Source organism: Gossypium arboreum, chromosome 2 (assembly GCF_025698485.1).
Source record: "Gossypium arboreum isolate Shixiya-1 chromosome 2, ASM2569848v2, whole genome shotgun sequence".
In the NCBI taxonomy this organism is placed as follows: domain Eukaryota; kingdom Viridiplantae; phylum Streptophyta; class Magnoliopsida; order Malvales; family Malvaceae; genus Gossypium; species Gossypium arboreum.
The window spans coordinates 83,374,221-83,446,309 of NC_069071.1; the positions used below are offsets into that span (position 1 = coordinate 83,374,221).

At 37.3% G+C, this 72,089-nt stretch overlaps 3 long non-coding RNA genes across 3 annotated transcripts; all 3 read left to right on the plus strand.

The window, feature by feature from the left end:
• The first annotated feature begins 17,213 nt into the window (after positions 1–17,213).
• LOC128283798 (uncharacterized) lies at positions 17,214–19,574 on the plus strand. The gene is made up of 2 exons (XR_008274210.1): positions 17,214–17,313; positions 19,220–19,574. It is a non-coding gene; the product is annotated as an uncharacterized LOC128283798 (long non-coding RNA).
• A 3,406-nt stretch (positions 19,575–22,980) lies between these two features.
• LOC128289337 (uncharacterized) lies at positions 22,981–25,679 on the plus strand. The gene is made up of 2 exons (XR_008278947.1): positions 22,981–23,418; positions 25,325–25,679. It is a non-coding gene; the product is annotated as an uncharacterized LOC128289337 (long non-coding RNA).
• Positions 25,680–29,463: 3,784 nt separating this feature from the next.
• Positions 29,464–30,229, plus strand: LOC128283802 (uncharacterized). The gene is made up of 2 exons (XR_008274214.1): positions 29,464–29,534; positions 29,996–30,229. It is a non-coding gene; the product is annotated as an uncharacterized LOC128283802 (long non-coding RNA).
• The last annotated feature ends 41,860 nt before the right edge of the window (positions 30,230–72,089 follow it).

Here is a 72,089-nt window from a genome sequence, read left to right on the forward strand (position 1 = left end):
ATATACATGACATTTCTCACCAAATAGATAGTGTCGCCAGATTTTTAAAGCAAATACAATAGTAGCTAATTCAAGGTTGTGCATCGGATAATTCTTTTCATGTGGTTTTAACTGTCTCGAAGCATAGGCTATAACTTTGCCTTATTGCATCAGAACACAACCTAAACCGTTCATCAAAGCATCACTGTAAATGACATATTCTTTACCCAATTCTAGCTGTACTAACACGGGAGCTTCAGTCAATAGGGCTTTCAACTGATCGAAACTTTTCTGACACTTTTCAGACCATTCAAATTTCATATCTTTCTAAAGCAGTTTAGGCAACGGAGTCGCTATCATAGAAAAGCCTTTTACTAATCATCGGTAATAACCAGCAAGTCCCAAAAAACTGCATACTTCAGAAATATTTCTCGGAGGTGTCCAATCCAAAATAGCTGAAATCTTACTAGGATCAACTCAGATACCAAATGCTGACTCAACATGTCCCAGAAAATTGATTTCTCAAAGCTAGAATTCACATTGGCTAAACTTCACATACAACTTCTTATCACGCAAAGTTTGTAGCACTATTCTCAGAAGTTTGGCATGAGCGAATTCATTACGAGAATATATCAAGATGTCATCTATAAACACAACTACAAATTAATCCAAATACTATCTAAAAATTCTGTTCATCAAATCCATAAAAATCTCTGGTGCATTCATTAATCCAAAAGGCCTCACTAAAAACTCATAGTGTTCGTACCTCATTCGAAAAGTAGTTTTTGAAATGTTTGAATCCTTTACTCTCAACTGATAATAGCCCGATCTTAGATCTATCTTTGAAAACACGTCAATTTGAGGTAAAGGATATTTGTTCTTGAGAGTCACTTTGTTCAATTGACGATAATCAATGCACATTCTCATCGTGCCATCTTTCTTTTTCACAAACAGAACAGAAGCACCCCAAGGTGAGAAACTCGATCTTGCGAATCCTATATCGGTCAACTCTTGCAATTGAGACTTTAGTTCTTTTAACTCAATTGGAGCCATTCCATACAAAGCTATTGATATTGGAGTAGTTCCTGACACTAACTCAATACCAAGCTCAACTTGTCGTATCGGTGGTAATCCTGGTAATTCTTCAGAAAACACGATAGGAAACTCATAGGCAACAGGCACTGATTAAATTTTCTTTTCTGTCACTTTCAAATTGATCATATAAGCAAAGTAGGCTTTACAACCCTTTTTCATAGTTTTCAAAGCTTTCATTGAAGATATCACAGTGGGTAACCCATTTAAGTCACTAGATTCAATTCAGACTAGTTCATTATTCTTACATCTTAGATCAATTGTCTTTCATTTGCAGTTCACAACAGCATCATGCAACATTAGCCAATCTATACCCAGAATTATATCAAACTCATCAAAAGGCAATAACATCAGATCAGGCAGAAAGTAGAAATCTTGAATCATCAATGGACAATTCTTACACACTTTGTCAACCAAAGCACACGGGCCTAAAGGGTTCGATACTTTAATTACAAATTCAGTAGACTCTACAGGAAAAGTCTTACTGCACACTAAGTTCATGCATATATAAGAATGACTTGATCCTGGATCTATCAATGCGATCACAGAAGTATCATAAATAGTGAAAGTACCAGTAATAACATCTGGAGACGAAGCTTCCTCACGAGCGCGAATAGCATAAGCTCTAACAGGTGCTCGAGCCTCAGACCTAACAGTGGTGTCTTTAGTTATTCTCTAAGTGCCACTCACATTACCTGTGTTTATGGGTGGTCTACCTTGAGCTGTATTGCCACTCGACCTCGAATTTTGCATAATATCTTGCTCTACAGACTCAGGACATTCACAGATAAAGTGATCTAAGGATCTACATCTAAAGCAAGCTCGGTCATTCAATCCACAACTTCTCGGATGTCTTTTACTACAATGTCTACACTCAGATCGATTGGATCAGACATTTTCAACACTTGCAACAGAAGTAGCTGGAGCTTTGAAGCTCGAATGTGATCTAGTACGATCTCTACTCGAATATCCCACGTTAGCCTTTAAACAACTATAATCATCTCAGAATTTCTTTGATGTTGATTGAAATAACTTATTTGATTATCTTTTTTGCACCTCTCTAGCTTTTGAATTGGCTTTTCTTTTCTCTTTCCCGAGTTCTTCAGCTTTACATGCTCGTTCAACAAGCACAACGAACTCTTTTATCTCCAGAATTCCGACTAACAAACGAATCTTCATTTAAGCCGTCTTCAAACCTTTTACACATTATTTCTTTAGTCGAGACACATTCTCATGCATACTGGTTAAATCTCACGAATTCTCGCTCATATTCCGTAACAGACATATGACCCTATTTCAACTCAAGAAACCCTTTGCGTTTCTAATCGATAAATCTCTAACTGATATACTTCTTTCTGAACTCTGTTTGAAAGAACTCCCAAGTGACTCGTTCTTTCGGAACCACTGATATCAACGTTTTCCACCAATGATACGCCGTATCGCTCAGAAGACATTCGTCCGGGGTACATGACATTTCATCAAACACCCGTATTGTAGTCTTGAGCCAAAACTCAGCTCTCTCAGAATCATCATCAGTAGTAGCTCGAAACTCTTCAGCTCCATATTTTCTAATCTTATCAACCGAAGGTTTATTCAACTGAATCGGATTAGCTTGTGGCATGATAGGGATTTGTGGAGGACTAGGCGGGGGTGAAGCTTGTGGAGCAGCTAGATTGGATCAAATATACTGAATGAACCAATCATTCATCATTCGGTAAAAAGCTTGCTTAGCCTCTCCCTCCAAGCTACTAGTAATAGGTCTAAAATTAGATTGCACTGTCCCTTAAGCAGGAGTGGGTGCATTACTTTCAACATCGTCAGCTACGGCTTCTTCGAGATCATTTACTAGATAAAAACACATTTTCATTGTCAAGATTCATCACACAATTGCAGTTTATGAATACGGCATGTATAGCTAGACTCACATGCGTTATGTTAGTCTTAGAATCGACTAAATTGTAGCTCTGATACCAACCAAATGAACACCCCTAACCCGTAACAGTTGCCGGAATAGGTTAAGAGGCATTACAAGACTTATAACTCAATTCAGAAAAAATCATTTATCTGATAACATCTTATCTCAATCAATATCATTCAATCACATTCAATATGTACTTAAATCAAGCTTACAAGGTTTTAATCATGCATTTGGAACTAAGTTGATAACATAATAAAATTTTAAAAACTTAGAAAAGTTTTCAACATTTTAAATATCACACGCTCGCGTGAATAGGTCGTGTGCCTCACACAGCATTAGACATGCCCGTATGTCTAGGCCATGGCAAAATAGGGCATACATACTAACTTGGGTCACACGGCTAACCACACGCCCGTGTACCATTTGAAATGGCCACACACGCCTATGTGACAAGGCTGTGTGCCACACACGGTAACCAGACACGCTCGTGCGTCTAGGCCCCGCTTGAGACTGTCTTTAAATTGTAGGACTACCCCAGAGGACACATGGTCGTGTAACATGATCGTGTGTCGCACACGATTGAGACACATGCTCGTGTCTCTGCCCGTGTGGACAAAAATAGGCTATTTGCAAAGCTAATTTGCCACCCTTAATGGCCATCCCTACAAATCCATAATCACAGCACTATTGCACAATAATTTCAACTAATTTCAATCACAAAATATACATCCTTCATGTCATATAATCACCAACCAATATCATCCTTATCATCCAAACCAAAACATACTAAAATCACATACCAAACTCATTCATTCATACATGTTATTATCCCAAATTTTCACATCCATTTTTCATATCAAAATCATACCATTTCCATAACTAATTCAAATAACTAACTAACAAATTGACCATTTCTCACTAGGCCAATTACGTACTTCAAAACATACCATTTCTTAACATAACTTGTATATCAAAAATCAAACCAAATAGAAACTTTAATCCAGCCATATCACATGGCATGATATACATTTCAAAGTTCATACTCAAATACTTCTAGCCTATACATGCCATAATTCAATATTCACATTTTCAAAACATTCCAAATAGAGTTTGATAGTGTGATGATGATCCTTGACGATCTTCGAGCTCCCAGTAGCTTCGATAATCTATAAAACAATTGAAAAACACACAAAGTAAGCTTTCCAAAGCTTGTAAGCCATATACAAATAAACTTATCACTTAACCTAATTCTAAACCAATTTATTTATGTAGCTTATGGTAAAACACAATCACATATTCATGTCTCATACAGCTCATTTGATCATGATTCACTTAAATATAACACATCTCATTCTCATGACCTTTCATTCTTAAACATGATATACATTTCAAAATACCTTAATTGGATACACATTCACATAGTCATTTGTTTCTCTGAGTGCCTGTTGAACCGCACAGAATCAAATAGGATACGTGGATAGCTTAAAAAGCTCGTACAATGCCAACGTCCCTGACTTGGTCTTACATGTAATCAAATATCGATGCCACTGTCCTACACAGAGTCTTACACGAAATCAAATATGATGCCGATGTCCCAGACATGGTCTTACACGCAAATCTCAAATTGATGCTAATGTCCCAGACGTGGTCTTACACGAAATCACATACCGAAATCCTATGTCATGACATATGTATCCTAATTATTCCTATGGTTTGTACGGGGCTTTCGGACATCATCACATTATTGAAACTTTCTCAATTTCACATATTCAGCTTCTATAATCATTCATCACAATTCAATATCATATAAGCATGAATAAATCAATTCAAACACATTTATTTGAATATAGACTTACCTCGTACGGGAATGAATGGAAACGAACGGCTATTCAACTACGTTCGACTTTCCCCGATCTAATTACGTTTTCTTTAGTTCTTGATCTATACACATTCAAATTTAACTCCTTTATTCACCAAATCATTCAATTCAATCCAAAAACATATAGTTAGGGCATTTTACAATTTAGCCCTCATATTTTCACATTTTGACATTTTCGTCCCTAATTAACAAAATCACAAATTACACAAAATTTCCTTATACACATACTTAGCTAAATATTCATGTCATTCATATAAGCCCACATATTTCATTTATTTAACATTTTAGCCTCTTAATTTCTCATTTTCATAATTTAGCCCAAAATACTCAAATTCATCAAAAATCCCAATACAAAACATAGTAATCTAACACATATCTTAAAGTTTCTATTATCAAACTTCATAAAACTCACAAAAGCATAAATGGCATAATTCAAAATCATCATCAAATTCTTAAAATTAAGCATTGGCTTGATAAAACACAAATCAACGATATCAAAAACGTAAAAATTATCAAAAATCGAACAAAAACAAACCTTGAATCAAGCTTGGCCCATGGCCGAATATTAAAAGCTCAAGAACCCTATTTCTTTTTCTAATTTTTGCTAAGAAGATGATGAAATGGATTTCATTTCTTTTGTTTTAATTAATAATAACATATTAATCAATTTCTAATTTTACCCTTAATGCTAATTCATGAAAACTCATTAATACATGCCCATAATGGTCCACGAAAGCTTAAAATGGTCTATTCATAACATAAGGACCTCACAATTAAAAGGCCATAGCAAATAGGCACTTTTAACAAATAGCAAGTCTCTTTTGCACTTTACGCGATTAGGTTCTTTTTCTAAATCAAGCACACAAACAATTAAATTTTTTTGCGAAACTTATCACACATATTAATTCACATATTATAAGCACTAAAATAATATTAAAATATTTTTTGACTCGAATTTCTTATAACATCCTGATTTTGGGCCTAGTCAGAATAGTGATTTCTAGACCACAAATCCAAGGCTGAGAAATTATTTTTATTATTACATTAGTGTCATGGTATGATTATGTGTCTGCATGGAAATTTTGGTAAATTAATTTTAGCGATTGGGAGCCTAATTACGAAAAAGGACTAAATCGCATAAAGAGCGATAGTTTTGTTTTAATAACCAAAGGTGTTAAATAGCTAGAGAACCAAAATTTGGGGTCTTTAAAGTGCAATTAAGCTCTTAAATATAGGCTGGCCAGCCATAGAGACAAAGATGGGGAAATTTTCAATGTTAGGTGAAATTTGGTGGCTTATTTGATTAAAAATAAAATAGGATAAACAAAGGATAATATCATCTCTTTTTAATCTTCTTCTTCACCGAAACTTTTAGCAATAGTAAGGGATTTGGAGCTTTAAAATTTCAGCAAATCTATCTCCTTGCAAGTAAGTGATTTAGATGCCTATTTTTGATAATTTTTGTATGTTTGGAACCCCTGTAGCATGAGCTAACTAATGGGGGGACTATTTTGTGAAATGGTTAATAGTCTAAGAATTTTCCATGAAAGGGTTTTAATGTTTGCTGATTTTTTATGGAAGGAAATGAATCTTAGTTGTCTAATAAACAACTTTTCTGAAGAGGTGTTCATGAAAAACACCTAAAAAGGACTAATTTTTTGTAATTGCAAAATAGATAGTATTATGTTTAAATAATGGGAATTTTGGGTTGCTATAAGAGTAAAAAGGGTTCGACTAGGCTTAAGACATGAAGAAATTTGATAAAAATCAATTTTTGAGCCTAGGGGTAAAATGGTCATTTTGTGAAATCTAGGGGAAAAATGGACATTTTGCAAAAAAATGTTTCTAAATTTATTTAGTGATTAAATGAGTGAATTTTTATTATTTTAGATTAAGAAATACAAAATTCAAACTTAGACTGGGGGAAAGCCAAGCAAGTAGATTAAATTGGCTAGTCACCTACGTTTTGTCATCCGAGGGAAGTTGTATGTTAATAATGCAACTATATTTTTATGATGTGTGATTGAATTGATATTGTATAAATTGTTTTGCTTGTGAATATGGGTATACATGTTGAGAAATTAATGTAATAAAGACTCCCGATTGAACATTATGAATAGAATTAGGTATTCATGCCATAACATTGGGTGATACGTGTGCCAGTGTAAGACATGTCTGGGACATGCATCAGCCACATTATGAGAGCTAGTGTAAGACATGTTTGGGACATGCATCGGCCTCATATACCAACTAGTGTAAGACATGTTTGGGACATGCATCGGCTTTGAGACGAGAGCTAGTGAAAGACATGTCTGGGACATGCATCAGCCTCAAGATATACAAGCTAGTGTAAGACATGTCTGGGACATGGCGTCAGCTTGTTGTGTATCAGTGTAAGACATGTTTGGGACATGGCGTTAGCTTGTTGTGTGTCAGTGTAAGACCTATTTGGGACATGGCATCGACACCGATAGATGAGAGCCAGTGTAAGACCTGTCTGGGACACGGCATCGGCCTCGATATATGAAAGTCAGTGTAAGAGCTGTCTGGGACATGGCATCGACTTTGATATGCTAGCTAGTGTAAGACCATGTCAGGACATAGCATCGGCATCTTATCCCATGTTTGGGGCTATTGAATATCCTGTAGTATTCCAAATGCTTAAACGGGATATTTATGGTTTATATTGAAATGAGAGAACTTATGACCATGTGGTGAGTGGTACAGGTACCTAAATGTGAATTACAACATACAAGCTATATTTACGTTGTATGTATAGTAAAGGAGGAAAGTGAGTAAGTTATGCATATGACTACTTGTGTATTTTATACGAATTATGAAATGTGAATTCAAAACAATGTTGTATGATTGGTGAGAAACAAATATGAGCAAGTAGTATTTATGAATCCTTACTTTCTTGTGCAAATCGAGATATGCTGGGAGTTTGATCCCATATGGTATCTTATAGTTACTCATTATTTGCATACGACTTACTAAGCTTTATGCTTACCTCTTTTCGTTTCCATATTCTTATAGTGGTACCAAACTAGCTCGTGGATCATTGCCTTATGTCGGAGAAGCCAGTCACAGTATCTCTAAAGTAATTGGTATAGCTAGTTTTATCATTTTGATTATGGCATGTATAGGAACTAGTCTTTTTGTAATGGTCACATTGTTTTGGGCCAAACAAGTGGTTTGTCATAGCTCTTTGGTCATTTTGTATAATGCCATGGATGGTGGCTAGTATTGGTTATTGATAATTGCAAATGATGATGATTTCATAGATGAGTAAATCGCACGACTAATCAAGTTCTTGTTAGATTGTTAAAGTGTAATGTGGTTGTATTAGATATCTTGTTATGGTTGAATTGGCTTTGTGTTATCGTGTGAATTGGTGGTATGTATTATTTTGTAGGCAAGTGTAAGTAAGGGTGGCAAAAAGGCTTGGTAGATAGCCTATTTTTGTCCACAAGGCTAGACACACGGGCGTGTGCCTAGGCCGTGTGTGACACACGGTCAGCCCCATGGGCGTGTTATCCGGTAGTGCGTGCCTTGCACCTCGAATTTGCAAGTCAGCATGCAGTAAACACATGGGCAGAGACACGATTATGTGTCTCAGTCGTGTGGAGGACACAGCCTTTGGGCATCGGCGTGTGCCTTGGACGTGTGCCTCTAATTGGTTGCTGATGTCAGAAATAGAATGTCATGGTTTTCAGACACGGGTTAAAACACTGGTGGGTCATGGTCGTATGAGGGACACGGGCCATGGACACGGGCGTGTGTCAGGCCATTTGAAAACCCCTATAGGTTAAAATTTAGAAATAAATTTACACAGGTTGGGGCACGGGCGTGTTCTCTTGTGCTTAGGCCGTGTGAACCATACAGGCCTTTAGCACAGCCATGTCAAAATGGCCACAAGGGAATGTTGCCCTTTCACACGAGCGTGTACCCTTATTCCAAGTGACATTGCTTTAAGGTTTTCAAAGATGTTTGGAATAACCCCAAATCATTTCTAAAGTGTGTTTTGAGCCTCGTACGCCCATATTAAAAATTTCTAGTTTAAAATTGAAAAGTTTCAAATTTGATAGAGTTTTTATGACCTGAAATGATAGTATGCATGTGTTTAAGTCAGGTAATACCTCCTGCCCAGTCCTGGCCTCGAACTCAGGCAAGGGGTGTTACATGTAGTGGTATCAGAGCTACGGTTTAGTCCATTCTAGGACTAACCTAACGTGAGTATGAGTCTAGCTATACATGTCATAGTTGTATATTGATAGTCTAATGACTCTTGACAAGAAAAATTGTGTTTTTATATATGTAGTAAATGGATCCTAAAGTGGCTAGGCGGATGATGTGGAAAGTAATGCGCTGGCTCCCACTGAAGGGATCGCGCCAGTAGATAGTGGGCCCGTGACAATAAGTTAGGGCGGAGGAGCTAGAGAAGCTTACCTCCATATGATGGATGCTTGGTACTAGGAGTTTATTCGTGTGAATTCGAATACTCCACCTCCCCCACTTCCTCAACCCATCCATATATCTCCTTAAGGAGCAGAAATGGCTAGAAGAGAGAAACCTCCAGTGGATAGAATTAGAAAGCACGGGGTTGAGGAATTTCAGGCAAACATAAATGATGGCTTGGAGAGAGTAGAGTTTTTGTTAGAGAATACTATTAGGGTCTTTGATGAGCTATCATGCACACCTAAGGAGTGCATGAAGTGTGTAGTATCACTCTTACGAGACTCAGCCTACCAATGGTGGAATACTCTTGTGTTGGTTGTACCAAGAGAGCAGATAACATGGGAATTCATTCAGGAAGAGTTCTGAAAGAAGTACACTAGCCAAAGGTTCATCGACCAAAAGAGGAAAGAATTCCTTGAATTGAAGCAAGGTCGTATGACAGTGACAGAGTATGAGCGTAATTTGTGAGGCTCAGCAAATTACACAGGAGTGTGTATCCACAGAAGCCACGATGTGTAAGAGGTTCGAATATGGATTGAATGAAGATATTCGACTATTAGTTCACATCTTAGAGTTAAGAGAATTTGTGATACTTTTTGAGAGAGCTTGCAAGGCCAAAGAATTGACCAAGAAAGAGAGAAGAGCAGACATTGAATCATGTGACTCAAAGAGGAGACAGATGGGGAAATCACAACAGACCTTATCCAAGAGATTGAGAGAGTTTTCTACTTAATCAAATGCGTTGGTGGGGTTCTTAAGCAAGAGTAAAAATAAGCAGTATGCAGTGACTAAAGCCCTAATCACTTCTATCGCGAGTGTTGGTAGTGCTTGCCCGAATCGACCAGAGTGTCCTCAATGTGGTAGACATCATTTTGGTGAGTGCCGAGGTAATGAAATAGGTTGTTTTAAATGTGGGTCATTGGACCATTTTATTCGTAGCTGTCCCAAAATGGTCGAGAAAGATAAGGATCAAAGTGTGAGATTGGGTAATACACCTTCAAGGGGTAGACCACATAAGAACTTAGAAAGTGGGGCTAGTAGTAGAGATGCACCTAGAGATCCTGCTGTGAGGTCCGAGGGTAGAGTACCTGCAAGGACTTATGCTATACGTGCTCGTGAAGAGACAGAGTCTCTCGATATGATTACAGGTACCTTTTCTATCCATGGTATATCTATCGTTGCTTTGATTGACCTGGGGTCTACCCATTCTTATATTTTTAGGGAATTGATACCCCGTATGAACATGCTAGCCGAGTCCACTGAATTTGTGGTAGAAGTGTCAACCCTTTAGGCACACATGTGTGGGTTGATCAAGTGTGCAGAAACTGTCCCTTGATAATTAGAGGTCATTGTTTTTCGGCTAACTTAATGTTATTACCGTTTAATGAATTTGATGTAATCCTTGGGATGGATTGGTTAATTTCTCATGGTGTTGTAGTGGAATGTGGACGAAAAGTTATCGAGATGAAATGTGGGAGCGAGGATGTTTCTCGAGTTGAAACGGATGAATTAGACAATTCGCTTGTAGTGATATCGTCTATGTTGGCAGTGAGATATTTTAGAAAAGGGTTTAAAGCTTACCTCGCTTTTGTATTGAATACTCAAACATCTGAATTGAACATTGAGTCAGTACCAGTGGTATGTGAGTTCATAGATGTGTTTCCAGAGGAATTACCCGGATTTCCTTCAGTGAAGGAAGTTGAATTTGGAATTGAGTTAGTCCTTGGTACGACACCCATCTCGATTACTTCGTATAGGATGGCTCCAACGGAGTTAAAATAGTTGAAAGTAAAGCTACAAGAACTAACGGATAAGGGCTTTGTAAGACCGAGCTATTCTCCGTGGGGTGCTCCGGTGCTTTTTGTGAAAAAGAAAGACGGGTCGATGAGGTTATGTATAGACTACATACAACTTAAAAAGGTGACTGTAAAGAATAAGTATCCCTTGCCAAGGAAAGACGATTTGTTTGACCAATTGAAATGAGCCACCATGTTTTCCAAGATAGATTTGAGGTCCGGTTATTACCAGCTCAGAGTAAAGGAGCAAGATGTACCGAAAACCATATTTAGGACGAGGTATGGGCGCTATGCGTTCTTTGTTATGCCCTTTGGTTTATGGACTTGTTGAACCGTATTTTTCGGCCATTTTTGGATAAGTTTTTAGTGGTCTTTATTGATGATATATGATTTATTCTCTTGATACGAGTGAACATACAGAGCATTTAAGAACTATTTTACAGACCTTGAGGCATAAGTAACTGTATGCCAAGTTCAGCAACAGTGAATTTTGGATCCTAGAGGTTGGATTTTTAGGACACATAGTGTTGGGTGACGGAATTAGAGTTGACCCAAGTAAGATCTCAACTATTGTTGAGTGGAAACCACCGAGGAATGTGTCAGGGATTAGAAGCTTTCTGGGCTTACCTGGGTACTACAGACGGTTCGTTAAGGGGTTCTGATTGATAGCTACTCTGATGACTAGACTGCTACAAAAAGAGGTCAAGTTCGAGTGGAATAATAAGTGCCAAAAAAGTTTTGAGACATTAAAGGCTTTATTGACTGAAGCCCCAATTTTAGTGCAACTAGAACTGGGAAAAGAGTTTGTGGTATATAGTGACGCCTCCTTGAATGGATTGGGGTATGCACTCATGCAAGAAGGTAAGGTCATAGCTTACGCTTCGAGACAGCTGAAGCCACATGAGAAAAACTACCCGACATACGATTTAGAGTTGGGCCGCCATCGTGTTCGCGTTGAAAATTTGGAGACACCATTTGTATGGTGAGAAATGCTGAGTATGTACCGACCATAAAAGTCTCAAGTATTTGATGACTCAGAAGGAGTTGAACCTATGACAACGGAGATGGTTGGAGTTGATAAAAGACTACAAGTTGATAATCGACTACCACCCGAGAAAAGCAAACATAGTCACCGATGAGCTAAGTAGAAAGTCATTATTCACCTTGAGGGCTATGAACACTCAGTTGTCTGTGGCCAATGATGGTTCGGTTCTAGCAGAACTGAAAGCTAGACCTATGCTCCTTTAAGAAATTTGTGAAGCTCAGAAAGGTGATATGGATTTACAAGTTAAGATGGCTAAGTGCGAGATGGGTAATGAATTAGAATTTCATATTGGTACCGGCGGTTGTATGATGTACCGAGACAGGATTTGTGTACCCAAGGACAATGAACTTATTTAGAGGATTTTACGAGAGGCACATAGTGGTTGCTTTTCTATCCATCCGGGTAGTATGAAAATGTATAGCGACTTGAAGAAAATGTACTGGTGGTCGGGAATGAAAAGAGACATTTTGGAGTTTGTTTTTAGATGTCTAATTTGTCAGCAAGTGAAGGCTGAACACCAAGTACCTTCAGGTTTACTTCAATTTGTGATGGTTCCTGAGTAGAAATGGGACCGTGTAACCATGGATTTCATGGCGGGGTTGCCGTTGACCCCAAGGAAAAAGGATTCTGTTTAGGTTGTTGTCGATAGGCTTACCAAGTCGACACATTTTATTCCAATGCGTACTGACTCTTCCCTTGAGAAATTGGCTGAATTGTATGTTTTCGAGATTGTGAGACTTCATGGACTACCCTTGTCGATTATTTCAGATAGAGATCTGAGATTTACCTTGCGATTTTGGGAAAAGTTGCAAGAGGCATTAGGAACAAAACTAAATTTGAGCACGGTATTTCACCCGTAGACCGACGGTCTGTAACACCCCTAACCCGTATCTTTCGTCAGATTAGGGTTACGAGGTATTACCATACAAAACCCAGTCAGCATGCTCATATATATAAATCGTTACATTTCAAACACATATCAAATTTCTTCACATTAATTTAAAATAGATAGCAATCACCTATTCATTCGTATAAATTAAATTCACACATAAGGAAACACTTAGCGGAATATAGTCAATCATACTTTATTACTTATAATACATAAACGAACCATGTTGCGAAGTTTCAATCATATCAATATCATTTTAATCACATATTTGAACTACCTAATATGTAACAAAACCAATTTGCATGCATTTTACAAATAAAATATTTGAAATATAAAACATCCAATACTTGATATTCGAATACTTAAATTTAAAATAGACATATTTTCTTATTTCATATACCAACTGAATATTTCACAACAATTATTTATTTTTCAAATGACCTAAGTAATTTCATTATTAATAATCTACCGAATACACATTCAACCATTTATCAAAATTATTCATTAAAATATTTTCAAAACATAAACCATTATAATCACCTCATAAACATGTAACATAGCTCCCAAAATAATTTAAGTATCAAGGCTGAATACATACCAACCTAAACACTATTTTTTATTCAACTCACAAGACAAATTATATATCGAAAATATAAGTCGTTAGTAAACCATACCAAACAGCCAAACATTGCATATAATACATATACCAAAATCAATTCCAACTACACTAGAACATAACTAATTATTCTTTAGAACCAATTCATATAATAACACTATAACAAAATATAACAACCATTTCCATATATATATTTTTACCTATGCAAAAACTATAACTGAATCAACCATATGCACAACCCAAATCATCAACCTTTTCAATGCACATAACACACATAAGCTTAACTAAATTTTCATTCACTCACATAACATATTATACATAACCAAAATCCAACTTTTCATAAGAATGTTCCAGCCCATACATGCCATAATTCGAGTTCAACATATTAAGTACCGAAATAGTAGATAGTGTGATGAACTTTGCTGACGATCCTTGAGCTCGTAACTTGATCCAAAATCTATAGAACACAATCAAACACACACACATAGTAAGCTTTTATAGCTTAGTAAGTCATAAGCAAATAAACAACCCAATAATATAATCAACTCAATTAAATTATACCAAATTATATTATCATTACCACATTAAGTCTCAAACTTACAAATTTCATAAATAATACATTTCCATACATAAATGCTACCTTGTCTGAATGCTCAAATAATTAAAATAACAAACTATCATTCAACTTTCAAAGCCAAGATGTCATTATATAACCAAATATACATATACTCATATACACAAGCTCAAGAATTATAATATAACATCATGTACATATACTACTTATTTGGCTGAATATACATGGTCATATAAACACATATTCAAAAATCAATTTCATAACATTAGTATCATTTATTCATAAGGTCGAATACAATTACCATGTTCACATGCATTCTTCCTTTACCTCATACAAGACTTACAATAAATAACAAGTAACTTACCTCATTTCAAGTAGGAAATAAACTAACTCATACCTGATTATTTTTGCTCAATTTACACATTTAATCGCATTATTGTTGCCCGATGAACCATTAAGAATTGGATAGGACACTCAGATAATCACACATATTGTACAATGCTAATGTCTAGACATGGTCTTACATGTAAACACTTATCGATGCCACTGTCCTAGACAGGGTCTTACTCGCATATCACATATATCGGAATCACATATCGATGCCATGGTCTTACTCGCACATCACATATTAGAATCCTATGTCATGACATATGTATCCTAGCTATTCCTAAGGTTCATACAGGGCTTTCGGACGTCGTAACTCAGTCGAAACGAATTCACAAATATAGTTACCAAGCTTGTATGCATTCAGCTTTTGCATTTATAAATTCACATATTCATTTTAGCATATAAAATTTTCATTTAATTAAAATTAAGTAAGTCTATTTGCTTATAAACTTACCTTAGACAATGTAAAACGGAACGGGACGACTAGTCGACAGCTTTCGTTTTCCCCTGATCCAAGTCTGATTTCTTTTGTCCTTGATCTAAGCATATTCAAATTAAACTAATTCAAACATATTTTCATTCAAATTAAACTAATTCAAACATATTTTCATTCAATTTAGTCCAAAAACACATAAATGAGCAAATTACCATTTTACCCCTAGCATTTTACACTTTTTACAATGTAGTCACTATTGCACAAAACACAAAATATGCAAAATTGCAATATACCCATGCTTGGACGAATGTTCCTAGTGTCCATACAAGTCCATATATTTCATTTATTTCACATTTTAGCCCCTCAATTTATTATTTTTGTAATTTAGTCCTAATTATTCAAAATCATCAAAAACTCCAATACAAAACATGTTAATCCAAAACATATATTTCATATTTCATCATCAAACAAAAAAAATTCAAGCTTTCAAAAATAGCATAACTCAAAATATTCACCAAAATGAAAAATTCAAGCATGGGTCTTGAAGATAGCTTAGCAACGATCTCAAAAACGTAAAAATTATAAAAAATCGAGCTAGTTACATACCTTGATTGAGCTTAAGAGATGGTCAAACCCTAGCTTCTTTTATTAATTTTCTTTTTGTTAAGTTTCAGCAAGAATATGATGTATGAAAAGCTTAGTTTAATTATCATAATATATAACATATATATTAACATATTATTATTTTACCTAATTAACCTTTATCATTAAATAACTAAAACAATATGACATGGGTACAACCGGCCATAACTAAATCTAATGGTCAATTTACAACATAAATCCTCCACATTAAAAGAACAACCACTATTCGGCCCCTTTTACAATTAACCACCAAACTTTTATTTTACACGATTAAGTACTTTTATTTAATCGGACACTCAAACAACAAAATTAAATCATGAAAATTTCACATATATTAATTCACACATAATAAACATAAAATAATTTTTAAATATTTTTCTAACACATATTCGTGGTCCCGAAACCACCGTTTCGATTAAGGTCTAAATCAGACTGTTACAACTTTCCCCCTTAGGGATTTTCGTCCCCGAAAATCTTTCCGGTGAATAGGTTTGGATAACGTTCTCTCATTGCATCCTCTGGCTCCCACGTTGCTTCCTCAACTCTGTGTTTATGCCACAGCACTTTAACTAATGGAATTTCTTATTTCGTAATTCTTTAATCTCGTGAGCCAGAATGCGAATAGGTTCTTCCTCATATGTCATATCAGGCATAATATCAATCTCTGACTAAGTAATCACATGTGAGGGATTAGATCGATATCTACGAAGCATTGAAACATGGAATACATTGTGGATCTTTTCTAGTTCAGGTGGCAGCAACAGTCTATAAGAAACTAGCCGAATACGCTCTATAATATCATACGGCCCAATAAATCTCAGACTCAATTTGCCTTTTCGATCGAATCTGAGTATTTTCTTCCACAGTGAGACTTTCAAAAATACTTTGTCCCTGATCTGAAACTCTATATCTTTTCGTTTCAAGTCCACATATGATTTCTGATGATTTGATACTGTTTTTAGACTTTCACGGATCACTTTAACCTTCTGTTCAGTCTTTCTGATTAAATCGGCCTCGTGTATCTTATTTTCACTGAGCTTGGTCCAATACAAAGGTGTACGACATTTACGACTGTACAAATCCTTGTAAGGTTCCGTTTTGATACTCGATTGAAAGCTATCATTGTAATAGCCCGATTTTGGGTCTAGTCGGAACAGTGGTTTCGGGACCACAAACCCGACGAGAAAAAAAAATTATTTTTATTATATTTTTATAGCCTATAAATTTATGAAAATATTTCGTAAAAATTTCATTCGAAAATTTTGACGTTTGAGCACTCAATTTAGTCAAAAGGACTAAATTGTAAAAAGTGCAAAAGTTGAGTTCTTTATATATGAGGTGCCTAATTGTTATGAGTTTTAAATTGAAAGTCCTTATGTGACAATTATTCCTTTAATAAGTTAGTGAATGGATATTTGTTTGGTATTTTGAAATTTGGTTGAAATAAAAGGGTAATTTTGTAAATTAATTAAAATAATCTAATAAGACAAAATGATAAAAGCTATCATTTTTTTCCATTCTTTCTTCTTCAACCGTGGGAAAGAACTGAAAATGGCAGCCATGGATGAGCTCCATTCAGCCAAGCTTCTATGGCTTATATAGGTACGGTTTTTTCCGCTTTTAATGATTTTCGTATTTTGAGATCCCAAGCTTAAATTTTCTATTTCTACCAATTGATTGAAGAGAAATTAGAGTTTAAAATTTACCCATTCATGATATGGTTGTGTTTTGATGATTTATAGTAGATAATGAATGTTTGATGTGTTAAATATGAGTTTTATTCAATGAATTTGGTAAAAATGTCAAAAATGGGTTAAATTGTGAAAGTTACAAATTGGTCATAAGTGTGTGAATTAGTGAGAATTTGGAGTTTCCATAGAAGAGAAAATGTTCAGCATGTCTTAAACCTTATAGAAATTGAATAAAAATTAATTTACGAGCATTGGGGAAAAAGTGCAAATATGCAAAAGTTTAGGGTCAAAATGAAAATTTGTAAAATATGATTTTAGACCCATATGAATATTGTGACTGATTGGTAGGCTAAATGTGATGTTATAGATGATGAAAATTGAGACTTGGACCTAGAACGGAAAGAAATCGATTTATGGACGAGTATGTCCTTTTCACATTTGTGGTATCGAGGTAAGTTCATGTGTAAATAACGTAGCATAATTATTATTTTAAATTATTGATGTTAAATATAGGATATGCTGATTCTTATCATGAAATATATGCTTTGTGGTTATTTTGAATAAAATGCAAATTAAGTGTATTATTTGTTAAATATAAAGTGCTACCGAGTATTGGTTTGGTATTTTATGGAAGATGGCAAGGAGATGTGTTCGAGGAAAATCCCGTTTGAACCTTAGGAATAGATTAGGATACAAGTGACATGTCACTAGAATGGTTGAGCATCCGAACTCGTTGAGTTGAGTCCGAGTTCACTTATGGATGTGGAATGTCCGAACTCGTTGAGTGAGTCCGAGTTCGTGAGATGTAACTAGGCATCCGAACTCGTTGAGTTGAGTCCGAGTTCACTTATGGATGCGAACGCCTGAGCTCGTTGAGTTGAGTCCGAGTTCACTTATGGGCGGGTTACATGGTAGCTTGGCTACAAATATGGCACTTATGTGCAAATTATCCATGTATCCGAGTTATATTCCGATGTGTTCAACGGGTAAAAAAAATTTCTAGTGGAATGGAAGAACACTTAAGATGTAGGTGACGATTGGTAAGTATTGTGAAATGGACATTTTGGACAGGTATGTACTTAACCCTCGGGTTGAAAATAGATACAACAACGATAAGGTGGTAAGATCATGAATGAGTAATTTAGCCTTGACAGATTTGAGTTACTGCAGTAGGGTAATTTTGAAAATACACTAAAAATAGTGGAAAATGAGTTAGAGGCAGAATAAAATATTAAATTAAAGCTTAATGAGTCTATTTTCACATGAAAGAAACACAGGAAGAAAAAGAATTCCATATTGTTTGATATTTGAATTCTTGTGAAACAGGGTCGGAATGAATTCGAGATCCCCTGTTCTAACTTTAGAAATTCACCAAAAATTGTACAAAAATTATTAAGAGTTATACCTTACATGAATGGATTCCTTATTGAGTCTATTTTTATGTTAAATAAACAGCATGGTCGTAGGAATTTTTTACAGGAGAAATTCGGTTTGTAGTGCACAGGGTCAGAGTGGTCATACCCTGAAACAGGGCATACTTTAACTAATAAACTGTACTATTTGGCTTAACCAAAAATTCTGGAAATTTTATGGAAGAAAGGAAAATAAGTCTAGTTTCAGGGAAAATTAACGGAACTTAATTCGGAGTTTCGTAGCTCCAGATATAAATAATTTAGTGACCGTTGCTCAGAAAGACAGCTTGTAGTGAACTTGAAAATATGTTGTAAACATTGATAAAACAAGTTAATGAGTTGCTTATTGTTTTCATATGAACTTACTAAGCGAAAGCTTACCCCCTTCTTTCCCATGTTTTCTAGAGTTCCAGGTTAGCTCGGGTTGGAAGCCGTCAGAGATATTATCACCCTATCGAGTTAACATTATCGGAGTAAGTAAACTCAAGTGATTCGAGTCTATGGCATGTATAGGGTTTTAATGTGAGTATGTAATATTATGATTTAGCCAAAGGCATTGGCTTGTTATTAAGGTAGTATTAGTCATGTAAATTGGCCTATGTCGGCTAATGACGTTATGGGCCCATATGATTATTCTTATGCATTTATGTTATTATTTCTTGTGATGTGGCTTACAACATGTATGCCTAGAGATTGAATTGAGATTCATTGATGAGCTAGTAACTAATGCAGGATTAAGTGATTGGTAAATAGTTAATAATGCTTCATGAATGGTTTGTGATGTAATGATAGTTATGTCTAGTATGTGGTAATGATATGGGCAAATTCTATAATATTTATTACATAAGAAAATAACTTGAGCATATCATGTTTGTAGATGTTTAAGAGCTCATTTATGCCACGTTGTATGTTATTGGATAAGTATGTATCTATGCATGTGGTGTGAGAGTGACAAAAGGCTTGATAATTAGACTATTTCGGCCACACTACTGAGCACATGGGCGTGTGAAGCCTTAACGCAAGAGATTTTTCTAAGTTTTTCATGAGTTCTCGATTGGGTCCCGAACCGCCCCGAATGCATGTATTGGGCCTCGTAAGCTCGCATAAGGGACAAATTGCATGTGAAAAGAAAAGTTTTTAATTATTTGAGATTTCATGGCCTTGTTTAGTATGGAAGTGTTAGTAAAAGTCAGGTAGCACCTCGAACCCCGTCCCGGGGTCGGATGCGGGCGAGGGGTGTTACATTTAGTGGTATCAGAGCAAGGTTTAGTCGGTTCTCGGACTAACCTAGCGTAAGAGAGTCTAGCTATACATGCTATAGTATTACTCGTGATAGTGTGATATCTCTCGGCCCTAACAAAACTGTTGATTAAGACAGGAATGAGTTCGAACCGAGCAAATCTTGATAGAGATAAGAGTAAAGTTGAGATTATTGAATCATGCTTGTGACATGCTAAAAATGGGAAAGGTATGAAAAGATATTCATGATTTTCATATGAACTAGTATTCACTATGTGATACTCTTGAGTTAAAGAATGTGAAATAGTGGAGTAAAACACAGTTAAGTTGTGAAAAATGCTTTTATGCATGTTAGTATTCATACGATGTTAAATGTCCAACTTGATTTGGCCAAGTGTTTAGGAAAAGAAAGAAATTTTCTTGAAATGATGAATGTATGTATGAATGCTTTTATTGCATGATTAATAATCAGTATATACATGAGGTTGACATTTATGTCTAGATTGATGAAGTCAATATGCAATAATGTTATGCTTTATAATCTCAGTTACAGAATCATAAATGTCACAATAGCATGAAAGTTGTAATGAAAGATCAAATTGGGTGGAACGAAGGGAATGAGTACGATCGTTCACTAATGAATTGACGGAAAAACTATGGTTGGACCATGGCAATACATGAGATTTGTGTGCAGTGTAAGACCATGTATGAGACATGGCATCGGCATTGAGACGAGGGCTAGTGTAAGACATGTCAGGACATGCATCGGCCTCGAGATGATAGCCGATGTCGACATATCGGGACATGCGTCGGCTACGAGATGTGCTAGTGTAAGGCATGTCGGGACATGCGTCAAGACGGTTACATGTGTCGTTGTAAGACACATGCTGGGACACGGCATCGACACGGATGGATGAGAGCTAGTACAAGACCATAGTTGAACTATGGCATCAAGTAAGCGATGTACTCAAAACCATAAGACGTTCTCCAATTTGATAAATATTGGCAAGTGATTAAGACTAAATATGGGAATTTGATAAAACATTAAGGGTAATTTGAGAAAAAGAAATGAAAGTTTGAGTTATGGTAAATTCACTTATGTTTAGCTAATATTCGCATGAAATAAAGTTACATGTATTACTGAGATATGTGAAAATGTGTTTATAACAAGTTGGAAATTTGAAATGTTTGAATCAATATGCGTAAAGCTATATTGTTGTTGAATATGTATTTGCTTGAGAGTCAAAAGTTTAGAGGCTTTACAATCTTCGCCCCTTACCGTAATAGAGTTATACGATGAGATTCTCGAGAGATATGTTGCATAAGCTTGCAAAAGTGAAACTAAAAAGTATAATAATGGAATAGTATGGGATTAGTGAAGGCGTAATTAGTTAGAGGAGTAATGTTGGACTTGCAATCGATGTTTGAGTATGTCGGATTCAATCAAATAAAAGTGATGGCTATCTTTCTCTTCGAGTATTCTATGTTTTCCTCAATTCTAGGAATACGTATGGTTATCCCTTTCGAATGGAAATTCTATCATACGAGGATGCTAGTGACTGTGATATTAGATGAAAAGCTCTATTGGTCCGATTAGTTATGATCTACATTTCCCATCTCTTGATTTCTATTCGATATCTTGGAATGAAGTTGACGGTAAAATCTATGTAAGATTATTCGATGTTCTATTGATTATAGTTTATATATGCGAGAATTATATTATCTCTATTATGAGAAATTCTAAAGCATACTGACATGTAGTTTCCTACGGTTTTCTCGAGGGATTTTTGGATCATCTTTATTATTTTCTTCGGATTATATTCTCGATTTCGGTATAATCTTTATATCTTGGAATTTCTTATATTGGCTTTTCTATCGTTCTTGTTTGAGAATTATCAAGCTTGGTTTATCTTTACAAGTAATCTTTGACTTGCGATATTAGAATCTGTTATGATTAAGCTTCGGCTCGATCATAGAAGTGTGGGGATTTCGATTGTCGAGATTTCTTTAAAATTTCGGGGTAAAGAATGGTTATTCGCAAAAGTAAATCTGAGTTATGTGCATTTAAGTTTATTCTCGGTTCGAGAACTTGAAAGTATGTTATGGAAACATATTAGTTGGATTTCTCTTATTCGAGAGATGTTATAAGTATAGTTATCCCGATTAATAAAAGACCACATCTATGAAGTTGGAATCATTTGATTCATGTTAGTAAAGTTTCTAAACAGTTGATAATCGAGTATAGAAATGTGGCTATAAGTGGTAAATTAAACAAGTACAACATGATTCGACTTTTAATTTGGAATTGCGGAAGGATTTGATTTCGGTTTCTATTACTATTAATTGAGTAAGATTTCAAGATCGAGAAACTCGGGTATCAGAGAATTGAGTACGAGTTCACAAGATATCTTGTTTATTCGTTCAAAGGATGTCGAATTATCTATAGGTAAAGCCGAATATCAAATGTATTCGAGATTATTATTGTCGATGATGACGATGGGAAGAAAATGAGAAAGGATGTTATGAATTTCAGATCGGGATGTCTCTCATTTCTAGGAAAAGGAGAGATGCAAGTTGAATTGTGAAAGATTGATGAGGAAGTCTGCATGATTATTTTAGTATGTACAGATATATTATTCAATGATATGACTGAGTTGTATGTTTCTAAGTTTATAGTTCCAAGAATGTCGGTCTCTAGTGTTTCAAATTGAGCTCGAGGTTTATACCTCAACTATGGAAAAGCTATAGGAAATCTTGAGTATGAGCTTGTGTGGAGTTGTTTTGTAAGTTGTGAGAAAAAGATATAAGTGACTTGTGAAAGTAGAGAACAACTTTTTCTGGTAAGATTTTCGGGGACGAAAATCCCTAAAGGGGGGAAGAAATGTAATAGCCCGATTTTGGGTCTAGTCGGAATAGTGGTTTCGGGACCACAAACCCGACGAGAAAAAAAAATTATTTTTATTATATTTTTATAGCCTATAAATTTATGAAAATATTTCGTAAAAATTTCATTCGAAAATTTTGACGTTTGAGCACTCAATTTAGTCAAAAGGACTAAATTGTAAAAAGTGCAAAAGTTGAGTTCTTTATATATGAGGTGCCTAATTGTTATGAGTTTTAAATTGAAAGTCCTTATGTGACAATTATTCCTTTAATAAGTTAGTGAATGGATATTTGTTTGGTATTTTTGAAATTTGGTTGAAATAAAAAGGGTAATTTTGTAAATTAATTAAAATAATCTAATAAGACAAAAATGATAAAAGCTATCATTTTTTTTCCATTCTTTCTTCTTCAACCGTGGGAAAGAACTGAAAATGGCAGCCATGGATGAGCTCCATTCAGCCAAGCTTCTATGGCTTATATAGGTACGGTTTTTTCCGTTTTAATGATTTTCGTATTTTTGAGATCCCAAGCTTAAATTTTCTATTTCTACCAATTGATTGAAGAGAAATTAGAGTTTAAAAATTTACCCATTCATGATATGGTTGTGTTTTGATGATTTATAGTAGATAATGAGTGTTTGATGTGTTAAATATGAGTTTTATTCAATGAATTTCGGTAAAAATGTCAAAAATGGGTTAAATTGTGAAAGTTACAAATTGGTCATAAGTGTGTGAATTAGTGAGAATTTGGAGTTTCCATAGAAGAGAAAAATGTTCAGCATGTCTTAAACCTTATAGAAATTGAATAAAAATTAATTTACGAGCATTGGGGCAAAAGTGCAAATATTTAAAAGTTTAGGGGTCAAAATGAAAATTTGTAAAAATATGATTTTTAGACCCATATGAATATTGTGACTGATTAGTAGGCTAAATGTGATGTTATAGATGATGAAAATTGAGACTTGGACCTAGAACGGAAAGAAATCGATTTATGGACTAGTATGTCCTTTTCACATTTGTGGTATCGAGGTAAGTTCATGTGTAAATAACGTAGCATAATTATTATTTTTAAATTATTGATGTTAAATATAGGATATGCTGATTCTTATCATGAAATATATGCTTTGTGGTTATTTTCAATAAAATGCAAATTAAGTGTATTATTTGTTAAATATAAAGTGCTACCGAGTATTGGTTTCGGTATTTTATGGAAGATGGCAAGGAGATGTGTTCGAGGAAAATCCCGTTTGAACCTTAGGAATAGATTAGGATACAAGTGACATGTCACTAGAATGGTTGAGCATCCGAACTCGTTGAGTTGAGTCCGAGTTCACTTATGGATGTGGAATGTCCGAACTCGTTGAGTTGAGTCCGAGTTCGTGAGATGTAACTAGGCATCCGAACTCGTTGAGTTGAGTCCGAGTTCACTTATGGATGCGAACGCCGAGCTCGTTGAGTTGAGTCCGAGTTCACTTATGGGCGGGTTACATGGTAGCTTGGCTACAAATATGGCACTTATGTGCAAATTATCCATGTATCCGAGTTATATTCGATGTGTTCAACGGGTAAAAAATTTCTAGTGGAATGGAAGAACACTTAAGATGTAGGTGACGATTGGTAAGTATTGTGAAATGGACATTTTGGACAGGTATGTACTTAACCCTCGGGTTGAAAATAGATACAACAACGATAAGGTGGTAAGATCATGAATGAGTAATTTAGCCTTGACAGATTTGAGTTACTGCAGTAGGGTAATTTTGAAAATACACTAAAAATAGTGGAAAATGAGTTAGAGGCAGAATAAAATATTAAATTAAAGCTTAATGAGTCTATTTTCACATGAAAGAAACACAGGAAGAAAAAGAATTCCATATTGTTTGATATTTGAATTCTTGTGAAACAGGGTCGGAATGAATTCGAGATCCCTGTTCTAACTTTAGAAATTCACCAAAATTGTACAAAAATTATTAAGAGTTATACCTTACATGAATGGATTCCTTATTGAGTCTATTTTATGTTAAATAAACAGCATGGTCGTAGGAATTTTTACAGGAGAAATTCGGTTTGTAGTGCACAGGGGTCAGAGTGGTCATACCCTGAAACAGGGCATACTTTAACTAATAAACTGTACTATTTGGCTTAACCAAAAATTCTGGAAATTTTATGGAAGAAAGGAAAATAAGTCTAGTTTCAGGGAAAATTAACGGAACTTAATTCGGAGTTTCGTAGCTCCAGATATAAATAATTTAGTGACCGTTGCTCAGAAAGACAGCTTGTAGTGAACTTGAAAATATGTTGTAAACATTGATAAAACAAGTTAATGAGTTGCTTATTGTTTTCATATGAACTTACTAAGCTAAAGCTACCCCTTCTTTCCCATGTTTTCTAGAGTTCCAGGTTAGCTCGGGTTGGAAGCCGTCAGAGATATTATCACCCTATCGAGTTAACATTATCGGAGTAAGTAAACTCAAGTGATTCGAGTCTATGGCATGTATAGGGTTTTAATGTGAGTATGTAATATTATGATTTAGCCAAAGGCATTGGCTTGTTATTAAGGTAGTATTAGTCATGTAAATTGGCCTATGTCGGCTAATGACGTTATGGGCCCATATGATTATTCTTATGCATTTATGTTATTATTTCTTGTGATGTGGCTTACAACATGTATGCCTAGAGATTGAATTGAGATTCATTGATGAGCTAGTAACTAATGCAGGATTAAGTGATTGGTAAATAGTTAATAATGCTTCATGAATGGTTTGTGATGTAATGATAGTTATGTCTAGTATGTGGTAATGATATGGGCAAATTCTATAATATTTATTACATAAGAAAATAACTTGAGCATATCATGTTTGTAGATGTTTAAGAGCTCATTTATGCCACGTTGTATGTTATTGGATAAGTATGTATCTATGCATGTGGTGTGAGAGTGACAAAAGGCTTGATAATTAGACTATTTCGCCACACGGCCTGAGCACATGGGATGTGAAGCCTTAACGCAAGAGATTTTTCTAAGTTTTTCATGAGTTCTCGATTGGGTCCCGAACCGCCTGAATGCATGTATTGGGCCTCGTAAGCTCGCATAAGGGACAAATTGCATGTGAAAAGAAAAGTTTTAATTATTTGAGATTTCATGGCCTGTTTAGTATGGAAGTGTTAGTAAAGTCGTAGCACCTCGAACCCGTCCCGGGGTCGGATGCGGGCGAGGGGTGTTACATTTAGTGGTATCAGAGCAAGGTTTAGTCGGTTCTCGGACTAACCTAGCGTAAGAGAGTCTAGCTATACATGCCATAGTATTACTCGTGATAGTGTGATATCTCTCGCCCTAACAAAACTGTTGATTAAGACAGAATGAGTTCGAACCGAGCAAATCTTGATAGAGATAAGAGTAAAGTTGAGATTATTGAATCATGCTTGTGACATGCTAAAATGGGAAAGGTATGAAAAGATATTCATGATTTTCATATGAACTAGTATTCACTATGTGATACTCTTGAGTTAAAGAATGTGAAATAGTGGAGTAAAACATGCTTAAGTTGTGAAAAATGCTTTTATGCATGTTAGTATTCATACGATGTTAAATGTCCAACTTGATTTGGCCAAGTGTTTAGGAAAAGAAAGAAATTTTCTTGAAATGACAGAATGTATGTATGAATGCTTTTATTGCATGATTAATAATCAGTATATACATGAGGTTGACATTTATGTCTAGATTGATGAAGTCAATATGCAATAATGTTATGCTTTATAATCTCAGTTACAGAATCATAAATGTCACAATAGCATGAAAGTTGTAATGAAAGATCAAATTGGGTGGAACGCAGGGAATGAGTACGATCGTTCACTAATGAATTGACGGAAAAGACTATGGTTGGACCATGGCAATACATGAGATTTGTGTGCCAGTGTAAGACCATGTATGAGACATGGCATCGGCATTGAGACGAGGGCTAGTGTAAGACATGTCTGGGACATGCATCGGCCTCGAGATGATAGCCAGTGTCAGACATGTCTGGGACATGCGTCGGCTACGAGATGTGCTAGTGTAAGGCATGTCTGGGACATGCGTCAGCACGGTTACATGTGTCGATGTAAGACACATGCGGGACACGGCATCGACACAGATGGATGAGAGCTAGTACAAGACCATAGTTGAACTATGGCATCAAGTAAGCGATGTACTCAAAACCATAAGACGTTCTCCAATTTGATAAATATTGGCAAGTGATTAAGACTAAATATGGGAATTTGATAAAACATTAAGGGTAATTTGAGAAAAAGAAATGAAAGTTTGAGTTATGGTAAATTCACTTATGTTTAGCTAATATTCGCATGAAATAAAGTTACATGTATTACTGAGATATGTGAAAATGTGTTTATAACAAGTTGGAAATTTGAAATGTTTGAATCAATATGCGTAAAGCTATATTGTTGTTGAATATGTATTTGCTTGAGAGTCAAAAGTTTAGAGGCTTTACAATCTTCGCCCCCTTACCAGAATAGAGTTATACGATGAGATTCTCGAGAGATATGTTGCATAAGCTTGCAAAAGTGAAACTAAAAAGTATAATAATGGAATAGTATGGGATTAGTGAAGACAGAATTAGTTAGAGGAGTAATGTTGGACTTGCACTGATGTTTGAGTATGTCGGATTCAATCAAATAAAAGTGATGGCTATCTTTCTCTTCTGAGTATTCTATGTTTTCCTCAATTCTAGGGAATACGTATGGTTATCCCTTTCGAATGGAAATTCTATCATACGAGGATGCTAGTGACTGTGATATTAGATGAAAAGCTCTATTGGTCCAGTTAGTTATGATCTACATTTCCCATCTCTTCAGATTTCTATTTTGATATACTGGAATGAAGTTGACAGTAAAAATCTATGTAAGATTATTCTGATGTTCTATTGATTATAGTTTATATATGCGAGAATTATATTATCTCTATTATGAGAAATTCTAAAGCATACAGACAGTAGTTTCCTTCTGGTTTTCTCTGAGGGATTTTTTGGATCATCTTTATTATTTTCTTCTGGATTATATTCTCAGATTTCTGGTATAATCTTTATATCTTGGAATTTCTTATATTGGCTTTTCTATCGTTCTTGTTTCGAGAATTATCAAGCTTGGTTTATCTTTACAAGTAATCTTTGACTTGCGATATTAGAATCTGTTATGATTAAGCTTCTGGCTCGATCATAGAAGTGTGGGGATTTCAGTGTCGAGATTTCTTTAAAATTTCTGGGGTAAAGAATGGTTATTCTGCAAAAGTAAATCTGAGTTATGTGCATTTAAGTTTATTCTCTGGTTCGAGAACTTGAAAGTATGTTATGGAAACATATTAGTTGGATTTCTCTTATTCGAGAGATGTTATAAGTATAGTTATCCTGATTAATAAAAAGACCACATCTATGAAGTTGGAATCATTTGATTCATGTTAGTAAAGTTTCTAAACAGTTGATAATCAGAGTATAGAAATGTGGCTATAAGTGGTAAATTAAACAAGTACAGCATGATTCGACTTTTAATTTGGAATTGCAGGAAGGATTTGATTTGGTTTCTATTACTATTAATTGAGTAAGATTTCAAGATCGAGAAACTCGGGTATCAGAGAATTGAGTCTGAGTTCACAAGAAGATCTTGTTTATTCGTTCAAAGGATGTCGAATTATCTATAGGGTAAAGCCGAATATCAAATGTATTCGAGATTATTATTGTCATGATGACAATGGGAAGAAAATGAGAAAGGATATTATGAATTTCAGATCGGGATGTCTCTCATTTCTAGGAAAAGGAGAGATGCAAGTTGAATTGTGAAAGATTGATGAGGGAAGTCTGCATGATTATTTTAGTATGTACAGATATATTATTCAACAGATATGACTGAGTTGTATGTTTCTAAGTTTATAGTTCCAAGAATGTCAGTCTCTAGTGTTTCAAATTGAGCTCCGAGGTTTATACCTCAACTATGGAAAAGCTATAGGAAATCTTGAGTATGAGCTTGTGTGGAGTTGTTTTGTAAGTTGTGAGAAAAAGATATAAGTGACTTGTGAAAGTAGAGAACAACTTTTTCTGGTAAGATTTTCGGGGACGAAAATCCCTAAAGGGGGGAAGAAATGTAATAGCCCGATTTTGGGTCTAGTCGGAATAGTGGTTTCGGGACCACAAACCCGACGAGAAAAAAAATTATTTTATTATATTTTTATAGCCTATAAATTTATGAAAATATTTCGTAAAAATTTCATTCAAAATTTTGACGTTTGAGCACTCAATTTAGTCAAAAGGACTAAATTGTAAAAAGTGCAAAAGTTGAGTTCTTTATATATGAGGTGCCTAATTGTTATGAGTTTTAAATTGAAAGTCCTTATGTGACAATTATTCCTTTAATAAGTTAGTGAATGGATATTTGTTTGGTATTTTTGAAATTTGGTTGAAATAAAAGGGTAATTTTGTAAATTAATTAAAATAATCTAATAAGACAAAAATGATAAAAGCTATCATTTTTTTCCATTCTTTCTTCTTCAACCGTGGAAAGAACTGAAAATGGCAGCCATGGATGAGCTCCATTCAGCCAAGCTTCTATGGCTTATATAGGTACGGTTTTTTTCCGTTTTAATGATTTTCGTATTTTTGAGATCCCGAAGCTTAAATTTTCTATTTCTACCAATTGATTGAAGAGAAATTAGAGTTTAAAATTTACCCATTCATGATATGGTTGTGTTTTGATGATTTATAGTAGATAATGAGTGTTTGATGTGTTAAATATGAGTTTTATTCAATGAATTTGGTAAAAATGTCAAAATGGGTTAAATTGTGAAAGTTACAAATTGGTCATAAGTGTGTGAATTAGTGAGAATTTGGAGTTTCCATAGAAGAGAAAAATGTTCAGCATGTCTTAAACCTTATAGAAATTGAATAAAAATTAATTTACGAGCATTGGGGCAAAAGTGCAAATATTTAAAAGTTTAGGGGTCAAAATGAAAATTTGTAAAAATATGATTTTTAGACCCATATGAATATTGTGACTGATTAGTAGGCTAAATGTGATGTTATAGATGATGAAAATTGAGACTTGGACCTAGAACGGAAAGAAATCGATTTATGGACGAGTATGTCCTTTTCACATTTGTGGTATCGAGGTAAGTTCATGTGTAAATAACGTAGCATAATTATTATTTTTAAATTATTGATGTTAAATATAGGATATGCTGATTCTTATCATGAAATATATGCTTTGTGGTTATTTTCGAATAAAATGCAAATTAAGTGTATTATTTGTTAAATATAAAGTGCTACCGAGTATTGGTTTCGGTATTTTATGGAAGATGGCAAGGAGATGTGTTCGAGGAAAATCCCGTTTGAACCTTAGGAATAGATTAGGATACAAGTGACATGTCACTAGAATGGTTGAGCATCCGAACTCGTTGAGTTGAGTCCGAGTTCACTTATGGATGTGGAATGTCCGAACTCGTTGAGTTGAGTCCGAGTTCGTGAGATGTAACTAGGCATCCGAACTCGTTGAGTTGAGTCCGAGTTCACTTATGGATGCGAACGCCCGAGCTCGTTGAGTTGAGTCCGAGTTCACTTATGGGCGGGTTACATGGTAGCTTGGCTACAAATATGGCACTTATGTGCAAATTATCCATGTATCCGAGTTATATTCCGATGTGTTCAACGGGTAAAAAAAATTTCTAGTGGAATGGAAGAACACTTAAGATGTAGGTGACGTATTGGTAAGTATTGTGAAATGGACATTTTGGACAGGTATGTACTTAACCCTCGGGTTGAAAATAGATACAACAACGATAAGGTGGTAAGATCATGAATGAGTAATTTAGCCTTGACAGATTTGAGTTACTGCAGTAGGGTAATTTTGAAAATACACTAAAAATAGTGGAAAATGAGTTAGAGGCAGAATAAAATATTAAATTAAAGCTTAATGAGTCTATTTTCACATGAAAGAAACACAGGAAGAAAAAGAATTCCATATTGTTTGATATTTGAATTCTTGTGAAACAGGGTCGGAATGAATTCGAGATCCCCTGTTCTAACTTTAGAAATTCACCAAAAATTGTACAAAAATTATTAAGAGTTATACCTTACATGAATGGATTCCTTATTGAGTCTATTTTTATGTTAAATAAACAGCATGGTCGTAGGAATTTTTTACAGGGAGAAATTCGGTTTGTAGTGCACAGGGGTCAGAGTGGTCATACCCTGAAACAGGGCATACTTTAACTAATAAACTGTACTATTTGGCTTAACCAAAAATTCTGGAAATTTTATGGAAGAAAGGAAAATAAGTCTAGTTTCAGGGAAAATTAACGGAACTTAATTCGGAGTTTCGTAGCTCCAGATATAAATAATTTAGTGACCGTTGCTCAGAAAGACAGCTTGTAGTGAACTTGAAAATATGTTGTAAACATTGATAAAACAAGTTAATGAGTTGCTTATTGTTTTCATATGAACTTACTAAGCTTAAAGCTTACCCCTTCTTTCCCATGTTTTCTAGAGTTCCAGGTTAGCTCGGGTTGGAAGCCGTCGAGATATTATCACCCTATCGAGTTAACATTATCGAGTAAGTAAACTCAAGTGATTCGAGTCTATGGCATGTATAGGGTTTTAATGTGAGTATGTAATATTATGATTTAGCCAAAGGCATTGGCTTGTTATTAAGGTAGTATTAGTCATGTAAATTGGCCTATGTCGCTAATGACGTTATGGGCCCATATGATTATTCTTATGCATTTATGTTATTATTTCTTGTGATGTGGCTTACAACATGTATGCCTAGAGATTGAATTGAGATTCATTGATGAGCTAGTAACTAATGCAGGATTAAGTGATTGGTAAATAGTTAATAATGCTTCATGAATGGTTTGTGATGTAATGATAGTTATGTCTAGTATGTGGTAATGATATGGGCAAATTCTATAATATTTATTACATAAGAAAATAACTTGAGCATATCATGTTTGTAGATGTTTAAGAGCTCATTTATGCCACGTTGTATGTTATTGGATAAGTATGTATCTATGCATGTGGTGTGAGAGTGACAAAAGGCTTGATAATTAGACTATTTCGGCCACACCACGGAGCACATGGGTGTGAAGCCTTAACGCAAGAGATTTTTCTAAGTTTTTCATGAGTTCTCGATTGGGTCCCGAACGCTTGAATGCATGTATTGGGCCTCGTAAGCTCGCATAAGGGACAAATTGCATGTGAAAAGAAAAGTTTTAATTATTTGAGATTTCATGGCCTGTTTAGTATGGAAGTGTTAGTAAAGTCGGTAGCACCTCGAACCCGTCCGGTCGGATGCGGCGAGGTGTTACATTTAGTGGTATCGAGCAAGGTTTAGTCGGTTCTCGGACTAACCTAGCGTAAGAGAGTCTAGCTATACATGCCATAGTATTACTCGTGATAGTGTGATATCTCTCGCCCTAACAAAAGCTGTTGATTAAGACAGGAATGAGTTCGAACCGAGCAAATCTTGATAGAGATAAGAGTAAAGTTGAGATTATTGAATCATGCTTGTGACATGCTAAAATGGGAAAGGTATGAAAAGATATTCATGATTTTCATATGAACTAGTATTCACTATGTGATACTCTTGAGTTAAAGAATGTGAAATAGTGGAGTAAAACACGCTTAAGTTGTGAAAATGCTTTTATGCATGTTAGTATTCATACGATGTTAAATGTCCAACTTGATTTGGCCAAGTGTTTAGGAAAAGAAAGAAATTTTCTTGAAATGACAGAATGTATGTATGAATGCTTTTATTGCATGATTAATAATCAGTATATACATGAGGTTGACATTTATGTCTAGATTGATGAAGTCAATATGCAATAATGTTATGCTTTATAATCTCAGTTACAGAATCATAAATGTCACAATAGCATGAAAGTTGTAATGAAAGATCAAATTGGGTGGAACGAAGGGAATGAGTACGATCGTTCACTAATGAATTGACGGAAAAAACTATGGTTGGACCATGGCAATACATGAGATTTGTGTGCCAGTGTAAGACAATGTATGAGACATGGCATCGGCATTGAGACGAGGGCTAGTGTAAGACATGTCCAGGACATGCATCGACCTCGAGATGATAGCCGATGTCGACATGTCCGGGACATGCGTCGGCTACGAGATGTGCTAGTGTAAGGCATGTCGGGACATGCGTCGAGACGGTTACATGTGTCGATGTAAGACACATGCGGGACACGGCATCGACACGATGGATGAGAGCTAGTACAAGACCATAGTTGAACTATGGCATCAAGTAAGCGATGTACTCAAAACCATAAGACGTTCTCCAATTTGATAAATATTGGCAAGTGATTAAGACTAAATATGGGAATTTGATAAAACATTAAGGGTAATTTGAGAAAAAGAAATGAAAGTTTGAGTTATGGTAAATTCACTTATGTTTAGCTAATATTCGCATGAAATAAAGTTACATGTATTACTGAGATATGTGAAAATGTGTTTATAACAAGTTGGAAATTTGAAATGTTTGAATCAATATGCGTAAAGCTATATTGTTGTTGAATATGTATTTGCTTGAGAGTCAAAAGTTTAGAGGCTTTACAATCTTCGCCTTACCTTACGAATAGAGTTATACGATGAGATTCTCGAGAGATATGTTGCATAAGCTTGCAAAAGTGAAACTAAAAAGTATAATAATGGAATAGTATGGGATTAGTGAAGACAGAATTAGTTAGAGGAGTAATGTTGGACTTGCACTGATGTTTGAGTATGTCGGATTCAATCAAATAAAAGTGATGGCTATCTTTCTCTTCGAGTATTCTATGTTTTCCTCAATTCTAGGAATACGTATGGTTATCCCTTTCGATTGGAAATTCTATCATACGAGAATGCTAGTGACTGTGATATTAGATGAAAAGCTCTATTGGTCCAGTTAGTTATGATCTACATTTCCCATCTCTTCAGATTTCTATTCTGATATACTGGAATGAAGTTGACAAGAAAAATCTATGTAAGATTATTCGATGTTCTATTGATTATGGTTTATATATGCGAGAATTATATTATCTCTATTATGAGAAATTCTAAAGCATACGCATGTAGTTTCCTTCGGTTTTCTCCGAGGGATTTTTGGATCATCTTTATTATTTTCTTCTGGATTATATTCTCAGATTTCTGGTATAATCTTTATATCTTGGAATTTCTTATATTGGCTTTTCTATCGTTCTTGTTTCGAGAATTATCAAGCTTGGTTTATCTTTACAAGTAATCTTTGACTTGCGATATTAGAATCTGTTATGATTAAGCTTCTGGCTCGATCATAGAAGTGTGGGGATTTCAGTGTCGAGATTTCTTTAAAATTTCTGGGGTAAAGAATGGTTATTCTGCAAAAGTAAATCTGAGTTATGTGCATTTAAGTTTATTCTCTGGTTCGAGAACTTGAAAGTATGTTATGGAAACATATTAGTTGGATTTCTCTTATTCGAGAGATGTTATAAGTATAGTTATCCTGATTAATAAAAAGACCACATCTATGAAGTTGGAATCATTTGATTCATGTTAGTAAAGTTTCTAAACAGTTGATAATCAGAGTATAGAAATGTGGCTATAAGTGGTAAATTAAACAAGTACAGCATGATTCGACTTTTAATTTGGAATTGCAGGAAGGATTTGATTTCTGGTTTCTATTACTATTAATTCAGAGTAAGATTTCAGTACTGAGAAACTCTGGGTATACAGAGAATTGAGTACAGAGTTCACAGCAGTATCTTGTTTATTCGTTCAAAGGATGTCGAATTGTCTATAGGGTAAAGCCGAATATCAAATGTATTCGAGATTATTATTGTCAGTGATGACAGTGGGAAGAAAATGAGAAAGGACTGTTATGAATTTCGTATCGGGATGTCTCTCATTTCTAGGAAAAAGGAGAGATGCAAGTTGAATTGTGAAAGATTGATGAGGGAAGTCTGCATGATTATTTTAGTATGTACAGATATATTATTCAACAGATATGACTGAGTTGTATGTTTCTAAGTTTATAGTTCCAAGAATGTCAGTCTCTAGTGTTTCAAATTGAGCTCCGAGGTTTATACCTCAACTATGGAAAAGCTATAGGAAATCTTGAGTATGAGCTTGTGTGGAGTTGTTTTGTAAGTTGTGAGAAAAAGATATAAGTGACTTGTGAAAGTAGAGAACAACTTTTTCTGGTAAGATTTTCGGGGACGAAAATCCCTAAAGGGGGGAAGAAATGTAATAGCCCGATTTTGGGTCTAGTCGGAACAGTGGTTTCGGGACCACAAACCCGACGAGAAAAAAAAATTATTTTTATTATATTTTTATAGCCTATAAATTTATGAAAATATTTCGTAAAAATTTCATTCGAAAATTTTGACGTTTGAGCACTCAATTTAGTCAAAAGGACTAAATTGTAAAAAGTGCAAAAGTTGAGTTCTTTATATATGAGGTGCCTAATTGTTATGAGTTTTAAATTGAAAGTCCTTATGTGACAATTATTCCTTTAATAAGTTAGTGAATGGATATTTGTTTGGTATTTTTGAAATTTGGTTGAAATAAAAAGGGTAATTTTGTAAATTAATTAAAATAATCTAATAAGACAAAAATGATAAAAGCTATCATTTTTTTTCCATTCTTTCTTCTTCAACCGTGGGAAAGAACTGAAAATGGCAGCCATGGATGAGCTCCATTCAGCCAAGCTTCTATGGCTTATATAGGTACGGTTTTTTCCGTTTTAATGATTTTCGTATTTTTGAGATCCCAAGCTTAAATTTTCTATTTCTACCAATTGATTGAAGAGAAATTAGAGTTTAAAAATTTACCCATTCATGATATGGTTGTGTTTTGATGATTTATAGTAGATAATGAGTGTTTGATGTGTTAAATATGAGTTTTATTCAATGAATTTCGGTAAAAATGTCAAAAATGGGTTAAATTGTGAAAGTTACAAATTGGTCATAAGTGTGTGAATTAGTGAGAATTTGGAGTTTCCATAGAAGAGAAAAATGTTCAGCATGTCTTAAACCTTATAGAAATTGAATAAAAATTAATTTACGAGCATTGGGGCAAAAGTGCAAATATTTAAAAGTTTAGGGTCAAAATGAAAATTTGTAAAAATATGATTTTAGACCCATATGAATATTGTGACTGATTAGTAGGCTAAATGTGATGTTATAGATGATGAAAATTGAGACTTGGACCTAGAACGGAAAGAAATCGATTTATGGACTAGTATGTCCTTTTCACATTTGTGGTATCGAGGTAAGTTCATGTGTAAATAACGTAGCATAATTATTATTTTTAAATTATTGATGTTAAATATAGGATATGCTGATTCTTATCATGAAATATATGCTTTGTGGTTATTTTGAATAAAATGCAAATTAAGTGTATTATTTGTTAAATATAAAGTGCTACTAGAGTATTGGTTTGGTATTTTATGGAAGATGGCAAGGAGATGTGTTCGAGGAAAATCCCGTTTGAACCTTAGGAATAGATTAGGATACAAGTGACATGTCACTAGAATGGTTGAGCATCCGAACTCGTTGAGTTGAGTCCGAGTTCACTTATGGATGTGGAATGTCCGAACTCGTTGAGTTGAGTCCGAGTTCGTGAGATGTAACTAGGCATCCGAACTCGTTGAGTTGAGTCCGAGTTCACTTATGGATGCGAACGCCCGAGCTCGTTGAGTTGAGTCCGAGTTCACTTATGGGCGGGTTACATGGTAGCTTGGCTACAAATATGGCACTTATGTGCAAATTATCCATGTATCCGAGTTATATTCGATGTGTTCAACGGGTAAAAAAATTTCTAGTGGAATGGAAGAACACTTAAGATGTAGGTGACGTATTGGTAAGTATTGTGAAATGGACATTTTGGACAGGTATGTACTTAACCCTCGGGTTGAAAATAGATACAACAACGATAAGGTGGTAAGATCATGAATGAGTAATTTAGCCTTGATGATTTGAGTTCTTTGCAGTAGGGTAATTTTGAAAATACACTAAAAATAGTGGAAAATGAGTTAGAGGCAGAATAAAATATTAAATTAAAGCTTAATGAGTCTATTTTCACATGAAAGAAACACAGGAAGAAAAAGAATTCCATATTGTTTGATATTTGAATTCTTGTGAAACAGGGTCTGAATGAATTCGAGATCCCTTGTTCTTGTGACAGCCCAAAATTGACCCTAGTCGGAATGTGGTTTCGGGACCACAAAACCGAGGCATAAAAATAATTAAAAATTTATTTTGATGCCTATAATATGTGTGTGCTCATGTGTGACATTTTATGATGATTGATTTAGTGTTATAAAGGTGAATTCCACTAGAAAGGACTTAGTAGTGAACTTTGAAAGTACGATAGGGAAATGTGTGATGACTAATTAAAGCATGCATGCAAAATAATGGACTTGCATGTCAAATTCCCCTTTTTACAAGTGATGGCTGGCCATGACAAAGAGATATGGGCTAAACATGTCATGAAACATGTTTTGTTGGGCATTAGGGAGAAATAATAAACAAATAAGCATGGGTAAGAAAAGAATGAAAAAAAAAATGTGTGTGAGAGAGTAGCATTCCCACCCCATTGCCGTGCAACCAAGAAGAGAAAACAAAAAATTTGTTCATGCTTGCTCTCTCCCTTTTGGCCGAAAATACTAAGAGGAAGAAGGATTTTTGCTTCATTTCCTTTGTTTAGAAGAGATCTAGAAGGTGATTTGGCTAAATTTGCATCAAGAGTAAGGTATGTATGAGGTTGTGTTGGGAGTTTCATGCATGTTTTGGTTGCTAATTTGATGTGCATGTTAGCCATGGCTCAAATCTTTGTTATGCCATGAAAATGGCATTTGGCCAAAGTTGTTATGGTGATAAAGCCATTGCATGCTAAGTGTGAAACTTGATGATGATGCATGCAATGATGGATTGTTTACTCATGAGTAAGATTTTGAGCTTTCTTTTGTTTTATCATGATTGAAGTTGAAAAGAAGCATGATTGTCATATTCGCCATGATGCATTCTTGAGCATGATTCATGCTTCTTGCATGTTAGTTAAAAATTTGTGTTTTGGATGGCTATGGACACCTTGAAAATTCGCCATGCTCATATATGCATATATATGATTGCACATTATGTTTGGTTATGAACTAAGTGATGAATATATTGGTTTAAAGAAGAAAATGTGGAAGAATGCTTGTGAAATTGCAAGCACAATTCGCCTAGCACACATATAAGTGCTTGATGCTATATTATAAGTTTTGGGCCACAATGTGCAAAGCATTAATTAGTAAATTGCATGCTGTTTTTGTGAGGTATTAAGTGCAAAATTGACCTCAACATGTACATGAATATTCGGCCTTGGGTAGCCTATTGAAGGCCTTAGCATTTCCTTGATGCTCAAATAAATTGTATTGAATTGCTTGATGTAGTATAAAATGTGCATGACCATTGTGTATTCAAGCTAAAGAGTGGCCATATGACCATTTAAAATCCTTGTCATATTCGCCATAAGCAAGCACAATGAGGTTTTAATAAATTGAATTTGTTTGAATTAGCTCAAGAGCTAAGAGGGCCACAATTGGACAAGGGGAAGGAAAAGGTGATCGAATAGCCGAAAAAGCCGTTCGACAACATCCGAGGTAAGTCCTCAAGAAGTGACCTTACTTGAATTATGTGAGATGAAATATGGATGTGTATGATTGTTGATTATGTGTGTATGAGTATTTGAATTCCACCGGGCTAAGTCCGAAGGCGAATATGCTAATGATTATAATTGTGTTTGAGCCTTAGTAACGAAAATGAAATATGTATGTCCAATGATTATTGATGTATGTGTGCATGAGAAATTGAATGATATCCGGCTAAGCCCCAAGACAATTATGCTGGAATTTATATCCGGTTAAGACCAAGGCAATTGTGCTAGTGGCTATATCCGGGCTAAGACCAAGGCATTCGTATGAAGTTATTCTATCCGGGCTAAGACCAAGGCATTTGTGCACGTGATTATATCCGGTTATATTCAAGAATCTTGGGCTGGAGGTGAGTGTTGGTTGCTGTAATGAATTCAATTAGCACACTCGAAAAGCCCAAAGGATAAGGTACGTTATATGTGCATTGAAAGTCGACATGTTTGAGCAACATTCGCTCAATCGACTAATGAATTTCAGTTATTGAATTGTTTGATACTTTGTGAAATTATATAATGATGAAGTGTGAAGTAGGAATGTGTACAAATGAAATGATGCATTTGGCTATGTGAATGTATTGCTGTAATTAGAGTTGATTATATCCCTTGAGACTTACTAAGCATAAAAATGCTTACCCGTTGCTTTGGCTCTCGGTTTTCTAGATTTCGCCGAGGCAATCGGATTTGGGATCGTTGAAGTCAAGTCATCCACACTATCAAGCCTCCATTTTGGTATAAATTTTGGTTGAACTTGAGATGGCATGTATAGGACTACCCTTGTTTGTTAAATATGTTGTAATGTAAGTATGTACGGCCATGCGAAAATGGCTCGAAAAGGGAAGCATGAACTTAGACTAATTGTGGGTTGTATGTATATATTTGGTGTCATGATGTGGCTATGGCTTGAAATGGGAATGTTGGTCATATGATCAGCCATTGGCATGGTTAAAATGATCATATATGAACCTATGTATGGCAAGACTAGTTGAATCATGGAGACTACCAAATAGGTAAGTCCTACCTTAAAACAGATGCTGCCAGCTGCAGTGGCGTGAATGTGAAAAATCACCAAAATTCATAGGAATGGAATTAAATAGTGAATAAGCTATGTAAATGAACCTTGATGAGTCTATTTTCATATGGAAGAAACGAAATGGTCATAGGAGTTACAGGTTAAGAGATATTAAAGCTATTGTGAGACAGGGCCAGAATGGTTTCTGGGTTCCCTGTCGCAACTTTAAAAATTCACTATAAATTATCCAAAAAGAATTAGGAGACATACCTTATATGTAAAGATTCCATTTTGAGCCTAGTTTCATTAGAAACAAACGACACCAGCATTAAAGCCCTGTACAGAGAGATATTCAAGTTATACCGCGCGAAGGTCAGAGCAGTCGATCCCTGTAACATGGGTAACTTTAACTAATAAACTGTACCAATTGGCCCGACCAAAAATCCTAGAAATAAATCCATGGATGGATATATGAGTCTAAATCCAGGGAAAATTTACGAAACCAGTTTCTGAGTTTTGAAACTCGAGATATGATTTTTAAGGCGACAGTGACGCAGTTTTCCAGCCTGACTGGAAGTGTCAAATTGGTGGGCAAAAACATGTGAACTTGGCTTGTTAACCCCTCGGGTCCGACACCGGCGATGGTCTCGGGTTTGGGGTGTTACAGTTCTAACTTTAGAAATTCACCAAAAATTGTACAAAAATTATTAAGAGTTATACCTTACATGAATGGATTCCTTATTGAGTCTATTTTTATGTTAAATAAACAGCATGGTCGTAGGAATTTTGTACAGGGAGAAATTCGGTTTGTAGTGCACAGGGGTCAGAGTGGTCATACCCTGAAACAGGGCATACTTTAACTAATAAACTGTACTATTTGGCTTAACTAAAAATTCTGAAAATTTTATGGAAGAAAGGAAAATAAGTCTAGTTTCAGGAAAATTAACGGAACTTAATTCGAGTTTCAGTAGCTCGGATATAAATAATTTAGTGACTGTTGCTCGGAAAGACAGCTTGTAGTGAACTTGAAAATATGTTGTAAACATTGATAAAACAAGTTAATGAGTTGCTTATTGTTTTCATATGAACTTACTAAGCTTAAAGCTTACCCCTTCTTTCCCATGTTTTCTAGAGTTCCGTGTTAGCTCGGGTTGGAAGCCGTCGAGATATTATCACCCTATCGAGTTAACGTTATCGGAGTAAGTAAACTCAAGTGATTCGAGTCTATGGCATGTATAGGGTTTTAATGTGAGTATGTAATATTATGATTTAGCCAAAGGCATTGGCTTGTTATTAAGGTAGTATTAGTCATGTAAATTGGCCTATGTCGGCTAATGACGTTATGGGCCCATATGATTATTCTTATGCATTTATGTTATTATTTCTTGTGATGTGGCTTACAACATGTATGCCTAGAGATTGAATTGAGATTCATTGATGAGCTAGTAACTAATGCAGGATTAAGTGATTGGTAAATAGTTAATAATGCTTCATGAATGGTTTGTGATGTAATGATAGTTATGTCTAGTATGTGGTAATGATATGGGCAAATTCTATAATATTTATTACATAAGAAAATAACTTGAGCATATCATGTTTGTAGATGTTTAAGAGCTCATTTATGCCACGTTGTATGTTATTGGATAAGTATGTATCTATGCATGTGGTGTGAGAGTGACAAAAGGCTTGATAATTAGACTATTTCGCCACACGGCCGAGCACATGGGCGTGTGAAGCCTTAACGCAAGAGATTTTTCTAAGCTTTTCATGAGTTCTCGATTGGGTCCCGAACATACTGAATGCATGTATTGGGCCTCGTAAGCTCGCATAAGGGACAAATTGCATGTGAAAAGAAAAGTTTTTAATTATTTGAGATTTCATGGCCCTGTTTAGTATGGAAGTGTTAGTAAAAGTCAGGTAGCACCTCGAACCCCGTCCCGGCGTCGGATGCGGGCGAGGGTGTTACAATTATTGTATGCAAATTCAATCAGAGGTAAGTATCGTTCCTATATACCTTCAAACTTGAGAATGCAACATCTCAACATATCCTCAAGTATCTGAATGATTCGTTCAGACTAACCATCTATTTACAGATGGAAAGTAGTGCTGAAATGTAATTTTTTACCTAATGCATCTTGCAGTTTCTTCCAAAATCGCGATGTAAACCTCGGATCTCTATCCGAAATAATAGAAATAGGCACTCTGTGTAATCTCACAATCTGTGAAACATATAACTCAGCAAGCTTATCAAGTGAGTAATCTGTAAGAACCGACACAAAATAAGCTGATTTAGTCAATCTATCCACAATAACCCAGATTGCATCTTTCTTGCTTGGTGTCAATGGTAAACTGGATACAAAATCCATTGTGACTCTATCCCAATTCCACTTGGGTATCATAATCGGCTGAAACAACCCAGAAGGTACCTGATACTTAGCTTTTACTTGCTGATAGACTAAACATTTCAAAATGAAGTTAGAAATATCTCGTTTCATACCATGCCACCATTAAAGCAATTTTAGATCATTATACATTTTTGTACTACCCGGGTGAATAGATAATCGACTGTTGTGGGCTTCTTTCAAAATCATCTAAATCAATTCTGAATTCCTCAGGACACATATTTGGTTTCTGAACCTGAGACAACCCTCAGCATCAACTCTAAACGCTGAATCAGCATTTGAATCACATTGAGCTCGTTTTTCTATCAAATCATCATTAACTTTCTTCACAAATTTGTTGAACAAATAACGATCTTGCTTTTAATTTAACTATTATCGAATCATCATCAGACATGGCTGTATGTGCATTCATTGCACGCAAAGCAAACAGTGATTTTTGTCTTAGAGCATCAGCAACAACATTAGCTTTTCCCGGATGGTAATCAATCACAAGTTCGTAGTCTATTAACAACTCTAACCATCGTCGCTGTCTCAAATTCAGATCCTTCTGAATCATTAAGTATTTCAGGCTTTTGTGATCAGAATAAACATGACATTTTTCACCGAACATATAGTGACGCCAAATCTTCAATGCAAACACAATAGTTGCCAATTCTAGGTCGTGTGTCGAATAGTTCTTTTCATGTGGCTTTAACTGTCTCGAGGCATAAGCTATAACTTTGCCTTCTTGCATCAAAACACAACCTAAACCATTTAAAGATGCATCATTATAGATAATAAATTCTTTACCCGATTCTCGATGAACTAGCACTGGAGCTTCAGTCAAAAGGGTTTTCAACTAATCAAAACTTTTCAGGCACTTTTTTGACCACTCGTGTGACAGCCCTAATTTGACCCTAGTCGGAAAGTGGTTTTGGGACCATAAAATCGAGTCACAAAAATAATTAATGTTATGTTCTGTGTTTATTATATGTGAAAGTGCATGTGTGAAAATTTCATGCTTTGATCTTGTCAATTGTATGTGAAATTATTAAATAGGACTTATGTGAAAATTTTTGAAAAAGCTATAGGTTATTTTGTAGTGGCCAAATAATTTTATGGTGTAAAATAGGTGGATTTGCATGTCTAAATTCCCACTTTGATGTATAGTGGCCGGCCATAATGATGGTGATAAATAAAATATGCATTTTAAATTAGCATTATTAAATTTAATTGGCTTTATTATCATAAAATAAAGATAAATAAAATAACAAAAAGAGGAAAAGGACAAAGCTTGTTCATCTTTGTTCTTCATAGCCAAAATTAAGAGAGAAAAGAAACTCAAGCAACATTCGGTCATTTACTACATGATTCAAAGGTATGTTCATGTATTTTTTTTTCTTGAAATTCTTGTGAAATTAGCTTGGTCAAAACATTTCTTGGTTAACCCATGTTTAAATTTTGAAAATTTGTTGTGTTGTGAGCTTTCGGCCATGAAAGAAATTGAAGGGATTTGGTTGTCTTCTTTAGGTTTTAATGAGAAATTGTGGATGAGTGAAGTTTGAGCTAGTTAAATGTTCATATAGGTGCATTATATGAGAAGGTGAAATCGGCTTGTGTGTATGTGTAGTTGCCGAATGTGAATTTAGATAACATTGAGTAATATTACGTTTTAAAATGATGAAATGGAGTTTTAAGCTTGATAGAATTTTGTTAAGAATGAATGAAAGAATATGTGTATTCGGCTATGGATGTTTGGATAATAAATTAGTGGGGATGCCTTGATGAGTTATGCTCAAATTATAAGTTGAATTTAAAGCTTGTTAAATTTTCCCTTATTATTTCCGGATAAGTTACTTAGTTAAAGAAAATTTTAAAGTACTTAGTTAATTGATACTAGGTTAATGGTGTGTGTATAAATTAATATAAACTTTGTATATGTACTAAAGGTTGTAGGTGAATTCGGCCTTGGGAGAAATTTTGGTATAAAATGCTTGAAGGTTAACAGGTTATTGCTTTAATGACCGAATGTGTTAATGGCTAATGCATGGACTAGTTGATCAATATGTGTTAAAAGGGAAACATAAATAAATACCTATTTGATGAGCTCTATAAATACATTCGGCTATATGGTAAAGATATATATATAAAAATATGATAAGCCTTATGAGTTTTGTGTTTGTGTATGTGAACTAAGTATACAATGAATATTCGGCTATAAGCTAGCTTGATGGGACCTTAATAAATTAAATTTTGTTTGAATTAGCTCAAGAGCATAGAGAACCAAGGTTGGACAGGGGAAAAGAGAAAGTAGTTGAATAGCCGAACCGAGACTGTTCAAAAATATATTCGAGGTAAGTTTTAAGTAGTTAATTATATATAATTTTCGATAATGACATGACAGATCAGGAGAATTAAGTATTACTTGTCATATATGTATATTGCCGAATGGCAATTGTAATGGAAGTAAAATGTGATATGCTTTCATGATCAAATGATAGTGTTAGATGAATATGAGTAAGATGTTATGTGTAAACTATCAAATGATAAATGTGTGTGATGAAATGAGATAAAAGAGAATAAAAAGTAGGATGATATATTCAAATGATCCTGGTACCCAATTTAGTGTGATTGTGTTATATGAAACTTGTTGATTTGAATATCGCACAATACTTGTAACACCCCAAACCCGGCCCAGACATTATGGCTAGATCTGATGTGTCACATGGACTTACGACTTAGTATGCATTCGCTGGTTTAAGTGACTGGGGTGGTCTTTGTAAAAACAGCAGTTGAATGAAAAGCCGGTTTATCAATCTTTAGGCTATCCATTTGTTGTGCTTGTTGAGTCTTGAAAACGTTCATTAATTTTGAAAACCCGCGCAACCTAACACTAGCAGTTTCGTCATTGTACAAATATAATCAGAAAATAAAACCATAGCAAAAAAAGAAATTTAAATAGCGGCCTTATTACAACTTAAAACCCAAAATTAAATCAGAATGTAAAAATAATAAAAATAAACTAACTTAGAAAAACCAACTTTGTAGATGATGTGGCAACTCCGAATCCCTCACAGCTCAAAGCCCACTATGGTTGGGGATTTCCTACAGAGATGAAAATAAAGGGTGAGTTCGGTAAACTCAGTGTGTAACATAACCCAATCATAGCACAAAACAGATCAAACCTTAGAGTTAGACTTATCTGGGCCTTGGCCCAGTACAGAAATCAGAATGAAACCCATATGCCCATAGCAGATACAGAACAAATATATCATGAATGTAGAAATCCCAACCCAGAGCCATCCATAACACCCCCGTACCAGCCTTACACCATGTGGGGAGACTACTTGACCCACCCAACCGCTACGCACCACAGAATTTGGAGCGAGGCTGCCAAATATTGTGACGAAGTCACGAGATACAGATATTGTGGCTAGGCCACGTAAGCAGATATATATATATATGTGTGGCGGTTACCAAATTGCAAATGAGGTCGCCGGATATTGTGACGAAGTCACGATCAGATATATGTGGCGAGGCCACAGATTGCAAGCGAGGTCGCGTAACGCTTCCTCCATCAATATAAACCCATGTCCCATGCAATGAAATAATATGTCATGGCATACGATGCGTAAACAGAACATCATGCTTTTCGGAAAAAATAACCCTAGGGGTAAAATCATAATTTTGCATGCATAAGGGTATTTCAGTAATTATTACCTTTTGCTAAGGTTTCATGCTCATTCTAACGTTTACCAAGTAATCAGAAGTACTTACCTCGTCTTTTTACCAAAGTGGGCCCGTTGGCCCATTGGCCCGTTTTCAGCCCATTAAGCCCAAAAATACCGTTGTGCACGAAAATGCACACTTTACACTCTAATCATCCAAATGCACCATATTCATTAACAACTGTCTCACGAGCACTCTCACGCTCGCGAGTTCACAAAATACCAACGTTTCGGTATTTCGGCTTTTACCGATTCAGTCTAAAGGAGGGTGTCGTTTACACACCTGGTTGATGACGATTGATGACAATATCTCCCACGCGATAATCCTACAATCGATCACTAACACATTAGACTTACAAATTAATGATAACTAACATAAATCCACGTCAACTAACCCAATGATCACACAAGTTAGTCATTTACACACGAGGGGCAAAATAGTCATTTAACACCCTAGGGGCAAAATGGTAATTTTACCCCACAAGGGTATCTCGATAATTCTACCCTACAGGGGTATTTCAATATTTCTACCCTACAAGGGTATTTCAGTAATTCTATCCTACAGGGGTATTTCGCTAATTCTATCCTGCAGGGGTATTTCAATAATTCTACCCTACAGGGGTATTTCGGTAATTCTACCTTACAGGGGTATTTCTATAATTCTACAACTTATCCACTTGGGCCTACGGACCCATTGGGACCACATGGCCCATTTCAACCCATTACGGCCCGAAATAACCATCCTACAGCTAGAGTAATGAGAAAAACACACCTGTTAGGAGACTGCAGTTAATCCGCGCTCCAAACACTCTTAGTTGACGCCCAACCCAAACGAGCACGTCACAAAGCGAAAGGGATCAGCCAAGAAGGGTATGCCTACTCTCCTCATGGTTTGCTCTATTTAAAGCCAGCTCTCCATCCACTCTTATGTTAGGTTCCCGATGTGGGATCCCTCCATCACCAGAGTTTAAAACCAACACCAACTCTTGCCGTCAACCTTTGTGTGCCAAGGGATTCGAACCAAAGTCCTCTCACATGCCAACTCACGCCACCGCCACTAGGCCATCAACTCATTTGTGTCATAAATCCAACACATTAAACTTTAAAGCGCACCTACTTGCTTCCAGATTTATTGAAAAGAAAAACCAAAATATATTTCAAGAGCCAAGACTTGAACCTTGGACCCCTTACTTCCTCTGTGGCGTCACTTCCTTGTCTCCTAAGTGGCACCACCTTGCCACTACACCACACTCCTTTTTGTGTCATCTTTTACCCCTTTACTCTTAAAAGCCCAAACACCAATTGCATCACCTGTTCATAAAATTAAAATTCCGAAGACTACCACGGATTTAACTTAAGTTTGGGCCTTCCAAAGGCCCACTAACCTACTAAAATATATATTTTAACCAACCAGAACACACACAAATTTTAAAAATCACAGAAACACAGAAAACCTAAAAATTGGGGCGTTACAACTCTACCCTCCTTAAAGAAATTTCGTCCTCGAAATTTTACTTGAATCAAACAGATGAGGATATTGTTGACGCATTGCCACTTCTGGCTCCCAAGTAACTTCCTCTCTGCCATAGCACCTTTACTAGCGAAACTGATTCCTCATCAAAATCTTAACATCTCGATCCAAAATCTGTACAGGCTCTTCCTCAAAAGTCAAGTCTGTTTGGACCTCGATCTCTACAACTGGAACAAGATGAGTAGGGTCAGAACGATACCGCCTTAACATGGAAACGTGAAAGAAATCATGAATCCTATTCAACTCTGGAGGTAGCTCCAACTGATAAGCTACTGGACCCACTTGCTTAAGAATTCGATAAGGCCCAATGAACCGCGGACTTAACTTGCCTTTCCTCCCAAACCTTAATATTTTCTTCCAAGGCGAAACCTTCAAGAAGATCATATCACCTACAGAGTACTCAATTTCCTTGCGCTTCAAATCTGCATATGACTTATGTCTATCAGATGCTTCCTTCAATCGGTCTCTAATCAGATTGACCTTATCCTCAGTATCTGCCACCAACTCAAGTCCAAGAACCTGTCGTTCACCCAACTCGGTCCAACAACTAGGTGTACGACATCTTCGCCCATACAGTGCCTCATAAGGAGTCATTCGAATACTTGCCTGATAACTGTTGTTGTATGCAAACTCTGCCAACGGTAAGTAATCCTCCCAACTGCCTCGAAAGTCGATAACATATCCCCTAAAAACATCTTCTAGAATCTAAATAACCCTTTCTGACTGACCATCATTCTGAGGATGAAAAGTTGTACTAAAGTTCAACCGCGTACCCAACGCCTCATGCAACTTTTACCAAAACCGAGATGTGAATCTAGGATCTCGATCAGAAATAATCGACACTGGCACTCCGTGAAGTCGCATTATTTTCGTACATACAATTTGGCTAACTTCTGAAGTGAATAATCAGTGCAGACAGGTATGAAATGAGCAGATTTGGTCAACCTATCCACAATTACCCAAATCGAGTCCTTCTTCAATGGTGTCAAGGGTAACCCACTCACAAAATCCATGGTTACCCTCTCCCACTTCCAAAGTGGTATTTTCACTGGCTGCAAAAGTCCGAAAGGTAATTGATGTTCAGCTTTCACTTGCTGACAAGTCAGACATTTTCCCACAACTTTCGTTACCTCTCGCTTCAATCCAGGCAACCAATACAACTCCTTTAAGTCGTGATACATTTTACTCCCTCCAGGATGCATAGGACACAGACCTCCATGAGCTTCTTTCAGAATTGCTTGCCTCAAGTCAGAGTCCTTTGAAATACAAACTCTACCTCGGTAACACAAAACTCCATTACTTTTTAGTCCGAACTTAGAAGTATCCCCATTCTTAACCTGCAAGAATCGAGAAACCAGGGACTCATCCCTCGACTATTTTTCCTGAATCTCATCCACTCAGGTCGGCCTAACTTGCAGTTCTACTAACAGACTACCGTCGTCATACAAACTCAAATGAGCAAACATGGTTCTCAAATCAGATACAGTTCTACGAATTAGGGCATCAACCACCACCTTAGCTTTGTCTGGGTGATACTCAATTGCGCAATCATAATCCTTAAGCAACTCTTTCCATCTCCGCTGCCTAAGGTTCAGCTCCTTCTGAGTCAGTAAGTACTTAAGGCTTTTATGATCTGTGTATATAATAGACCTTTCCCCGTACAGGTAATGTCTCCAAATCTTAAGCACAAAGATTACCGCTGCCAACTCCAAATCATGAGTAGGATAGTGAACTTCATGTGGTTTAAGCTGTCGCGATGCATAAGCAACCACTTTACCCTCTTGCATCAGCACATAGCCCAACCTAACATGTGATGAATCACTGCATACGGTAAAATCTTTTCCAGACTCTGACTGAATTAGTACAGGTGCCTCGGTCAGAACTTTCTTCAGCTCCTCAAAAGATTCCTATTGTTTGTCAGTCCAAACAAATGGTACTCCCTTCCTTATAAGCTTTGTCAAAGGCAGTGCCATCACATAAATCCTTCCATAAACCTTCTATAGTACCCAGCTAAACCCAGAAAACTTTGAATTTCTGACACTGACCTCGGTGGCTTCCATTCCAGAATCGCTTCAATCTTTTGAGGGTCCACCTTGATCCCTTCAGCAGAGACAACATGCCCCAAGAAAGTTACCTCTCCCAATCAGAAATCACACTTACTGAATTTCGCATAAAGCTCCTTCTCCCTCAGCACTTGCAGCACAATACGAAGGTGCTCATCATGCTTCTTTTCAGTTTCAGAATAAACCAGAATATCGCCGATAAAGACAAAAAACGAATCGATCCAAGTATGGCTGGAACATTCAATTCATCAGATCCATAAATGCCGCAGGTGCGTTCGACAACCCAAATGGCATAACCAAGAACTCATAGTGACCATACCGAGTTCCGAATGCCATCTTGTGAATATCCACCTCCTTAACCCTTAACTGATGATACCAGATTGAAGGTCAATCTTGGAAAATACTGAAGCTCCTCTAAGTTAGCCGAATAAATCATCGATTCTCGGCAGTGGATACTTGTTCTTAATCGTCAATTTTTTCAACTGTCGATAATCGATGCACATCCGTATTGCCCTATCTTTCTTCTTTGCGAACAACACTGGTGCTCTCCATGGAGACACACTTGGTCTAATGAAGCCTCTATCCAATAACTCTTAAATTTGGGCTTTCAGCTCCATCAACTCCTTCGGTGCCATCCTATAAGGTGCAATGGACACCGGCGCCGTTCCAAGCAACAAGTCAATTCCAAACTCAACCTCTCGATTCGGGGGCAAACCCGGAAGCTCCTCTGAAAAAACATCTTGAAAATCCTTGACGATTCTAACTTATCCACTGTCAGATCCTCAGTTTTCGATTGGCTTACAAATGCCAAATAAGCCTCACATCCCTTTCCAATCCACTTCTCGGCTCTCAATGCTGACACCATATTAGACAGATAATCCCTACGCTTGCCTATCACCAAAACCTCCTCATCCTTTGTGGTCTTTAACATTATTCACTTAGCAGCACAATCCAAAGTAGCCCTATGCTTAACAAGCCAATCCATTCCCAAAATGAGATCGAATTCTCCGAAACGTAGCTCCATCAGATCTCCAGAGAAAACTTTTCCTTGAGTTTCTATAGACATATCTCTATACAGTTTATCTACCCTAACCGAGTGACCCAAAGGACTTAGTACAGATACCACACTCACGGTCTCCTCAGAGCGCACACCCAGCGACCCAGATATAGCACATACAACATATGAATGGGTAGATCCAACATCTATCGTCAAGATGTATGGTATCTTTCGAAATAAAAATGTACCAGTTATGACGTCAGGTGCATCACCCTCCTCTCGGCGACGAGCTGTATACACCAACGTCGGCTGACGAGCCTCAGCAAATCCAGCACCTGTGCCAGGCGCTTCTCTTCCTTGATCGTTTCCATTACTACCTCTACCTTGCCTACGTCCTCTCGAAAACTGTGGTTCACCCCTCACTGGTTGAGCGACCCTCTGCTCTAAAACTTGAACTTGACCTGATTCCTGAGGACAATCCTTAACCCTATGCTCCATAGATCTGCATCAGAAACAAGCACCAGAACGTTTTTGACACTCACCCATATGCATCTTCCCACAATTCCTACAACCCTGCGGTCTAACAGCATTTATCGGCACTGCTCGAACTGGCTCCATTACCCTTGCTCTCTTAACATTCCTGTTCATACCACTTGAAAGTCCTGAATCTCTCCTAAAATGGTTCCAATCTTTCTCACGATTCTGTCTTTCTGTATGCTTCACTTACTCAGCTATCTTAGATTTCTCCACCAAAGCAGCGAAGTTACGCTTCCTTTGTAGAGCAATCAGCACCCTAAGTTCATCTCTCAGAACATCCTCGAAGCGTACGCTACGCTCATACTCTGTAGCGACAATCCCAGAAGCATACCAGCTCAGTCTTAGAAACTCAGTCTCATACTCAGCCACTGACTTACTCCCTTGGACTAGGTTCAGAAATTCTTTCCGGCGAGCGTCCACTTAACTAGCCCCAACATACTTTCCTTTGAAGGCTGTCTTAAACAATTCCCAAGTCACACTGTCAGCAGGAGTTCCATCTCTCACCGTGAGCCACCACTGATAAGCCTCATCCTTGAGTAACGATATGGCTCCCTTCAGCTTCTGCTCCACAGAACAGTCCAGATCATCCATAATCCGCTCTGTGGCTTCTAACCAATACTCAGCCACATTCGGAGCTACACCAGATACGCCCCTAAATATCTCTGCTCATTGGCCCGGAGCCGCTCAGAAATAGACCCCCAAATTTCGTTTCTCGTACTTGCCCCAGCAACCTTTTCCAAAACTTGGAGCATTGCCTAGGACAGAGCATCGTCCCCGGCACCTCAATCATGAGACTCTACCTCCGTTGCCGGTGGTACCGGTGCATCTGCTACCGACACATGTCCTGAAGACAAAGATTCAGCCTGAGCATTACCTCGGCCACATCCATGGCCTCTTCCACAAGCTGCTAGTGTACTCATTTCGTATTATCTGATTAAGAATTTTATGGATCAGTTTAATATTTCAGTGTTTATTGCAGATGTCTTATGAATAGCAGTAATTCAGAGTTTGAGTTTGTTTCCTTTTACGGTAGCCTAGCTACAGTCTCAGTCTACTTATCAGAGTTTCTATAGTTCCAGTGTTACCCTAACTAAAGTACCATGATAAGGTTTTGTACAACCATAAAACAAATATTTCAGAAACAATCAGAAAGGCTCAGAAAACTTACAGACTTGGGCCGGAGATTCGGTGTGCCTCCTTCTAAAAAACCTAATTTTAGAAAGCCGATTTTAATATTTAAAATCATCTATTTGTAAAAAGAAAATATTGGAAACATTCTCTAAAACAATTTATAACAAAGTTCCAAAAAAAATGATTTTCGAAAACCTTTATTTAGTGTTTCTTTACAAACTCCCGTTTTTAGACTTTTTGTAACTTGTCTTTGATACCACTAAATGTAACACCCCAAACCTGGCCAAGACATTATGGCCAGATCTGATGTGTCACATGAACTTACGACTTAGTATGCATTTGCTGGTTTAAGTGATTGGGGTGGTCTTTGTAAAAACAACGATTGAATGAAAAGCCGGTTTATCAATCTTTAGGCTATCCATTTGTTGTGCTTGTTGAGTCTTGAAAACGTTCATTAATTTTGAAAACCTGCGCAACCTAACACTAGCAGTTTTGTCATAGTACAAATATAATCAGAAAATAAAACCATAGCGAAAAAAGAAATTTAAATAGCGGCCTTATTACAACTTAAAACCCAAAATTAAATCGAATGTAAAAATAATAAAATAAACTAACTTAGAAAACCAACTTTGCAGATGATGTGGCCACTCGAATCCCTCACGACTCCAAGCCCACTATGGTTGGGGTTTTCTGCAGAGATGAAAATAAAGGGTGAGTTCGGTAAACTCGATTGTGTAACATAACCCAACCATAGCCCAAAGCAGATCAAACCTCGAGTCAGACTTATCGGGCCTTGGCCCAAGATCAAATCGAATGAAACCCATAGGCCCATAGCAAATCTGAACAAATATATCATGAATGCGTAAATCCCAACCCAAAGCCATCCATAACACCCCCGTACTAGCCTTACACCATGTGGGGAGACTACTCGACCCACCTAACCGCTACACATCACAGAATTTGCAGCGAGGCTGCCAAATATTGTGACGAAGTCACCAGATACAGATATTGTGGCTAGGCCACCAGAACAGATATATATATATATATATATATATATATATATATATATATATATATGTGGCAAACCACCAGATTGCAGCGAGGCTTCCAGATATTGTGACGAAGTCACTGTATCAGATATATGTGGCGAGGCCACAGATTGCAAATGAGGTCGCCGTAACGCTTCCTCCATCAATATAAACCCATGTCCCATGCAATGAAATAATATGTCATGGCATACGTATGCAGAAATAGAACATCATGCTTTTCAGAAAAAAATAACCCTAGGGGTAAAATCGTAATTTTACATGCATAAGGGTATTTCAGTAATTATTACCTATTGCTAAGGTTTCATGCTCATTCTAACGTTTACCAAGTAATCAGAAGTACTTACCTCGTCTTTTTACCAAAGTGGGCCTGTTGGCCCATTGGCCCGTTTTCAGCCCATTAAGGCCAAAAATACCGTTGTGCACGAAAATGCACACTTTGCACTCTAATCATCCAAATGCACCATATTCATTAACAACTGTCTCACGAGCACTCTCACGCTCGCGAGTTCACAAAATACCAACGTTTCGGTATTTCGGCTTTTACCGATTCAGTCTAAAGGAGGGTGTCGTTTACACACCTGGTTGATGACGATTGATGACGATATCTCCCACGCGATAATCCTACAATCGATCACTAACACATTAGACTTACAAATTAACGATAACTAACATAAATCCACGTCAACTAACCCAATGATCACACAAGTTAGTCATTTACACACGAGGGGCAAAATAGTCATTTAACACCCTAGGGGCAAAATGGTAATTTTACCCCACAAGGGTATCTCGATAATTCTACCTTACAGGGGTATTTCAATATTTCTACCCTACAAGGGTATTTCAGTAATTCTATCCTACAGGGGTATTTCGCTAATTCTATCCTACAGGGGTATTTCAATAATTCTACCCTACAGGGGTATTTCGGTAATTCTACCTTACAAGGGTATTTCTATAATTCTACAACTTATCCACTTGGGCCTACGGACCCATTGGGACCACATGGCCGATTTCAACCCATCGCGGCCTGAAATAGCCGTCCTACAACTAGAGTAATGGGAAATACACACTTGTTAGGAGACTGCAGTTAATCCGCGCTCCAAACACTCTTAGCTGACGCCCAACCCAAACGAGTACGTCACAAAGCGAAAGGGATCAGCCAAGAAGGGTATGCTTACTCTCCTCATGGTTTGCTCTATTTAAAGCTAGCTCTCCATCCACTCTTATGTTAGGTTCCCGATGTGGGATCCCTCCATCACCAGAGTTTAAAACCAACACCAACTCTTGTCGTCCCAACATAGCAAAATAATCAACCTTTGCATGCCAAGGGATTCGAACCAAAGTCCTCTCACATGCCAACTCACGCCACCACCACTAGGCCATCAACTCATTTGTGTCATAAATCCAACACATTAAACTTTAAAGCGCATCTACTTGCTTCCAGATTTATTGAAAAGAAAAACCAAAATATATTGCAAGAGCCAAGACTTGAACCTTGGATCTATGGCGTCACTTCCTTGTCCCCTAAGTGGCGCCACCTTGCCACTAAACCACACCCCTTTTTGTGTCATCTTTTACCCCCTTACTCTTAAAAGCCCAAACGCCAATTGCACTGTAACACCCCGAACCCGAGACCATCGCCGGTGTCGGACACGAGGGGTTAGCAAGCCAAGTTCACTTGTTTTGCCCATCCATTGGACATTTCCAGTCAGGCTGGAAAAACTGCGTCACTGTCGCCTTAAAAATCATATCTCGAGTTTCAAAACTCGGAAACTGGTTTCGTAAATTTTCCTGAATTTAGACTCATATATCCATCCATGGATTTATTTCTAGAATTTTGGTCGGGCCAATTGGTACAGTTTATTAGTTAAAGTCACCCATGTTACAGGGATCGACTGCTCTGACCTTCGCGTGGTATAACTTGAATATCTCTCTGTACAGGGCTTTAATGCTGGTGCCGTTTGTTTCTAATGAAACTAGACTCAAAATGGAATCTGTACATATAAGGTATGTCTCCTAATTATTTCTGGATAATTTATAGTAAATTTTAAAGTTGCGACAGGGAACCCAGAAACCGTTCTGGCCCTGTCTTACAATAGCTTTAATATCTCTTAACATGTAACTCCTATGACCATTTCGTTTCTTCCATATGAAAATAGACTCATCAATGTTCATTTACATAGCTGATTCACTATTTAATACCATTCCTACAAATTTTGGTGATTTTTCACATTCACGTTACTGCAGCTGGCAGCATCTGTTTTAAGGTAGGTCTTACCTATTTTGTAGTCTCCATGAACCAACTAGTCTTGCCTTACATAGGTCCACATATGATCATTTTAACCATGCCAATGGCTGATCATGTGACCAACATTCCCATTTCCAATTCATAGTCACATCATGACACCATATATATATATATACAAACCGCAAATAGTTTAAGTTGATACTTCACTATTACGAGCCATTTTCGCATGGCCGCATACATATACATCATAACATATTTAAACCAACAAGGGGTAGTCCTATACATGCCATTTCAAGTTCAACCAAGAATTTATACCAAAATGGGGGCTTGATAGTGTGGATGACTTCGACTTCAACGATCCCGAATCCGATTGCTATCGAGCGAAATCTAGAAAACTGAGAGCCAAAGTAGCGGAGTAAGCATTTTTATGCTTAGTAAGTCTCAAGGAATATAATCAACTCTAATTACAGCAATACATTCACATAGTTAAATGCATCATTTCATTAATGCACATTCACATAATCATACTTACTTCACCATCCCAACTCTTATGTTCATACACAAATAACGGCTTCATTAAGGCCGATAACTCGTTCCATCATAGGAGCGGATATTCACACGCTCTTACTCCTAGCGCGCAAAGCACACACCGCACTTACCTTGTCATTAGGAAATTTCACAAGTGCATTAGCTGAAATTTTCCAGCAAGCTTATAATTTTCAAATCACATACCTTTGAGTTTAACCGGATGTCGCTACTCGATCAATCGCCTTGGGACATAGCCGGTTATGGTAACCCGCACCAAGGCCTATGGGACTTAACCCGGATATCACGATTTGCACAAATGCCTTCGGGTCTTAGCCCGGATATCACGATTTGCACAAATGCCTTCGGGTCTTAGCCCGGATAGAATGACTTCATACGAATGCCTTGGTCTTAGCCCGGATGTAGCCACTAGCACAATTGCCTTGGTCTTAACCCGGTTATAATTTCCAGCATAATTGTCTTCGGGCTTAGCCGGATATCATTCAATTTCTCATGCACACATACATCAATAATCATTGGACATACATATTTATTTTCGTTACTAAGGCTCAAACACAATTATAATCACTAACATAATCGCCTTGGGACTTAGCCGGGTATCATTCAATACTCATACACACATAAATCAATAATCAATACATCCATATTTCATTCCACATAATTCAAGTAAGGTCACTTCTTGAGGACTTACCTCGGATGTTGTCGAACGGCTTTTACGGCTATTCGATTACTTTTTCCTTCCCCTTGTCCAATTGTGGCCCTCTTAGCTCTTGAGCTAATTCAAACAAATTCAATTTATCAAAACCTCATTGTGCTAGCTTATGGCCGAATATGACAAGGAATTTAAATGGTCATATGGCCACCCTTTAGCTTGAATACACAATGGTCATGCACATTTTATACTACATCAAGCAATTCAATACAATTTATTCGAGCATCAAGGAAAAGCTAAGGCCTTCAATAGGCTACCCAAGGCCGAATATACTTGTCCATGTTGAGGCCAATTATGCACTTAATACCACACAAAAACAGCATGCATTTTACTAGTTAATGCTTTGCATATTGTAGCTCAAAACTTACAATATAGCATCAAGCACTCATATGTGTGCTAGGCAGAATGTGCTTACAATTTCACAATTATTCTTCAACATCTTCTTCTTTAAACAAACTTATTCATCACTTCCTTCATAACCAAAACATCATGTGCAAACATATATATACATATATGAGCATGGCGAATTTCAAGGTGTCCATAGCCATCCAAAACACAAATTTTAACTAACATGCAAGAAGCATGAACCATGCTCATGAATGCATCATGGCGAATATGACAATCATGCTCCTTTTCAACTTCAATCATGATAAAACAAAAGAAAGCTCAAAATCTTACTCAAGAGTAGACAATCCATCATTGCATGCATCATCATCAAGCTTCACACTTAGCATGCAATGGCTTTATCACCATAACAACTTTGGCCAAATACCATTTCCATGGCTTAACAAAGATTTGAGCCATGGCTAACATGCACATCAAGTTAGCAACCAAAACATGCATGAAACTCCTAACACAACCTCATACATACCTTAATCTTGATGCAAACTTAGCCAAATCTCCTTCTAGATCTCTTCCAAACCAAGCATGAAGCAAAAATCCTCCTTCTTCCTTAGTTTTGGCTCAAAGAAAGGATGAACAAAATTTTTTCTTTCCTTCTCTACAACTCACGGCAATGGGGAATTACCACACTCACACACATTTTTTTTTCATTTTTTATCACCCATACACCTTTGTTTATTATTTCACCCTAATGCACCAACAAAACATGTTTCATGACATGTTTAGCCCATCCTCCCTTGTCATGGCCGGCCACCACCTATAAAGGGGAATTTGACATGCAAGTCCATTATTTTGCATGCATGCTTTAATTAGTCATCACACATTTCCTATCATACTTTCAAAGTTCATTACTAAGTCCTTTCTTGTGGAATTCACCCTTATAACACTAAATCAATCATCATAAAATGTCATACATGAGCACACATATTATAGGCATCAAAATAAATTTTAATTATTTTTATGCCTCGGTTTTGTGGTCCCGAGACCACCTTCCGACTAGGGTCAATTTTGGGCTGTCACAACTCTCCCCACTTAAGAAATTTTCGTCCCGAAAATCTTACCGTAAATAGGTTTGGATATCGCTCTTTCATAGAGTTGTCGGTCTCCCAAGTAACTTCTTCTATCCGTGCTTGAGCCATAACACTTTTACTAGCGGAACCCGCTTGTTTCACAACTCTTTCACTTTCGTGATAGGATACGAATCGGTTCTTCCTCATAACTCATATTAGCTTGAATTTCAATTTCGATGGACTAATCACGTATCGGATCTATAGCGTCAAAGCATCGAAACGTGAAAGACATCGTGAACCTTTTCGAGTTCGGGGGCAAAATCAAACGATATGCCACCGGATCGACTCGCCGGATATCTCATATGGCCCAACGAACCTCGGGCTCAACTTGCCCTTACGGTAGAATCGAGTATCTTTTTCCAAGGCGATACCTTGAGAAACACTTTATCACCCACGATACTCGATATCCTTGCGCTTCAGGTTCGCGTCGACTTCTAACGATCGGAGGCTATCTTCAGACTTTCACGGATTACTTTCACTTTCTGTTCAGCATCCCTAATCAAATCCACCCCGAAAATCTTGCTTTCACCGAGCTCAGTCCAAAACAATGGTGTACGGCATTTACGATCGTACAAGGCCTCGTAGGGTGCCATCTTAATACTTGATTGAAAGCTGTTGTTGTAAGCGAATTCAATCAACGGCAAATACCGTTCCCATAAACCACTAAACTCGAGGACGCAACATCTTAACATATCCTCAAGTATCGAATTATCCGCCGGATTGACCATCGGTTTGGGGGTGAAAGGCGGTCTTTGAAATGCAACTTGGTACCCAAAGCTTCTTGCAACTTTTTCCAAAATCGCGAGGTAAATCTCGGATCTCTATCCGACACGATGGAAATAGGCACCCGTGTAATCTCACAACCGAGAAACGTACAATTCAGCTAATTTGTCAATTGAAAAATCCGACGACGGGGACAAAGTGGGCCGACTTAGTCAATCGATCTACCACGACCCAAACCGCATCCTTCTTACTTGGCGACAATGGCGGTCCGGATACAAAGTCCATTGTGACTCGATCCCATTTCCACTCGGGTATCGTGATTGGTGAAGTAACTCAAGGCACACGATGTTCCGCTTTCACTTGTTGACATATTAAACATCTCAAACAAAGTCGGAGATGTCTCGCTTCATACCATGCCACCAAAACCGACGTTTCAAATCATTGTACATCTTCGTACTCCCTGGATGGATTGCCATTCGGCTACAATGGGCTTCATTCAGAATTATCGAAATGAGTTCCGAATTCTTTGGAACACACAGACGACTTTTGAACCTCAAACAATCGTCATCATCGATTTGAAACTCGAATCCTTGTTTGGAACACACTCGGCCCGTTTTGCGACCAACTCGTCGTCGACTTTACGAGCTTTTGAATTTGATGTATCAATAGTAGTTTGGCTTTCAATTCAGCTACTAACACACTATCGGATCGAGCAGACAAGTGCACGTTCATCGTCGTAAAGCAAATAATGATTTACGACTCAACGCATCCGCAACCACATTCGCCTTTCGGGTGATAGTCAATGACCAGCTCGTAATCCTTTAACAGCTCGAGCCAACGTCTTTGTCGCAGATTTAAGTCTCTTTGGATCATCAAATATTTGAGACTTTTGTGATCCGAGTATACATGGCACCTTTCACCAAATAAGTAATGTCACCAAATCTTTAAGGCGAATACGATGGCGGCCAATTCGAGATCATGAGTCGGATAATTTTTCTCATGTGGCTTTAATTGCCTCGACGCATAGGCCACAACTCGACCTTCTTGCATTAATACGCAACCTAACCCAAGTAGAGAGGCGTCGCTATAGATGACAAGCTCTTTCTTGGGACTCGGGTTGCACTAGAATTGGGGCTTCGGTCAAATAAGTTTTCAGTTGATCGAAACTTTTTGGCATTTCTCATCCATTCGAACTTAACATCCTTTTGGAGTAAGCCGTCATCGGCGTGGCTATCGTTGAGAAGCCTTTACAAATCGTCGGTAATAACCTAGCAAGCCCCAAAAAGCTCAGAACCTCGGTAATAATATTTCTGAGGCTTCCAATTAAGTATGGCTGAAATTTTATTCGGTCGACTCGAATACCCGATGAGATACCACATGACCCAAGAAGCTAACCTCTCTTAACCGAACTCACACTTGTGAACTTAGCATATAATTGCTTATCCCGTAAAATTTGCAGACTAACCGCGGTGTTCAAGATGTTCGGTCTCATTTCTTGAATAGACCAAGATGTCATCAATGAACACGACTACGAATCGATCCAAATATGGTCTAAAGATCCGATTCATTAAATCCATAAATACCGCAGGGCATTAGTGAGCCCAAACGGCATCACTAGGAACTCATAGTGACCATATCTCGCTCAAGGGTCTTGGGTACGTCCAATCTCGGATTCGCAATTGATAATAGCCCGATCTCAAATCTATTTTCGAGAACACCGAGGCTCCCTTTAGTTGATCGAACAAGTCATCGATACGTGGCAACGGATATTTGTTCTTTATTATCGCTTTATTAAGTCGACGATAATCGATGCATGTACCGCATGGTTCCATCCTTCTTTTCACGAACAACACCTGGCGCACCCAAGGCGAAAAACTCGGCGAGCAAAACCTCTATCCACCAATTCTTGCAATCGAGCTTCCAACTCCTTTAATTCCGTTGGTGCCATACGATACGGAGCTATCGAAATTGGAGTGGTACCGGTACCAATTCGATGCCAAATTCTATTTCCGAACGGTGGTAAACCCGCAATTCTTGAGGAAAACATCCGGGTATTCACAAACCACGAGCACAGATTCGGGTTTCTTTTCGATTCCTTGTCATCGAAGCACGACGCAAGGTACGCCGCACTCTTTTCTTACATATTTTCGGGCCAACATTGCGATATTACAACGGCAACCCTTTAAGTCCGTAGACTTAACCCGAATTATCTCGTTATTCGCACCTCAAATCGATAGTCTTGCTTTTACAATTTACGACCGCATCGTGCATGGTCAACCCATTCAAACCAAGAATAACGTCGAATTCATCGAACGGCAAAAGCATCAAGTCCGCCGGAAACAAGAACCTCGAACACTAAGGGACTTTTCTTGCACACTTTGTTGACAAGCACGTAATGACCCAAGGGTTTGACACCGAATTACAAACTCGAGAGACTCAATAGGCAAAGTCTTATGGATGCTAAGGTTTCACATATATAAGATTGAGTAGAACCGGGTCAATCAAAGCAATCACATTAGTATTGAAAAGAGTGAAAGCACCGTGTAATGACATCCGGAGAGGCAAGATCCTCGCGGCGCAGCGATGGCATAAGTCCTCGCAGAGCACGAGCCTCGAGATCCGATGGTAGCATCTCTAGATCCTCTCGACCGCCACGACATTGCCCATATTTCTAGGTGGCCTACCTCGCAAATGGTAGCACCCGAGTTTCCACTCGACTCACATTCTGCTCAAGCATCCTCGGGCAATCCTTCCTAAAGTGGTCGGCCGATCCACACTTATAGCAGGAGCGATCACGAAACCAACAACTCCCGAATGCCATTTGCCACAATGTTGACACTCCGCCTCTCTCGGCGATCATTTCCACCATGGCGATCAAGTGACTCGTGTGGTCACAGGGGGTCGATCGCGTCCTCGTCTAGAAAAGCCCAAAGCGCCTCTAGACCGGTTCACATCATCTCGAAATCTCTTCGGTGCCTGTTGAAGAGACTTTCCCGAGGACCTCTTTCGGAATTCTCCAATTCCCACATCAGCTTTTTGTTTCTCCTTTCTAAGCTCTTCGACTTTACAAGCTCGCTCAACAAGTACTACGATCTCTCGTATTTCGAGAATGCCAACGAACATCCTTATATCATCATTCAGCCCATCCTCGAAGCGTTTACACATAATAGCTTCGGACGAAATGCATTCTCGCGTGTATCGGCTAAGCCTCACAAATTTTCGTTCATAGTCGGTAACCGACATAGAACCTTGCTTAAGATCAAGAAATTCCCTTCGCTTTTGGTCGATGAATCTCTGACTGATATACTTTTTTTCGGAACTTGGTTTGAAAGAATTCCCAAGTCACTTGCTCTCTAGGTACCACAGAAGTCAGAGTACTCCACCAATAGTAGGTGGAATCACGTAGCAAGGAGATGGTACACTTTAAGCACTCATCGGGTGTACAAGATAGCTCATCGAGCACCCGGATAGTGTTGTCCAACCAAAATTCAGCTCGTTCGGCATCATCATCATCCGTAGCTTTAAATTCAGTGGCCCCATGTTTTTGAATCCTATCGACTGGGGGCTTACTTGACCTTATTTGGTCAGTTACCGGAGGTATTGTAGGTGCGGGGGTTGCATTTGTCGGGAATGGAGGTTGTGGGACAGCCGTGTTAGTTCGAATGTATTGATTAAACCATTCGTTCATCACACTATAAAAGGCTTGCCTAGCCTCATCATTCGGATTGCTGGCCATAGGTTGAGAGTCCGCCGGCGCTGTCCCTTGTGCGGAGCAGCGCCACACTCTCCACATCATCAGCTATTGCTCGGTTGGGATCGGGATCCATTGCTATAAACAAACTCAAAGTCAAATTGTCAGAAATCACCACACTATCGATTCATCATTTAATGGCATGTATAGCTAGACCCCAAACACCTCACGGTAGTCCTAGAATCGACTAAACCGTGGCTCTGATACCAATAAAATTGTAACACCCCGAACCCGAGACCATCGCCGGTGTCGGACACGAGGGGTTAGCAAGCCAAGTTCACTTGTTTTGCCCATCCATTGGACATTTCCAGTCAGGCTGGAAAAACTGCGTCACTGTCGCCTTAAAAATCATATCTCGAGTTTCAAAACTCGGAAACTGGTTTCGTAAATTTTCCCTGAATTTAGACTCATATATCCATCCATGGATTTATTTCTAGAATTTTGGTCGGGCCAATTGGTACAGTTTATTAGTTAAAGTCACCCATGTTACAGGGATCGACTGCTCTGACCTTCGCGCGGTATAACTTAAATATCTCTCTGTACAGGGCTTTAATGCTGGTGCCGTTTGTTTCTAATGAAACTAGACTCAAAATGGAATCTGTACATATAAGGTATGTCTCCTAATTATTTCTGGATAATTTATAGTAAATTTTAAAGTTGCGACAGGGAACCCAGAAACCGTTCTGGCCCTGTCTTACAATAGCTTTAATATCTCTTAACATGTAACTCCTATGACCATTTCGTTTCTTCCATATGAAAATAGACTCATCAATGTTCATTTACATAGCTGATTCACTATTTAATACCATTCCTACAAATTTTGGTGATTTTTCACATTCACGTTACTGCAGCTGGCAGCATCTGTTTTTAAGGTAGGTCTTACCTATTTTGTAGTCTCCATGAACCAACTAGTCTTGCCTTACATAGGTCCACATATGATCATTTTAACCATGCCAATGGCTGATCATGTGACCAACATTCCCATTTCCAATTCATAGTCACATCATGACACCATATATATATATATACAAACCGCAAATAGTTTAAGTTGATACTTCACTATTACGAGCCATTTTCGCATGGCCGTACACATATACATCATAACATATTTAAACCAACAAGGGTAGTCCTATACATGCCATTTCAAGTTCAACCAAGAATTTATACCAAAATGGGGGCTTGATAGTGTGGATGACTTCGACTTCAACGATCCCGAATCCGATTGCTATCGAGCGAAATCTAGAAAAGCGAGAGCCAAAGTAGCGGAGTAAGCATTTTTATGCTTAGTAAGTCTCAAGGAATATAATCAACTCTAATTACAGCAATACATTCACATAGTTAAATGCATCATTTCATTAATGCACATTCACATAATCATACTTACTTCACCATCCCAACTCTTATGTTCATACACAAATAACGGCTTCATTAAGGCCGATAACTCATTCCATCATAGGAGCGGATATTCACACGCTCTTACTCCTAGCGCATAAGCACACACCGCACTTACCTTGTCATTGGGAAATTTCACAAGTGCATTAGCTGAAATTTTCCAGCAAGCTTATAATTTTCAAATCACATACCTTGAGTTTAACCGGATGTCGCTACTCGATCAATCGCCGGACATAGCCGGTTATGGTAACCCGCACCAAGGCCTCACGGACTTAACCGGATATCACGATTTGCACAAATGCCTTGGTCTTAGCCGGATATCACGATTTGCACAAATGCCTTGGTCTTAGCCAGGATAGAATGACTCGCACGAATGCCTTTGGTCTTAGCCGGATGTAGCCACTAGCACAATTGCCTTGGTCTTAACCGGTTATAATTTCCAGCATAATTGTCTTGAGGCTTAGCCGGATATCATTCAATTTCTCATGCACACATACATCAATAATCATTGGACATACATATTTATTTTCGTTACTAAGGCTCAAACACAATTATAATCACTAACATAATCGCCTTCGGACTTAGCCCGGGTATCATTTGAATACTCATACACACATAAATCAATAATCAATACATCCATATTTCATTCCACATAATTCAAGTAAGGTCACTTCTTGAGGACTTACCTCGGATGTTGTCGAACGGCTTTTACGGCTATTCAATTACTTTTTCCTTCCCCTTGTCCAATTGTGGCCCTCTTAGCTCTTGAGCTAATTCAAACAAATTCAATTTATCAAAACCGATTGTGCTAGCTTATGGCGAATATGACAAGGAATTTAAATGGTCATATGGCCACCCTTTAGCTTGAATACACAATGGTCATGCACATTTTATACTACATCAAGCAATTCAATACAATTTATTCGAGCATCAAGGAAAAGCTAAGGCCTTCAATAGGCTACCCAAGGCCGAATATACTTGTCCATGTTGAGGCCAATTATGCACTTAATACCACACAAAAACAGCATGCATTTTACTAGTTAATGCTTTGCATATTGTAGCTCAAAACTTACAATATAGCATCAAGCACTCATATGTGTGCTAGGTAGAATGTGCTTACAATTTCACAATTATTCTTCAACATCTTCTTCTTTAAACAAACTTATTCATCACTTCCTTCATAACCAAAACATCATGTGCAAACATATATATACATATATGAGCATGGCGAATTTCAAGGTGTCCATAGCCATCCAAAACACAAATTTTAACTAACATGCAAGAAGCATGAACCATGCTCATGAATGCATCATGGACGAATATGACAATCATGCTCCTTTTCAACTTCAATCATGATAAAACAAAAAAGAACGCTCAAAATCTTACTCAAGAGTAGACAATCCATCATTGCATGCATCATCATCAAGCTTCACACTTAGCATGCAATGGCTTTATCACCATAACAACTTTGGCCAAATACCATTTCCATGGCTTAACAAATATTTGAGCCATGGCTAACATGCACATCAAGTTAGCAACCAAAACATGCATGAAACTCCTAACACAACCTCATTCATACCTTAATCTTGATGCAAACTTAGCCAAATCTCCTTCTAGATCTCTTCCAAACCAAGCATGAAGCAAAAATCCTCCTTCTTCCTTAGTTTTGGCTCAAAGAAAGGATGAACAAAATTTTTTCTTTCCTTCTCTACAACTCACGGCAATGGGGGAATTACCACACTCACACACATTTTTTTTCATTTTTTATCACCCATACACCTTTGTTTATTATTTCACCCTAATGCACCAACAAAACATGTTTCATGACATGTTTAGCCCATCCTCCCTTGTCATGGCCGCCACCACCTATAAAAGGGGAATTTGACATGCAAGTCCATTATTTTGCATGCATGCTTTAATTAGTCATCACACATTTCCTATCATACTTTCAAAGTTCATTACTAAGTCCTTTCTTGTGGAATTCACCCTTATAACACTAAATCAATCATCATAAAATGTCATACATGAGCACACACATATTATAGGCATCAAAATAAATTTTTAATTATTTTTATGCCTCGGTTTTGTGGTCCCGAGACCACCTTCCGACTAGGGTCAATTTTGGGCTGTCACATGCACCACCTGTTCATAAAATTAAAATTCCGAAGACTGCCACAGATTTAACTTAAGTTTGGGCCTTCCAAAGGCCCACTAACCTACTAAAATATATATTTTAACCAACCAGAACACACACAAATTTTAAAAATCACAGAAACACAGAAAACCTAAAAATTGGGGCATTACAATACTATTCGGGCCTTTGAGGCTAGCAGGCTATAATGCCGGTGCGATACTCTTCGGGCCTTTGAGCCTAGCAGGCTATAATACCGGTGAGATACTATTCGAGCTTCGAGCCTAGCAGGTGAAATACCGGTGAGACACTATTTGGGCTTTTTAGCCTAGCAGGCTATAATGCCAATGAAATGATATCGGGCTTCAAGCCTAGCAGGCGAAATGTCGATGAATGAATTTGGGGTTTTAAACCTAGCAGGCTGAATGCAGATGATTTGATAAAAGTCGAAAACTAAGATACCGCGTGTTAGAACAACAGATGAATACATTCAATACGTTAAGTTGGCCAGGTACGTATTATGTATTTATATATGAGTATGATTTGAATTGAATCATAAGTGTATAATGTGATACATATGTGAATAAATGTTATATCTATATCTATGATCATGATACATTCGGTCAAGGTGTGAAAGTATGCGAAAATATTCTATTTATTTATGCCATATGAATTCAGATGAAGTGATATTAGAATGCTAATTATGCATTATATGCTTGTGTATATTCGGCGAAATAGTAATATATCTAGAAAATGACCTCTTGAGAAATTGAATAATTGATGTATAATTGAGTTTATTTGTTGCATTGCTTAAAACTTACTAAGCTTATAAAAGCTTACTCCGTTTGTTACGTTTCTCTATTTTATAGATTGTTGACTCCAGTCACCTGCTCGGAAAGGGATCGTCAGCAACTCGTCACACTAGCTATCATTTTGGTACTACTATATTTTAGAGCTTGTATGGAATGTATAGAATAGACTTAAGTGAATGATATTTTGAGACGTCTTTGTATATAAGCCATGTGAATATGGCAACTTTTGAATGTCGATATAAGTTTGCATTTCTATCTTTGATTGTGTTTGGCTATGCATATAATTTCTAATGTTCTTATATCAATGTGTTTGTACAAATGTGGTATTTTGGGTTGGTAACACTTCATAACCCATTCCGGCGACGGATACGGGTTATAGGGGTGTTACATTTTATTGGAATCAGAGCTACGGTTTAGTCGATTCTAGGACTAACGTAGCATGTTTGAGTCTAGCTATACATGCCATAAAGTGTTAATATGATAGTGTGATGATTTATGATAGTTGAAACGTGTTTTTCATATAGTAATGAATTTCGATCCCGATAGAGCAGTAGCTGATGATGTAGAGAGCGTAGCGCCTACTCCCGCGCTAGGGACAGCGCCGTTGGACTCTCAACCGAATGCTAGTAATCAAAATGATGAGGCTAAACAAGCCTTCTATGCTATGATGAACGGTTGGTTTACTCAGTATATTCAGACTAATCTGGCTATTTCACATCCTCCACCCCGACTAATGCAACCCCTACACCTGTGGTACCTCCTATAGTTAACCCGTTGAGGTTGAGCAAGCCCCCGATTGATAGAATTCGAAAGCACAGGGCTATTGAGTTCAAGGCTACTGACAGTGATGACGCTGAGCAGGCTGAGTTTTTGGCTCGATAATACTATTCGTGTGTTTGATAAATTATCGTGCACACCCGATGAATGCTTAAAATGTGCTATATCTCTGTTACGTGATTCTGCCTACTATTGGTGAAATACCTTGGTTTTAGTTGTGCCGAGAGAACGGGTTACTTGGGAATTCTTTCAAACTGAGTTCCGCAATAAATATTTTAGTCAAAGATTCATCGATCAGAAAACGGGGTTCTATGTCAGTTACTGATTACGAGCGAAAGTTTGTCAGACTTAGTAGATATTCTCGGGAATGTGTTTCGTCTGAGGCTATCATGTATAAACACTTCGAGGACGGGTTGAATGAAGACATCAAACTATTGGTGGGTATTCTGGAAATCAAAGAGTTTGTGGTGCTTGTTGAGCGAGCTTGTAAAGCCGAAGAGCTCGGTAAAGAGAAAAGAAAAGCTGATGATGGAGTTAGAGAGTTCCGTAATAGATTTTCGGGAAAATCCTTCCATCAGTCATCGAAGAAATTTAGAGATGACTCAGGCCGATCTAAGAATACTTCGGGTTCTTCTAGACGGAACCGTGATCGACCCCTAGTGAGTACGCAAGCCACCTTTGTTGCCAGAGTCGGCAATGATCGTCAAGACAGATCTAAGTGCAAGTATTGTGGTAAATGGCATTCAGGAAGCTGTAGATTTCATGACCGCTCTTGTTTCAAATGTGGATCAGCTGATCACTTTTTCAAAGACTGTCCGAAACTAGCTAAACAGAATACTGATCCGAGTGGGAGACCTAGTAACATTGCAACACGAGGTAGACCACCTAGACATACGGGTAATGCTAGTGGAAATCAGAGAGGGACCAAAGATACGGCTGTATGTTCTGAGGCTCGTGCTCCTTCCAGAGCTTATGCTATACGCGCACGAGTGGATGCTTCTTCACCAGATGTTATTACCGGTACTTTCACTGTTTTTAATACTGATGTTATTGCTTTGATTGACCCCAGTTCTACCCATTCGTATGTGTGTGAAATTTTGGCATCCAGCAAGACTCTACCTGTTGAGTCTACTGAGTTTGTGATTCGGGTGTCAAATCCTTTGGGCCGTTATGTGCTAGTTGATAAAGTGTGTAAGAAATGTCCTCTGATGATTAAAGATTATTGCTTTCTGGCTGATCTAATGCTATTACCGTTTGATGAGTTTGACATCATTCTCGGTATGGATTGGTTAACTGTGCATGATGTGGTAGTGAACTGCAAGCGAAAGACAATTGACTTGAGATGTTCGAATGACGTGATAATCTGAGTTGAGTCTACAAATTTAAATGGATTATCGGCAGTAATATCTTCGATGTTAGCTCAGAAATATGTAAAAAAAGGGTGTGAAGCTAATCTTGCGTATGTACTGGATAGTGGAGAGTCAGAAAAGAAACTTGAGATAGTGCCAGTGGTTTGTGAGTTTCCGGTTGTATTCCTCGAGGAATTACCTGGATTACCACCTGTTCGGGAAGTAGAGTTTGGTATTGAACTAGTGCCAGGGACTACACCTATTTCGATAGCTCCGTATCGTATGGCACCAACCGAACTAAGAGAATTGAAATCTTAGTTGCAAGAGTTGATAGATAGAGGTTTTGCTCGACCGAGTTTTTCTCCCTAGGGTGCACTAGTGCTGTTTGAAAAAGAAAGATGGAACCATGAAAATGTGCATTGACTATCGTCAGCTTAATAAGGTAACGATAAAGAATAAATATTCGTTGCCTCGAATCGACAATTTTTTTGATCAACTAAAAGGAGCCTCAGTATTTTCGAAGATAGACTTGAGATCGGGTTATTATCAGTTACGAGTTAGAGACTCTGACGTGCCTAAAACTGCTTTCAGAACTAGATACGGACATTATGAGTTCCTAGTGATGCCGTTTGGGCTCACTAATGCCCCTGTTGTTTTCATGGATTTAATGAATCAGATTTTCAGACAGTATTTGGATCGGTTTGTAGTCGTGTTTATAGATGACATTTTGATCTATTCATGCGATGAAACTAAACATGCCGAGCACTTGAAGTTAGTATTGCAGATTTTGCGAGACAAGCAATTATATGTGAAGTTCAGTAAATGTGAATTTTTGTTGAGAGAAGTCAGCTTTTTGGGGGATATTGTATCCGCATCGGGCATCCGGGTTGATCTGAGTAAAATTTTAGCTATACTCGATTGGAAGCCTCCGAGAAATGTTTCAAAAGTTCGAAGCTTTTTGGGACTTGCCAGGTACTACAGACGGTTTGGGAAAGGTTTCTCGATGATAGCAACACTGATGACAAAGCTGCTTCAGAAAGATATCAAGTTTGAGTGGTTGGAAAAGTGCCAGAAAAGTTTTGATCAATTGAAAACACTTTTAACTGAAGCTCTAGTGTTAGTTCAGCCAGAATCCAGTAAAGAATTTGTGATCTACAGTGATACGTCTCTGAATGGTTTGGGCTGTGTGTTGATGCAAGAGGGTAGAGTTGTAATGTACGTTTCGAGACAATTAAAGCCACATGAGAAAAAATATCCGACTCATGATCTCGAATTAGCTGCTATTGTTTTTGCTTTGAAAATTTAGCACCACTACTTGCTTGGGGAAAAATGGCATGTGTATTCCGATCACAAAAGTCTCAAATACTTGATGACTCAAAGAGATTTAAATTTGAGACAAAGACGTTGGCTAGAATTATTGAAAGATTATGAGCTTGTCATTGATTACCATCCGGGAAAGGCTAAAGTGGTTGCTGATGCTTTAAGCCATAAATCAGTATTTGTTTTGCGAGCAATGAATGTGCATTTGTCTGTGTCCGCTGATGATGTGTTAGTAGCCGAGTTAAAAGAAAAACCGTTATTGATGCAACAAATCCATGAAGATCAAAAAGTTGATGATGAATTAGTTGCAAAACGAGCACTATGTGTTTCGAAAGAGAATTCAGAGTTTTTGATTGATAGTAATGATTGTTTGAGGTTCAGAAATCGATTATGTGTTCCAAGAAATTCAGAGCTTATTCCGATGATTTTGAGTGAGGCTCATAGCAGCCGAATGTCAGTTCACCCGGGTAGTACGAAAATGTACAACGATCTGAAATGTCAGTATTGGTGGCATGGTATGAAACGAGACATTTTTGACTTTGTTTCGAAGTGTTTGATATGTCAACAAGTGAAAGCAGAACATTAAGTGCCTTCGGGATTACTTCAGCCGATCATGATACCCAAGTGGAAGTGTGATCGAATCACGATGGATTTTGTATCTGGGTTGCCATTGTCTCCGAGCAAGAAAGATGCGATCTGGGTTGTGGTTGATAGATTGACAAAGTCAGCTCATTTTATTCCCGTACGTACGGATTATTCACTTGATAAGTTAGCCGAATTATATGTTTCTCAGATTGTAGGGTTACACGGGGTACCTACTTCTATTGTGTTGGATAGAGATCTAAGATTCACATCGCCGTTTTGGAAGAAATTGCAAGAAGCATTGGATACTAAGTTGCATTTTAGCACTGCTTTTCATCCCCAGACCGATGGTCAGTCTGAGCGAATTATTCAGATACTCGAGGATATGTTGAGATATTGCATCCTTGAGTTTAGTGCCTCGTGGGAACAATATTTGCCTTTGGTTGAATTCGTATATAACAATAGTGTTCAATCGAGCATCAAGATGGCACCTTACGAGGCTTTGTACGGTTGTAAATGTCATACACCTTTGTTTTGGACCAAACTTAGTGAAAATAAGATTTACAGAGTTGATTTGATTAAAGAGGCCGAATAGAAAGTAAAAGTAATCCATGAAAGTTTGAAAGCAACATCAGATCATCAAAAATCGTATGCAGACTTAAAATGAAAAGATATTGAGTATCAAATCAGAGACAAAGTGTTTCGTAAAGTTTCACCGTGGAAAAAGGTACTCAGATTTGGCCGTAGAGGCAAATTGAGCCTGAGATTTATCGGACCATATGAGATATCCGAACGAATTGGGCCGATTCCTTATAGACTACTTTTGCCACCTGAACTTAAAAAGATCCAAGATGTTTTTCATGTTTCGATGCTCCGTCGGTACAAATCTGATCCTTCTCATGTGATTAATCCATCAGAAATTGAAATTTAGTCTGATTTGAGTTATGAAGAGGAACCAGTTCGTATTTTGGCTCGGGAAGTAAAAGAACTACGAAATAAGAAAATCTCATTAGTGAAAGTACTGTGGCTTAAAAACGGGGTTGAAGAAGAGACTTGGGAGCTAGAGGACTCAATGAAAGAACGTTATCCTAACCTTTTCACTGGTAAGATTTTTGGGGACAAAAATTTCTTAAGGGGGGAGAGTTGTGACAGCCCTAATTTGACCCTAGTCGGAAGTGGTTTCGGGACCACAAAATTAAGTCACAAAAATAATTAAATGTTATG